The sequence below is a fragment of the Leptosomus discolor genome, chromosome 21 (assembly GCF_034619465.1).
Source record: "Leptosomus discolor isolate bLepDis1 chromosome 21, bLepDis1.hap2, whole genome shotgun sequence".
NCBI lineage: Eukaryota > Metazoa > Chordata > Aves > Leptosomiformes > Leptosomidae > Leptosomus > Leptosomus discolor.
In genome coordinates this window covers 3,788,539-3,855,998 of record NC_141411.1, presented here as the reverse complement: position 1 = coordinate 3,855,998, position 67,460 = coordinate 3,788,539, and the positions used below count along the sequence as shown (strand labels likewise).

Here is a 67,460-nt window from a genome sequence, read left to right as displayed (position 1 = left end):
GCCAGTCACAGACTGTCCCACAGCAAACCTGGGAGGAGAAAAGGGAGAAGAACGTCGCTTTAAGCACCCACCGGCAACTAAACCTGTCTTGGCTGGATCTATAAATCTGGGATTGCTCCGAAATCCACCCCCTGCCTCGAGCCCACCCTGCTGCGATAGCTGCAGCTTCCTCTGGAGGACAGCTGCACCACCCTCGTCACATGAGCTGCCCGAGTGGATCATGCCCACGAGGTACAAACACAACTCACTCATCAATTGCGATCTGCCAGTAAAGCTGCTGGGTCACCGGTGCCCACATGATGCTCCCAGTGAAGAGCTGATTGTCAACTCCTCCGAGAACGAGCTCTCCCCCATAGCTGTAGGTGGGTTGGCTGCAAAAACCACAGAGTTACAGCAGCAGAAACTGGTAAATCGGTGCGATGTGCAGGGGCTAGCGAGGGAAAAACTCACAAGGAATCTGCGTGGGGACAGGCAGAGGGACAGGGGTGGACATAGGACATGCAGAGGGCCCCGGCAGGTTTTTACCGAGAGAAGTAGAAGCTGAAGATGGGCTCGGTGAGCTGGTTCTGCTGCAGCATGCCCTGCATCGCAGTGGACGTCTCTCCCACTGCCAGCGAGGGGTAGGCCATTCCCATGATCCCATCAAAGTCGGCATAGTAGAAAGGCTCGGATGGCTCGCTCTCACTGAGCCCGAACTCCTGGTTCGTGACCGAGATGGTCTGGATCTGGAGGGGAAGGGGACACCAGGTCAGCCTGCCTGCTTAGGCAAACCCATGCTGATGCTCTGAGAGCCCTAAATGCACCCTGCAAGGTCATAGCGGGTGAAAACATCACCAGGCAGCTGGGAGAATTAGCAGGAATTAGGTTAAAACAAAGTAAAAACCCAGCTGGGTAACTGACGGTGGCAATAACCACTTTATACCGGTTCTGCCCATCTCAGGCACTGGTTTGCCCAAGTCTTGCCTACACAAGACATGAGATCTGCCCTCAGGCTGTCCCCCAGGCTCCTGCCATCGGGGCATCCAGGTGGTGCTGGGGACACAGCGCCCAAGGAGACCAGGATGGCGCGGGGTGCACTCACCGACAGCGTGTCGTAGCCCAGCACCACCGTGAGCGAGCCACTGCCGTAGGAGAGGGTGTAGGTCTGGCCGTTGGAGACGAAGGTGGAGGACTCACTGGGGTTGAACGTTGCGTGATTTTCTGCAGGAGAGAGAAGAGGGCAAAGCTTCTGGGCCCGCGCTCGCCTGGCTGCGGTGGGATTTCACCGCCGGTCGCTCTGCCGGGATAACGCCTGGGGAAGCGGCTTCCCCAGCAGAGAACAAGTCCTGAAGCATGGCCCGGGCTGTTCCTCTGCCTCGCGGTTATCTCTAAGGCGGGGTTTGCATCCCAGCTTTGCCTGCATCCCTCTCCAGGGACCAGATCACAACCACATCAGCCACCCAGCGGGAGCAAAGCCATCAGCACTCAAACGCCCATCGCTCTCCCGCCGGCAGCGAGTCACATCGGATGAACTGTGCCAGGGAGCGGGACGTCAGCTCGGCAGTTCGTAGCTTCGCTCTTCCCTCTGCCCGGCCACGAAAGGTCAGGCACAACCACTGCGATTTCCGCGCTCCGGGGACACCCACGATGGCTGTAGCGATTTGGCCACCTTTAGCCAGGCATGGAAGGACATAAGCTCTGTGTTTCCCCAAGCAAGGTGGGCAAGAGCAGCAGCCGTCCCCGAGCAGCGCGTCGGGATCGTTTTTGGTCTGGCATCGCGATTTCCCCCCGCACGATGGGGCTGCGCCGTGCTGCCGGGGGAGCTCCGCGCCGCGCGGCCGCAGTACTCACGGCACGCCTCCGTCTGGCAGTAGGTGGAGGGCACCCACAGGTTGGAGGAGCCCGTGTCGAAGAGCACCGTGAAGTTTTGCGGGGGGGTCCCCATGCTGATGTCCCCGAAGTAGGAGGACTGCAGACAAGAGACGGGGTCACTCCGTTGGCCACAGGGTCAGGGACAGACAAGGCTTTCGCCTCCCAGCCCTGCATCCCAGCGCTTTGCAGGGGGTCGGGAGCGCCAGGCTCGCTCTTGCAAATACCAAAGTAGGCGAGAATGGACTGAACTCCCACCCTGATCTTTCTCCCCCAAAATTTCATCTTTAGTATTGATTTTGTTATGACTTTTGCTATATATAGAAAAGCATTGCTTTTTAAGGCTGGGGGGGGAGGGAACTTATTTAAAGTCTAAAATAGAAGCTTATAAAAGAGTGGGGAGAAAAGGAAACTCTCACTCCCGGAGTCTCAGGGGTGAACAGGTCACTCCGGCAGCTGGGAAGGAGGAGGGACAGGGGAACCTGGTGTACGGACAGGCAGCGAGAGGGGAACCTGGGGTACTCACATCCAGGTGGCTAGTCATGGGCTCGTTCACAACGTAGTCCCCACTGAAGCGGTATTTCTTAGCTGGATCATAGTGAGTTTTCTTCAGGTAGTCTTGTAGCACTCCGGCCTCTCTCATTTTCTCCCGGATAGACTTGGCTTTCTTCAGTTTGATTCTACAGAGGGAAACAAAAGCCAACAAACCACAGTAGGAAACCAGGAGAAGGTTTGGGCATTTTCATACGATGAGTTCTCTGGGCTCGTTGGAACCCTGCCACGATGGGAGCCCTCTGCTCAGCTGTCTTGCACGACCCCCGGGGCTGCCCTCCCAGGGAGGGATGCAGCCCGGACTAGGACTACAATGATCTGTGGAGATGCAGGCAGCCGGAGTCACACCTGGTTGGACTTGGTCACCATCCCTTGGGGACGCAGCGCAGCCCGGGCAGGTTACGACTGCTGCTGGGGGCTGTTACCCACCCTCTCCCCGCTCTTCCTGCTGCGGCGGCTGCCGCAGGGCACTCACCTCACATTCCCCTCCGAGAGCTGGAGACACACCAGGGCCAGGATGAGCCACTTCATGGTGCAGGAGTTGTCCACCGGTCCACGCACAACCGTCTCTGAGACTGCAGCCGATGACCTGAGCTGTCTGGACTTCCCAGTTTTATACTGGGAAGCGGTGACCCTCCCCTTATCTGCTGACTTCTGTTTTCCATTACACACGCAGTCCCAGCTTCAAGGGTTTCTTTGCATTTTGGGTCACAAGGATTTTGAGGAGTTTGTGTCCTTAGCGAGCCGCTCAGGTGAGAATAGAGCAACACACGCTTTGATCAAAGTGTTACCATCCGATAAGAGGCCAGCTCTTATCACAGCAAAGAGAGGAGTGACCCAAACGTCACCGTGGCGGGGCGTTATCTGCATCCGTCAAAACCTGTTCAAACCTTTTCCCAAAACAAAGGCGCTCACGGCTCTTGGTGCAGGATGGAACCGCGTCAGACTTTTGTCTGCCGTTCTTCCACCCGGCCAGCCCAGCCGCCCGCAGGGACCTTCTGGCATGGAGGAAGGATCCTGCTGGCGTTGAGGTTTTTCCAGGGCGATGCAAAGAGCTGGAGCCGGCTGCTTTGGTCCTCGTTGCAGGGACTTGGTGAGCCCATGAAGTTTCTTCTCTCGTAGGTGGTTTCCAGTGCTGTTCTGGTCTGTCTTTCTCCATCTCTTCAGGTATTGTGTTCAGCTCTGGGACCCTCAGCATAAGAAGGACATGGAGCTGTTGGAGCAAGTCCCAAGGAGGGCCACGCAGATGCTCAGGGGGCTGGAGCACCTGCCCTGTGAGGCCAGGCTGAGCGAGTTGGGGTTGTTCAGCCTGGAGAAGAGAAGGCTCTGGGGAGACCTTCCAGTACCTAAAGGGGCTGACCAGAAAGTTGGAGAGGGACTTTTTACAAGGGCATGCAGTGACGGGACAAGGGGTAATGGCTTTAAACTGAAGGCGGGCAGATGGAGATCAGATGTAAGGAGGAAATTCTTCCCTGTGAGGGCGGTGAGGCGCTGGCACAGGCTGCCCAGAGCAGCTGTGGCTGCCCCCTCCCTGGCAGTGCTCGAGGCCAGGTTGGATGGGGCTGGGAGCGACCTGGTCTGGTGGGAGGTGTCCCTGCCCGTGGCAGGGGGGTGGAACTGGAGGATCTTTAAGGTCCCTTCCAACCCAAACCATTCTGTGATTCATCAGCCTCCCAGTCCTTCATTGTCCTCTCCTCCAGGTACAGCTCATTTCCATACGTGGTACACCTCTATCCTGATTCGGCTTTCATACTATTTTGGACAGAAATGACGTATTTTTCCTTTTTTTTTTTTTTTTCCTTTTTCTTTAATTTCTTGGAGCAATTGATTCCCTTTGCATCCTGCATTAAAAGGCAGGTGCTGTGCCTCCCTGCATGGGGGAGACTTAACCCACCTGCAGAGGAAGCCCTCAGGGGTTTAACCCACCCACCAGCTCCTCACACCAGCCCAGAAAGTCAGGAAACCCCTTGTTTGCTTTTTTTTTTTTCCCCTGTGAAAAAGAAAACCACTAACACAGACCTCCCAAACTGCCAACAAACACCCAAACAGACCAAAACGTTTTTGGTTACGATCTCAATATTTTCTAGCAAACACACCAAAACATTTTTGGTTATGACCTCAACATTTTCTAGCAAATGGACCAAAACATTTTTGGTTACGACCGAAATATTTTCTAGGCCTCCTCCTCCAGCCCAGCTTGCATCCCCGCTCCGAGCAGCCAGGCTCTTCACCGCGGGGAAGTCGCACTCTCCATCGTCCGCCGATAGCCCGGCGCCGCTATCGCTGCGCTCATCCGGTGTCAACGCTCTGCACAGATTTTATTCCCTTGGGAACACCGGGGCGTGTGTGTCCTTAGCTGGATATTGAGACTATAATAAAGCAATTATCTTGTTTGCTAGCAGGATTGATAGAAAGATCAACTTATTAAGATTGAATAAAAAGCAAATTCTGGCTGAAAGCAAAGAACGGTTATCAAAATGTCAATATACCGAGTGTTATCTGCAGGTCCCCATGGGGACTCAGCCTTGCCAAAAGACAAAGGAATAAGGTGCCCTCTACAGCACACACAAACACATTCTACTTTCGGCACTTCTTGACCCAAAGTCAGACAGCACTTGTTTGCTGAGGCGTTTCGTCTACCAGGAATCAAGGATTTACAGTTTCTAACATCAGGGATCCACGTCCCCACGCGGAGCAGGACTCGGCCGACAGCACCGTGCTGGTTTTGGCTGGGGTAGGGTTCGTTCTCTTCACAGTAGCTGGTGCGGGGCCGTGTTTTGGATCGGTGCTGAAAACAGCGTTGATAACACAGCGACGTTTTTCGCTGCTGCCGAGCAGAGCTCACGCAGAGCCAAGGCCTTTTCTGCTCCTCACCCCACCAGCGCGGACGCTGGGCGTGCACCAGGGGCTGGGAGGGGACGCAGCCGGGATGGCCGATCCCAACGGCCCGAAGGGATATCCCAGGCCGTACGACGTCACGCTCAGCATGTAAAGCTGAGGGAAGAAGGAGGAAGGGGGGGACGTTCAGGGTGATGGTGTTCGTCTTCCCAAGTCGCCGCCAGGTGGGATGGAGCCCCGCTCTCCTGGAGATGGCCGCCCGCCTGGCTTCGGCCAACGAACCCCTCGGTTCGCTTTGCTTGTGCGCGCAGCTTTTGCTTTACCTACTGAACTGTCTTTATCTCAACCCACGAGGTTTCTCACCTTCGCCCTCCCATCCTCTCCCCCGTCCCACCAGGGAGGAGGGAGCGAGCGGCTGCGTGGGGCTGAGCTGCCAGCTGGGGGTGAAGCGCGACAAGCACGTACCCACGTCGCTCCAAGGCAGGACTTCTCCTGGGGCCAAGCTCTGGGCATTTCTCCTCCTTCGCTTTCAGTTTCTTTTCCGTGTTGCTGCAATCACCCAGCCCACACCAAACAGCTCCAGCCCAGGGAACCCTGTCTCTCCCAGGTGAATACAGGTCCCCTTGGCATCCCACGGGCAACTCCACCGCTTTTCCCAGGATGCTGCGGTGGTGCAAAACCAGCAAAGGAGTTGAGCCCTGAGCAGCAGCCATCCTGGCCACCCAGAGGATTCTTCAACACAAGCCAATGAATCCTATTAAACCAACAGAGCGTTCAGCCACCGCAGAGGTGGGCACCATCTCCCAAAACTGGCAGCTCTCAACAGAGCATTTCACTGGATTAGAAACGGGCTCTAAAGTGGGATCCAGCCTCCTCCACGACCCAAAGACTTCTCCTCCCTGCATTGGGGGACAGAAACTTTTACAAAGACATTGCCATCACCCTGAATTTCCCAGTCTGCTCTGGGCTCTGCTTTACCCACGGCAAGAACGCAGAGAAATGACTAGTTCCAACTCCAGGACAATCTACCACCCCAGTTCCTGCGCCTCCGCCCCGGGCACGAGCTGTGGCTATTTACCTCCACAAACAGCAGCGAAGAACTTAATAAACACAAGCAGGAGCTTCCCCTGGTTGTTAAAGCCCGGTGCTCTTGTAAGCACCGTGCCAGCTAAAACCCTTCCTGAAGGTGCCGAATCCCATCCGAGTTAACGCTCTTCCCCTTGATCATTTAAAGTCTTGCTCTATGTGATTCACAACAGCTGTAACGCTTCGCCTGGAGCACAACTGCTCTCTGCTTGGGTTCTCCAAGCAAGAAAAGCTGCTGGTGGGAGCTGCAATGGCACGGCTGCGACCGAAGCAGCTGTGTTTATGAACCACACACAAGCACACGTATCCTTTACCCAGCGCTGCACGAGCTGGTTTTAGTGTTTTATTTCCAAAACAGAGATCCGAGCAAGCAGATGAACAGCTTCCATCCCCATTAAAATAAATATTCCTCTCTTCCTACATAACCATGAGAATGGGTCCTGAAATAAACCGTTGGACTCTAGGTCTAATGTTTAACTTCCCAAACCAGGGCAAGGATCAGCCTCCTCACAACGATCTCCTCTTGCAGGCAGTTTCTGAAGAGACCCTGCAGTTACCCTGCTCAATCCTGAACCCCAAGGTGATGCTGGAGCTCCACGCCACCTCCTTTTACACCCAAAACGGTCCCCACCTTCCTGCATCAGCGTCCACTTATGTACCTGTAGTTGAGAAATGCACCCATCACAAGAGATTGCCCCACAATGCTAAGGACTATCCTGAAAACTCCAAGTCAAATACCAGCGGCAAATGCCCTGCTATTTTCAACTTCTTTCTGACAGGGCTATCAAAGTCTTCCTAAAAAGAGAAATGAAAAATGTTTCATTGTGTTTTCCAGGGATGCGATGGAAATAATAACGTGGGTTTATCACCAGTTGTGTTATCTCCTCTGTTTTCCCTTCATACCTCTGGCATTTCAGAAAGTCATGGAATGACCCTGAAGGAAAGAAACACATGGGTTTGGGTTGGAAAAACACCACACATGAAGGGACGCTCGCTTAGGAAGGCACAGATGGCCCTGCTAACTGTTCTTACATCGATTCCTGCCGGGGAAGAGTTTTCAGGGAGGGAAATTTTATCAGCCAGGGAATTCAACTGTGCACGTTAGGGCAAGATTAGCTCTCGTGTGCTGTAGAGTTTGGAAAAACAAACAAATCAACTCTTTACTCAGAGCGATGGCAGCGAACCCATGGAAAGACCCTGTGCCTAGAGCAGATGGGCACAGCCACGAAGAGCGAAGCCACATCTTGCTCAACATTGGCAAAAGCACCTCCTTCCCACCAGCTCCCAAATTCCACCACTCCAAACTATTAGCTTAAATTACCCATAGTGGAAACAGCACGTCTTAAAGGGTAGGTGCTCCAGAGACCATCAATATTCTTGCTGTGTTCAACCCCCATTCGCAGCACACCAATCTCTAAGGCAACTTCATGGGTTCCTCCTGATGCTCAGCTCAATGGAAGTCTGGTCTACACCACCATGATCAACCGTCAGCGATGGCTCTGCCCCCAAAAGAGACACCATGAACGAGTCAGCGGCTTTGGAGCCTCAGCTCCTGCATCACACGGGCCAGACAACCTCATCCAAACATTTCTGTGAGTTCAGCTTCCAGCTCAAAGGAGCAGCACGTGGAATCGTCCTGCAAAGATATCCCCATGGGTCACCAGCCAACAGAGAGGGACGAGTGTCTGTTCCTCTCCATTTATTTTTTAAGCCTACTGCAGCGAGACCAGCCAGGTAGAAGACAGCAACCATTGCTCCAGGTAGAATACATAAGGACAAAGACATTATTCCTTCAGGGAAGGGAGACCTGGCTGCAAGAAGCCCAGCTTGAATTGCGTGAGGACAACTGGTGGGGGTTGGCCTGGCTTTCCATTTTAAATAAAAAGTAAAATTCCCTTTGAAATGTGACAGTTGTCTCTCCGCACCGCACACAAAGACAGGACGACCGGATAATCATCATATTCCATTTATTCTGTATACATTCGTAGTGCACATCAGCGTAGACACAAGCACTCCTCAGGTCACACAGTGCTGCTGCTGCTCATCACCCGTAAGGTTACACCCGGATCAGGCAGAAAGAGGGACTGAACAGATACCCATCGGAATGACCTGAAGAAGCAATTACACAGCAAGATCAACCCCCCTGGTCAGAGCAACTGAATCCCCGGTGGCCAGAGCCCCGAAGCACCTTTGTTTTTCGGCCACGTCAGAAAATGTTCAGTATCAAAGACACCAGTACAAGTAACAACAAGGAGAACCACATGGGAGGAGAGCTTGAGACAACACAGATGCATCTGGGCCTTTCGACTGCAAAATCACATTCACTTATGGAAGGAAAACAAATGAGATCCCTTCTTTACAATCAGCCTTTTTTCCATACCCGGCCTGTGACTGCCAACTTCAAAGCTCTCGGGATTTCCACTAATGTATTCACCTTTGGTCCTGTTCGGTAACAGGAATCTAAACCTGTTCTGCTACCTGTGTGCAGCATTTCAAGACAAGCCAAGTTTGGAGGAAAGACAAACTTCCCAGAAAGACTAACGGCAGCCCTCCCAGAAGCTGAATTTAGGCAATGCGTTCATTAACACCCATTCGTTAATGATACTTCACAGTCAAGATACCACCTGAGAGGGCTGAGCAGCATCACACAGAGGGACAGAGGAAAGACTTCAGGAGAAAACAGCTGAGAGAACAGACAGCTGTAATACCAAGCCCTGGTTTGGTTTTTCTCCCAGTGAACAGCATGGCTTAGGTAATAAAAACAACAACACTTCAGTAATAACTAACACATTTGAGTCTCTTTGCAGAAATAGCAATCCTTCAGCCCTCACAATCCAGCCTCTCCTTTGCCATCCTCTCTCTGTAAGGCAGGCACAGCTCATAGATATTCCAACCTCCCTCCCTGGGGCAAAAGCAGGGACATAAAATGGAGTCAAAAGAAAAAGTAAATCAAAAAACTCCCCCATGATAAAAGGCAACCGAGCGCCGGCAGAAGCTATATTCCTACCAACGGGTTCTTGGGAAAGGGAAGGGTAAAAGATCTATTTATGCATTCACCGGGGAAGAAATATCAGGGGAAGAAGTCTGATTGATTAACTCAAAACTCAAACAAGAACCACTTAAAAAGGTTAAGACAGTCCAATTCTCTCTGCGTAGCACGTGGCTGCACACCAAGCCACCCCTTGAACCTCAGCCTCACGAGCAGAGGAAGGAGCCCAGCGAAGACACAACAGTCCCCAGCGGGGGCTACACAAACCTGCTCCGCAGCGAAGGACATACACCACCAGCAAAGCTCATCCTGCCAGGTCTCAGCCGTCACCCAGGCCGGCTTGTTCGCTGCCTAAACCTTTTTTCCAGAACCAAAGTCTCACCAAACGCAATGGTTGCCTGAACCCGGCTCTTTTTTTCCAAGTTACCTGTTTCACAAACCGAACATCAAGGGGAGCCATCTGCCTTGCAGGAGCAAGCTTGGGAGAGTAAGAGATCTCACAGTTCAGGGACTAACCCCGGGGCAGGTTTCAGATGGTTCTGAACATGCTCATTCGCTTCCTCCTGGTCACCTCTGTGACACCAAGTTGGATGCACAGAGCCCTGGATGGAGCCTTCTTAACTCCAGACTGATGGATGCAGCCACAAAGGGTGAGGCATCCTGCCCTACGGAGGTGATCTTCGCTGTGGGGATATCCCGTGGTTGAAGGGATAGGAGGAGCCATTGGGTATCCCTAGTGTAGTTCCCCATCCAAGTGAGCGTGCACATGTACGTTGGGATGCATCCATTGGGAAAGGCCGGCGAACTTGCACGTAAGGCTCAAAGCAACACCTGTAAGATCCCTCTTTACAAGGCGCCACAAAGACACAACATAGTGCAGAAACACCGTTCTCAACCAAAAGAAACCAGTAACGAGGAAAGACTCTGGAGAGGGTTATCAGAAGGGATCCCTCCTGCTCAACACCCCAAGCAAACTGCTGAAGGAATGAGGAAAGGCCAACTCAGATGTCCTCCTCGCCTTTCAACCCAATACTGGTTTCTCCTCCGAAACCATTTCAAGCGTCGCCACTAGAGGAAGCTGCGACACTGGCGAGCACCGCTCGGGCCGTAACACAGGGAGAAATCCGAAACGGTGATGTTTCTGCTCCCAGTGCCCCAAGAACTACCGCCTCGGTGTTCAAACACGACTCCGGTCTTTCCTTGCACTTTCACGCCACCTGAAAAATTGAATATCAAGAAGTTCTCAAAGCGTCCTGGCTACCTCATGCAGACATTGCTCCTGCGAAGTTTTCCAGAAGAGCAAAAAAGCGAGAAAATCACTGGGTCGTGAACCTGATGTGCACCCCGAAAGCCATAAACGACACCTGGTTTCCTGGCTGCCTGCACGGCGTTTCCCATTCAATGGCTTAAACGTTAAACAAACCCACCGCAAACAACGAGCTGTGACCTGCTTTGCGTTCCCGAAGCTTTCGGGGGAGCTGGTGACACCACCCGAGCGAAGCCTGAGGAGCCAGCGGTGCTGCTCCCCGACCCACGGCCACCAGGGAGGACACAACGGGACGTGGAGCAGAGGATGGTGCAGCAAGGTGCACTGAAAGCAGCAGAGGCAGCCAGCATCAGCTCTGTTTTCTCATCTTTAAGGTCAAGGAAATTCTTCTCCTTCTTTGAAGAGGTGCAGCATCCTCCACTAAACGGGCACGGGATGCCGTCAGGGCACAGCAATCATGTATCTGCTGTGTGAGCACACAGCTACTGCAGAGCAGACCCCTTGTCACTGCTGCTTTCAGCGTCCTTGGGAGGTTGGGGGGCATCAGGTTCGCCGAAGAGGAAAGGGAGGCACAGATCGGAGAACCTGGTTTGTCTGGAGGACACGGAAGTCAGCAGCTCAGAAGGTCAAAGCCAGCTCTCCCGAAGCAAAGCTGATCTAGAGCCACCTAAATGGGACGGCAGGTGGGGCTCGCTGGGAGACCAGCTGTTCTGAGGAGCCACCAGCTGTTCTGAGGAGCCACCAGCACCCACGTGCTTTTTCCCCTGATCCCTGGAGCTCACGATATCCACAGACCTTCACATCAGCTTCATCCCACCCGGTGGAGATGCGCAGCCAGGCGGGTGGCCACGGGGAGCACCCGAGCAGCAGCCCCAGGCCTTTCTCCCAAGGCAGCAGCTGCCACCCGACGGCGCCTTCCCCTGCATCTAAACCAACCTGCAAACCTCCTGTGCGGGTGGGGAAGGGCCCTCCCCTCTTCCTCCGTGTGAATATAAAACATTCCACCCTTTGTTCCCTTTCTGGGGGGAAGACAGGAATCAATATTTCGCATTTCTGAGCTCAGGCAGTGGAACGGCAGGTTCGTACGGAGGCTCCCAGAGCGCTGCCCTGTGGGAGTTGCTGGTGCTGTCCCAGAGGGGGCACTTACAGCTTAGAAACTCTTTATTTAAATAGTTTATTTAAAGCTTACTGCAGTTAAGGTTTTGTTGTTGTTATATATAAGCAATTTATCCTCTCACTTCCCTAAGTTAAAGCTAGATTTAGGGGGATACACTACTTGGGTTTTTTTTTTGCCTTCAAATAAAGTAATTTGGTATACATATAAAAATATATTACTTGGGTTTCCTTTCAGTTATAGATCACACAAGGGTTGGGGTGGAGAAAAAAAATGGAAGACAAGAACAAGGACTTCCCAAAAAAGAAAAGGAAAAAAACCAGTGATTTTAGGCACGTGGTGCACTTCAAATTCATAGTGCAACAGCAAGCCCAGAAATCCACGTCCTGCCGACACAGGCACGGCATTACTCATACTTTTATCGCTTCTTTGAAGTGCACGGCACACGTCCTTGCTCCCAAAAGGGTCACGTTTCAATATGACACTACAGCACCAAAATCAAAAAAGGCTGAACTTCAAAAATCTGGAAAGCAAGTTTCTGGACCTCAGAAGCAGGCTGCAGCTGCGTGATGGGGTTCTCTCCTCTTTCACACCGGAGACTCGCTGACTTGGACATCGGAAAACATTAGGGACAAGGAGAACGAGGTTTGGCAACGTTTCTGCTGGCAGCAGGACACCTCGCAGAGCCCTGGATCTCTCAGCTCCTATCCCAGGGAGGAAGATGAAGAATACACAGCGGAAAGGTGGGACTCCAGAGGAACCCAGAGCGCTTCTGCCTCATGGAAACAGCTTATAATGGCAAAGAGTAATCCAGGGAGGGACTAGGCTGCAGCGCGTCACCATGCGGAGCGGGGTGGTGGAACATCCTGCAACAGGAGAGGAGCAGAGACCCTACGCAGGACCTCACGGGGAGGCCTGACAGCTCAGCTTAAACTCAGCCCTGGTGTCAAGACAAAAACCCACATCAAAGGCCACAAATTTACCCCGAGAGCTGAAATTTAGCCCTTCCAAATCTGCAGTGGTAGGAAACAAACGGCACGTTCACTCAAAACACTCATCAAACATTTCTCATAGACCCAGCCAGGCACGTGGGCGTAGGCAACGACTTTGATACAACTCCAAGCTCGGCTGCCTGGCAGCTCTCTCGCACTCCCACGTCTCACGTACCATTTCCCACCCACTCTGTGACAGTCGGTCCCAGTTAAAAACATTTTTGATTCACGGCTGCTCTTTTCCCCAACCGCAGCTCAGCAAAGCCACCAGCCTCCTGGAGATCTGTTCCCCAGACAGAGGACGTGAGCCACAGCGAGTACGTGTTTCATATTGGCACCGGTTTTGGCAATTACCACTGGGATGCAAAAGAACATTTAATAAATAAATAAGTAAATAAATAAATAAATCAACAGCACTTCTGAACAGCCACCAAAAAGAACCCCTGAAAATCAAAACAGGATACGGAACATTTGAAGTTTTCTATACCAAACCCCAAATCTCGCTCATAGTTGTGGTCTTCCCCTCCTCTTTTAAAGCAGGGTCTCTTTAGGAAATCAAGTTTATTTGATCACAGTGTCTAGGCCCATGGCTGGCTGTCCTCCTCTATTAATTTCTAGATTTGCCTCATTTAAATCGAATCTGAGAAAGGGACAGAAGTATAAAAAACTTCTACGAGCTTCAAGAAAACAGGTCATAGTGCAGAGGGGAGAAAGGAGCGAGTTGAGGGGGGAAAGACCACAGCACGAGCTCCCGCATCCCCAGGGACGAGCACAACCACAAGGCAAAACCCAACTTCGGAGTGGCCCCGGCTGCAGAGTCCACCTGGAGTCGCAAGGCATGAAATCCACGGGAAACGGGCTCGATTTGCAGTGGAGCTCCTAAAGCAACTCGCTTTTGGAAACACGCCCCCACCACGCTACCACCCTGCCTCCGCCGCCAGGCTGCTGCTGCTGCTCACGGAGCTGCCAGGCCGTCGGCAGAGCTAACCCCACACAGGGCCGGTACGACTGCCGGCACCTCCTGCCCCTCCGGCCAGAAATTCGACTTTCAAACGGCGCTGTCAAACATCCCACAAGGCTTTAAAAACGACCGACACGGGAGAGACGGCGAGGGGAAGACGGACAGACAGGCTAGCCTTAACATCAGCTGTAGGAGCCACCCCGTGACGCCACGCGATGGGGTAAACGGGGAAGCAGAAGGCAAAGGCGAATGGAAGCCGCAGCGGGCAGCGCACGGAAGGGCAGGGCCCGAAGCCACGACACAGCGCTCGCACAGGGCGTGTGTGTCCCCCGCCCTCAGAGCGGCAGGTCAGTGCTGTTATGTCGAGTTTTCCGCGAAGTCCCGTCATCTCTCGGCAGGGCCCTTTGCAAACTGGACATGGCCGCTGTCTTTTTTAGGTCAATGACCGCGTAGGAGTCCGTCCGGCGGGCTTCGTGGGTGGCAGGAGGTGGGACGTGGGGGACAGGCGGGTTCTGGTGTCCCTTGAGCGGCTCAGCCTCCAGCTCCACCTGGATGTAGTTGAGCTGCCGCGGCTGCTCCGGGCAGGGCCGGGGGAAGTCGAAGCTGAAGACGCTGGGCACGCAGCCGCGGCGAGGCTTCGGCAGGAGGCCGCTGCGCCGCCGGCTGCTGCCCCTGTGCAGCGCGGCGTTCTCCGAGTTCACGTAGTTCTGCAGGGGATCTTCTTCGCCAGCCTCGGAGAAGCCACTGGGGGAAGGCGTCAGCACGTCCCCGGCGCCCGCGTCCTCCTCGTCCCGCCGGAGGGGCTGGCACTCCCACACCGGGGGCAGCGACGGCAAGTTCTCGTAGTGCAGCAAGGCCGTTCTGCGCTGGGAGCAGCCGGGGAAGCCCGCGTCCTCCCGGGCGAGTTTTAAGCGCCCTCCTCGGCAGAGAGAAGAGGTGTTGGGGGGCAGCAAGCCGTTGACGTTCTCGTAGACGCACTGGGGCGAGGGGCACCCCTCCTCACACTCGTTGTTGTTGTTGGGGGGGGGGCAGAAGTGCGTCCTGCCCTCCCGGTGGTGCCGACAGACGCGCCTGTAGGTGGAGGTGGGACCTAACACGAACTTAACCTCCCCTGGCTGCAGAAAGACCTGGGGATTGCGGTCTTCGAGGGAGCAGCTGTGGTTCCTAGGGGGGAAAGGAGGGTGGGCTTCAGGCAAGGAGTGCATACAATGTCGGCCCCTCAGCTCCTGATCGCCATTGGCCGTGTTGACGTAGGTGTGGGACTGCAAGGAGAGAAGCAGAGGGACAGTGAAAGGAGAAGAGAAGAGACAAGAGCAACGCAGCTGCCAGCAGCTGAGAAACCAACAGGAATGGAAAATTTTTCGGCGGCCGATGACGCAGAAGGAGATGAACGAACTTCAGAAGGTGAAAAGATTTCGGGAAGCGAAACACCAAAGCCCTTTCTGGATTTGGGGGCTGAAGGAGAGACAAGGAGGAGGCCAGCTGCAGAAGGGACACATCATCTATTTCACGCTCGATGCATACGGCACGGAACAGAAAGCAAAGCCACTCGCAAAGTATTTTCCTGAGCGGCTTACACTGCTGATACTGCAGCGCTCACACCTACCCAGGCTTCTCTGGTAACGGCTGAGACAAGCTGGATTTTGTAGGGAAAAGTCTTAAATTCTAAAACTGAGGACAGAGAGCTGAACACCAAAAATGAAAATAAGAAGAGTTTGAACTTGAGTATGCACCTGCACGTCAGTTTAGGGGTTGTAGCAATAGCTGACAGATAAGGCAACGTGACTTGGGCTCACAAGCCAAGTGCTGCTGTCAAATAATTGCCACACAAATACTCGTGGATCAAGGAAGCCAACTCAGCCTTGACAGAGCATCTGTTCTAGTGAAGCGGCAGAGAGCAGAAGTCTACAAGAGCAAAATGAAGCAAAAGAGGGGAAAAAAAAAAAAAAAAAAAAGGATTACAAGGTGTGAGAGGTGTGAGGATCCCCTGAGCTTTGCTGGAGGAAGAGAAACCGAGCATTGCACAGGACTGCTAGCAAAGCAAGCTGCTTGTGAACAGCAAATTTAGGATATCCAGGTTTACCTGCTCATCAGGCCCAATAAGGGCATGAGTAGAGTCTTCACCCACAGAGGAATGCCTCAGGCTGCTCACGGAGGGGTGGCGGGCTGCCGAGTATGACAGGGTTTCTCCAGGGAAGCTGGGAAATCCATTGGGAAATCCTGGGACAGTGTACCCCAGACCTTGGAGAGGATTAAGACAGGCAAGTATTAGAGCATTGGCTTGGTACAAAATAGAGTTGACTTCATTTTCACGGTGAGCTGGCCTCTTAACTGCACCCTGTAAGCCAGAATCAGCCTGTCTGGAGAAGATCCCTACGATGAAGTTCCTGGTATAAATACAAGGGCTAGGCCCTCTTGTTTAATTCTGTTTGAGTCACCCCTAAAGGAGACAGGAATTGAGCAAATCTGAATTCTTCCAGCTGTGGTTTCCTCTAGGAATGACCTGATCCTTGTAGGTGCTACTTAAAAGGGGCCACTCGACAGTGGTCCAGTTGAAAACCAACTGAAGGGTGACAACTCGGTTGACTATTTGAAGGGCTTTTTGTTGCTGTTTCCTTGGAAACAAAACACCACATCGCAGACAAGCGGGGCTGTAGCACAAACACGCTGCGTAGGGCACACGGGGACATAAAGATAGGGGTCAGCAGCCAGGCAGGGCACGGGAGGGATCTGTGGGCTGCAAAGGGCAGTTTCACACGAGCAACTGCAGACATCACCTTGTGTTCCCCCCTCCTTCTCCCCAGACGCTGAAGGAGCCTTACTGTTAGGTGCCTGGGGAGTCCGGGAGAGCTCCCGCTCCGTGGGGTGACTGTTCCTGGTGATGACAACAGGCTCTTCCATGACGTTGATGCTGTTACACTGCATCAGGTCCTGAAGCAGATTAAAGATCTCCTCTGCTCTGGAACACTTGAAGGCAAAAATCCCTGCACAGTAACCAAGAGGAGGGTCAGAAAAAGCATGAAAGCGATCCCGCTTTAACCAGAACACATGGAATTCCCGGCTCCAAACGAACAGGCAATCCCGACTTCTTTTGCTGTGCTCAACACAGTCAATCCCTGCAGCCCACAGCCGCAGGAAACCAGCCAACTCCTCGGTGGATTATTGCATCCACAGAAACACAACGCCACGACTGCCATCTGACCAAACGGTGCGTTACTACAAGAAAAACAGCGAGCACCCCGGTTATCTTACAACAATCCATCCCACAGGAGCAGGGGAGTGAAAGGGACAGGCTAACTGGTCTCATTTCACCTCTAATCTTCTATTTTAACTCACTTGGCACCCAGGCCAGTTCTCATTACCAGGGGACTCTGTCCAGTGACTTCAGGCAGCTGAACTGGGCCCTGTGGAGCGCGCACGTGAGGGATGGACAAGAACGTCGGATCTCAAAAGCGTACGGAATTAAACAGTCTCTCCCCAAAGGAGCAGCCCAAAGCAGAGCCGGTGCGTGCAGAGCTCACCAATCCCACGCTGGCACGCACACACATGCACAAAAGCCATAGCAACAAGAACAGCATGGCAACAACAGCTGCTGCCCCAAAGAATCAGATTTTTAAAAATTCCGGCCAAAAAAACCCAGCTATGTCTGCCTCATGTAAGGTGGGGAGCAGCATCGGGAAAGAGTCCTCCAAATAAAATGAACTAAGCAGAATCAAATCCTACAAGAGAGGGAGAAAACTCATCAAAACAACACCGCCCCTCTCATTTCTGTCTGCTTTAAGACTGATGAGTAAGTATGTGTCTGCTAAAAATTGTGTAATATAGGAAGAGCAAAGAGCTCTGCTGTATCACCGCTGCCTCGACCTAAACAAAACCAGCACAACACAGGGCAGGACTGTAATCACTGACCTGCACCCTGCAAAAGGCAAAACAGAAACCAAAGACAAGCAGCTCCCATTGCTGGCAACTGCAAACTCCAGGAGAGGCAAACCCCACGTACATAAATCCTGAGAAGGAGCATACGGCACTACAGGTTTGCGTAGTGCTTTACACAGACACCCAACGGTCACGTGGAGTCCTTTTGGATCAGGAGGAGTTTACAAACACGTTAATAGAACGATGAAACAAACTTTTATTTTTTTTTTTTTTTCCCCCACCCCCGGGGATGCAGATGCCAAGAAAACGTTCAGCTCTTTAAAAGCAAGAGAGACAGACTGGGAAAGGAACTCACAGGCACCATTGTAAAATCGGAGTCTATTCCCAGCGCTGCTGATGACTTGGCATGTGCTCCTGGGTGACTCACTTCCCTTCTCTATGCACAGCATCCCCCAGCATAAAAATCAGTAAAACGTGGAACTCCTTTCCCTCTCCGTTCCAAAGCGCTGCCAGACCCGAAGTGCAAAGCGTGAAGCAGAACTAGCGCTAACCAAGGCAGAGAGAACGCACCGAGAAAACCAAAGTGGGCTCAAACAACTGTCGCTACTTACGTGCGTTTGGCAGCTCTGGGGAAGAAGTGAACCCTAAGAGGGACCTGGTGGTGCCCTTTCACCTCAGCCCCGGCGTTACAAGATGCTTCACAAAGCTTCAGCCTTGCCAAAAGCGCTTTCTAGCGCCTCAGGAAAGTCCAGCCGCCCACCGGTCGGCGCGGAGCAGAGCTGACCGTGTAACTAACGTCCCCTCTGCCATTAAACACGCCCCAGCCAATGCTCGAGCCTCCTTCACCGAGTGCCTCACGAGCTCCCCCCACACTAGCAAAACCAGACCATGAGATTTATGCCCAGGTTGCTGTTCTCATCAGTGTTTTAAACTGTATGTGCACCCACACTGCGGTATTCTGGGGGAACAGAAGCTGCAAAAGAACCTGTTGATTCATAAGAGGCGGGAATTTGGGAGGACACGAGCACCAGCTCACTCCGGCTCCCTGGGAACAGAAACCTCAGCATTCCTTCCTCCAGGAACGTCCTCACTCACCCTGCCCTGTCTGGCAACGCCGGCCGCTCTCGAAGGAGAAGAGGTTGGAGTCGTAGCCGTAGCGGCGCAGGCAGAGGTAGGGCCACCTGACGGCATCTCGCTTGTGAGTGTGCAAGATGAGCTCCGTCTGTGTCAGCTCCATAATCCCAGCTCCCAGCTCGTTACCTTCATCATCCACGTTTGTCACCTGCAGAGGCCCCAGAGCTCACATCAGGAAACTCAGGGCGCTGGTATCAGCAAAAAAGCCCACCCACGGAGACACTGTGACTCCCGTGGATTCCCCCTTCATCTGCTGAGCTGCCTCTTTCTCAGCCGAGAGCACATGGATCCATCGCTGGCAGAAGGTGCCAAGCCGGCAGCTCTGGAGACCGTGGGCTTGGCAGTGCAGCTGATGCGTCTCAGCCCAGAGACTGGAACACAGCCCTGAGCAATAAAAGGTTTCTCTCCAGTTCCCCATTTCCTTGCTCAGGCTGAATCTCAGCGCAGAGGCAATTTCAGCTGCAAATACAAACCTGTTTGCAGCAGAGGTTGCTTAAGGAAAGGGGTAAAAAAACCCAACCCAAACCAGTGACGTATCTGCAAATCTTATCAAGTGAAAGACTTCTCTGCAAGAGGAGAGGTTTTCTCTCCTTTCATGCCTGGAGTCCAACCCATGCTGGACTTTGCTAGCAAGCAGCACTGTCACAGACTCTCTGATGGGGCTGAAGGTGCAATACTTACCTTAAATTTGGTGGGATGGTTGTCTGGGATGCTGTCTCTGCACAGACAACTGCAGCAGGTCCCCATGACGTCAGCATAAGAGGCAATCCCTGGGGAGAGGACACAAAACAGAGGACAACCGTATTTTCAAACCAACTCCTCCCACCCTCTCCAAACACGTAGCATCTACAGCCTGTACCCTCCTCGATCCCCCCATGGGGCCCAGTGGGTTTGAATCTCAAACTCTTCAATGTGTCCCTCGATTAATGGACACCATACAAGACAAGGCTAATTAAAAATAACAGTTTTCTTACCATTAGGCAATTGTTGGATTTTTTTTGGAGGAGTGAGAAGAAATTCCCACTACTGTCCCTCTATCTCCTTCGGGACTTCATGGTGACCAGGTTTCAGAGTCACCTAAAGCACAAGGGAAATGGTCCCATCTTCCACCTGACAAGGAGAACACAATTAAACAAATTAAAAAAAAACAGATTAAAAAGCAGAGGGGGGGTGTGACTGAAGTTCCCTTCAAATATCACTGGAAAGGCAGGTACACTTTTTTTTTAAAAAAAATTAACTACCTGCATTTATATGAATCTGGAAAGTAATTCTGCACAGACCACTCCCATAATTTCTGAAAAAACAGTCTACAGCTAAAAAAAAAACCTAAAAATAGGAGATATTTGACTTCTTGGCTTTGGGATCCTGCACCGAAGTGGGGTTTATCAGAGCTACTGTAGTGCAGACAAAACACAACAGTCACACTGAACGGCTGAGGGCGGTGAGGGTACGAGGAATCACACGTACCTGCTGGTCCGGGGTGTGAAGATACCTTCCCTCGATGGCGAGGGAACCGGCAGCCTCACAAGCAAGCGAACACAACAGCTGTTCTGCTTTGAACACGAACAAATGCCAAAAACCCCAAAAACCCCGCGCTCTGACAAGGGTCAGCAAGAGCAAGTATCGGGCAGGCAGGAGCTGCGCCCGTCAGTCGTGAGAAACACCGCTGCCTTCGACGCAAACCTACAGGGCTCCACATCCACGCCGGGGCAGGGGATTCCGCAGCAGACACCACCAGAGGATGCCACGTTTGATTTGGCAAGCCCAGCTAATGATCCCTCCGTCTGAGGCGTCGGAGAACAAAGCCATATGGATCACCAGCCTGGCACGAGAGCAGTAAATAAAATGAAAAGGCTGTTGGAAACCTCGCGCTCTGCCGTGCCAGAATCTGCCTCGACAGTCGCTCCAAACGGAACAATGAATCACGGGGTGGCACCTCCGTGCGAACCCACACTGCAGAGCTGCCCTCGGGCTCCCTCGCAGCGCGGAGCGGTGCGGAGGGAGGGGGAAGAGCCGGCGCTGAGCTGACCAAGGGGTCCCGTTCCATTTTTTTTTTTTTTTTTTTACACCAAACCAGAACCTAAACCACCTCCCGCTGCAACCCCACGCCTTAGGTTTGGCCCCTGAAGCATTCCCTACCGCATCCTAACCCTGCGGAGTCCTACAGAAGAGGAATGCTTCCTTTTGAGCGAGCTGAAGGAGCTCGGGCACAAATCAAGCTGGCTGCCACACGCACTCGTCGCCCCTAACAGCAATAACGCCACACGCCCCCTGTTCAACACCCCATCTTTCTCAAGCCATCCTGTTTGTTTTTCTAAACTCAGTATGGATTTACTCCCCACTGACCTTACAGGATTTGATCAATAATTTAGCAACAGATCCCTCTCCGCTTCATCTAATCTGGTCACTAGGGGCCCTGTCCTCTAGTGCCTCTGCCCTCCCACTCCCATCTAGTCCATTCCCTCAGTTAAAAATAAAAAAAATCTTGTAGAAAACATGTTACCTCTGTCCCTCTTTCTACTCCTCTCTCCCTCTGGGGCTTCCTCCACCCACACCCAACCTGCGAGGGGGTTAGGTTGAAGTGCCCTCGCCTACTCCAAACAGTTATTATGGTCAGAACTGAACAAACGAGAACAAAAAAAACCATTGCGAGATCCCTCAACACTCCCTCGGGGCTTCCCGCCGCTCCTCGCTGTTGAATATTTTAGTGGCATCCCTCTCACGCAGCCACCGAGACTCTCAAGACTCCACTCCCTTGCTCAGCGCTTTCGACGCGCACCTTTCCGACAGCTGGTTGCCCGTTCAGAGCTTTAACTAGTCGCACCAAACACTCGAATAGTACCACATGCTTCCCTGCGAGCAAGAGCATGTGCCTCCTCACACCAGCAGCCCCAGTCTCCCCACCTAAACCCTCCTCAAACCTTCTTGGCCCAGTCCCCAGACCGCAGCGGGGTCGTTCGCTCCCAAACCCTCTGCTCCTACAGAAGCTCCGTTCGTACCCCCCACCCTGCAGAAACCCCCCTCGTGCCTTCGCCCTCCTCCAAGCGATTCCCTTCAAGCCAGGGCTGCAGAAGAAGGCCCACCTAACCCCAAAGGACCAGGGCACCCCGGCACCCCACGGATACCTCGCGTGGAAACGCACATGACCCCACACCAACCCACCCGTGACACGCAGCGACGGACCCACCAGCACGGGAGGGAGGAGAAGGGCTGCAGGGGGGCACCTCCCGGGGCAAGAGGAGCCGCTGGCAAGAAGGGGCTGGAGGGAGGAGGAAGGGGCCTGCACAGCCCGTGGGGACGGGGAGGGGGGACGGGGCGTGAGGAAGGGGCGAGTCCCGGGGGGCGTGTAACGGGGAAGAGGGTGGAAGGGGGCGGCTGGGGAGCGCGGAGGGGGTGCGAGGGGACACCGGCGAGGCACGACGGGGAGGTGGAAAGGAGGGGGGGGGGGGGGGGGAGGAGGGTGTGCAGTGCGGGAGGCCCCGGGCCGAGGCCGCGGTGCCGGTGCCGAGGGAAGGCCCGGGCGCGGGTCGGTACCTGAGGCGCTGCCCGGCTCCGCCGTCCGGGAGCTGAGGCCCGGGACCCCGCTGCCGGCCGGCCCCCGGCCCGGCCCGTCCCCTGCCCGGCCCGCCGGGTCCGGGCTCGGGCTCGGGGACCGGTTGCGGGTCGGGCCCCGCCAGCGCCGCGTCCCCCCAGCCCGGCCCGGGCCCGCCGGGAGCAGCGAGTCCACCGGCCGCCGCCTAGAGCGTCTCAGGCTGGGAGGACCCTGACACGCAGGCGCGGGGCCGCTAGGGGGCGCGCTGGGGCCGCGGCGACACGGCCGCGGGGGGCGGGGTCAGGGAAGGGGGCGTGGTCACGGCGAGAGGCGGGGCCGGGGGGGGGGCGATGAGAGGGGCTGGGGGGCAGCAGCGAGGGGTCTGGGGACGGGGGTCCTGGGGCAACAAGGGGCTGGGGGGGGGGGGGGGCAGAGAGGCAGGAGGTTATATGGGGGGGTCAGTGGGGGGGCGTTGGGGGGTCTGAGGCAGGAAAGGGTGCTGGGGGGGGTCAGAGGAGGGGGATTTGGGGGGGGTCTAGGGTGGGAGGATGCTCTAGGGGGGTCAGTGAAAGGGGATTGGGGGGTCTGGGGCAGGAGGGTGTGCTGGGGAGGGTCAGTGGAGGGGGATATGGGGGTGAGTGGGGTGGGGGGATGCTCTGGGAGGGCCAGTGGAGGAGTGTTGGGGGGGTCTGAGGCAGGAGGGGGTAAGGGGAGGGTCAGTGGAGGGGGATTTGGGGGGGGTCTGTCTGTGGTGGGGGGATGCTCTAGTGGGGCCAGTGAAAGGGGATTGGGGGATCTGGGGCAGGCTGGGGGGGGGTGTGCTCTGCACCCAGCTGCCCCCATTCACAGTATCCCCATGCACTGCCTACCCCAGTTCCACCAGTATCAGAGCACTAAACCAGCACAGTCAATGGCAGCTCGGTGCTGGGGTCCTGCAGGTGGCTGCACCCCCCCTAAGACCACCTCGATGGGCGCCCGATGGCTCGCGGTTGGGCTGCGCGGGGTCCTGGCTCAGCCCGGTGCCCCTGATGTGATGTGATCAATAATAACGTCCCCGGCCGGCGTTTGGCCTCGGACGAGGCACGGCTTCCAGGCCGGGAACGTGTGGGGTCTCCCGGAAAATTCAGGACATGTACAAGGGGGCTGCCCTGCACGCAGGACACCAGGGAGGCCAGAGTTCAGCTGGGCTGCAGATTTTAAATTTGCAATTTGTACAATTTCAATTTTTGCAACTTCAATTTTTGCAACTTCAATTTTTACAGTTGCAGTTTTTACAATTTCAATCGCTCCGCAGTTACAACCCCACCTGCTCTGCTACGGCGTGGAGCTGTCGGACAGCAGCCGCGGGTTTGCAGGGGTGGCGGGGGGCTGCCGGCTCCTCGGATGTGACATGTGAGCGCTCCCAGCGCTCCCAGTCTGCTCCAGCACCCAGTCACCAAGCTTTCTGCAGGGATGCCACCAGCCCGGTCGTGCCGCGGTGCTTTGGCAGCAGGGAAGCCCGTCGGGCCGGCGTCCTGGCCACCACATGCACCCTGTTGCAGGTGCACGCTCGCCTGGCACCCATGGGGGACCTCATGGCGTTTCCAGGGCGGTGGCTTTGGTGGCTGGTCCCACCTCGGAAAGCCCTGAGTGACCCATCTGTCGAGTCTGAGTCCCTCTGCCCGGCTGGTCGCCTAACGAGGACTTTGCCCATTAATCTTTCCACCGCGTAGAGGGATGGTGGAGCGTGGCGAGCGCAGGCAGCGGCCACTTCGCCGGGAGCTGGCAGCGGGGAGGGAGGGGGGGTGCCCACCCCCCCGGTGGTACAAAGTCCATAGCAGCCAACAGGTCAAGATAAAGCCGTGGAGACCAACCTCCCACCAAAGCCAAACAGCGGATTAACTTCCCCGGCACAGATCTGAGACCTTAAAGGGGTCCCTGGGGGACCGCAGCGCTGGTTCGACAGCCCCCATGGGACCCCCTGCGCGGCGGCAGCAGCCTGCGGAGAGGCTCGTCTGCCCCTTCTCCTTCTCCTCCAGCTTCTTTCCCTGCCCAGGCGATTTTGCAGAGCGACAAACCACCAGCGAGCACTGCAATAACCCGTGCGCCAACACCGCCCTGCACGGCCTCTCCCAGGCTTGCTGCAGAGCCTGGCCACCTCCTCTGACAAATTACCAGCGCTACAGGTCTGGATTGCAGTCCCGGCCCCGCTCCCAGAGACCTACATAACACACGAGGCACCTGCACCCCTCCAGCCTCCCACCAGAGCCCCAAAACAAGCCGCAGCTCCTGGGCAGCGAGGCGCTCGGACCGTACGGGTGGCAGAGGTCTGGTCCAGTCCCTGGCGATGTGGGGTTTTGGGGGGATGCTGTGTTAGCGCCTATCCCCAAAGTCACATCAGCAGGTAGGAAAACCTGACGGCGCGTGAGAAATACACAGAAACACAACAAAGACGCTCTGCCTTGTGTCAGAGACTCTGAGAAATTTTACCCTGACTCTTGCCCGAGTGCAACTGCTGCAGCCGAAGCTGGTCTAAATGGCTTTTGGGAGACTCGGGGCTTGCGAAGAAAACTAGGACATCCTGACTTGCCTCTGGCTAACCCCTTTGTGAGAGCCCAGCCAAAGTTTCTCCACCTCTAAATTGGGGTGTAATGACACTTGCCCTCTTTCATGAAGCTTCAACTCTTTCTGATCTGGCTAGGAAAATAAATCACCGCGCGGATCATAAAAGTCATCAAAACGGCAACCTGGGGTGAACTGAGCCGCAGATGGAGGGAAGGGCGCGGATGCTCGGAAAATGAGAGGTGGCGAGAAAAACAGATGTCACGGAGAGCTCTTTCCCCTGTAGGGTTAATGTACACACACACACACACACACCCCCCGCCATCCTTTGCTCTTCCCCTCCCTGCCTGCCGCTGGGATTCCCTGCCATTGGCTGTCTCTGTAGGTTTAGGCTAAAAAGCCTGTAATTAGGACCCCGGCTGACACAGATCCAGTTTCCTGGGCAGGGAGATTAAAAAAAAAAAAAAAAAAGAGAGAGAGAGAGAAGGAAAAAAAAAAAAATTGTTTCCCTGACTGAGCTTGGATGTTTTCCTTTCGCTTTGTAAAGTTTTCCCTGCTCAGCCTCCATTCCCTCACCTCCTCCGGAGCAGGGCGGGACGGCGGCAGCTGGAGCAGGACTGGAGCGACTGGTGGAGCCCAAAGTGGTGGAGCCCGGGTACCGGGGAGCTGGGAAAGGGCAGGTAGGTGAGGCTAGAAAGGTTTCCCGGAGTCGATTCTCCGAGCTACGTGTTGGGGAAGAAGGTTCTTGGGAGGTGGGGGGCAGCGGGAAAGTCCCCGTCCGGGAATTTTTTGCAAGGGGAAGGGGAGGTGAACGAGGGGAGAAGGAGGTTTCTTTTTGGTTGTTCTTCTCTGGAAGAAATAAATGAGGGGAGGAGAATGGTATCGCTGCCCCCGCGGTGTTTGGCTTTGGGAAAATGTCCCCTGAGAGCAGGAGACGGCGTCTGCTCCGTCGTGCCAGGCTTTGCCATCCCGGGCTGGGCGGCCGCCTCCACGTCCCGGCGCAGGCAGGTGCGCGGGCAGGGGGCTGGCAGGGCTGCCGGGGATGATGAGGGTCTCCAGGAAGGCATCTTGGCTCCGCCATCCCTCCTCCGCTGGGGATTCGGCAGGAACGGGATGTTTCGGGGTTGGCGATGGAGCTTTTCACCGGAGGCGGCTGGGCCCCGTCACACACCGACGTGCCGGGATGAAATCCGGTGGCTGCGGGAGGGGAGGTGGGGTGGGGGGTCCCGGTTTGTACCTGCCAACGTACGAATGGCCCAGTTGTGGTGGGTCAATGGGTTACTGCTCCCCACCGAGCCGCCGGCCACGCGTGCACTCTCAGGATGGGGGAAAACACACCGAGGAAAGCCCTTTGCAGCACTGGCACGTCCCCCGGCGAGCAAACAGGCCACGGCGTTGGCCACAGTCCCCTCGGGTGCCGTGGAGGACACGGTGCCGTCTGGTGGAGCAGGACGCTGAGACCTCCCCCCTCCATCATCCGAGGGGTTGCGCTGACCCCGTCCCTCCACCCCGCTGGCCCATCAGACCCCAGTGCCCAGCCAGCGGCACCCGAGGTTGCTTCACCTCGTGCCATCGCAGGTCCAAAAGCCACCGCGGGCTCCTCCGTGAGAGAGGCTCCAGCTCGGGCAGCCTGGCTTGGGCTGCGTTGCAGGACTAGCTGCTCCGGCTCACCTTGCCAGACCTCAGCTTATCTCGCCCCAGAAGTGATGCATCTTTATTGCTCTGCATCTTTATTTCCACGTACTTTCGTTGCAGCTGTGTTGACAGGAGCTCAAGCGAAAACAGGTTATCCCGTGGGTGAGGTGGGGAACACAGAGCCGTGCCCCTGAAAACTGCCGGTGCTTTTGGGCGCTTGAAAGGGGAATCCAGGGGTTTTGGTGATGGCGAGCTGTTGTGTTTCCTCGGGGTTGGTTGTGGGAGCTGGGGGGGGGGGGTGTTTGGCGCTTCTGAAAAATAAGCTAGAGGGGTCTGAAAGTGGGTCTTTGGAGATGGAGAGGTGACTTTAGAAAACCAAAGGCTGTGGCAGAGATGCAGCTCAGCCCCTGGCCGTGCTGGGAAGAGGGAGCCTGTGCTGAATGCGAATGGGCTGGGGTGGCTGCACTGCAAGTTAATGTGTGACCTTGGCAGGAGAGGGCTGGGAGCCCACACACGCTCCCACAGCCAGCTGGAGACGGGGGCTGCTCCCAGGGAGCCAAATAAGATTAATACGGCCGTGAATTTCAGCCTCTTGTACCCAGGGAGCTGCGGCTGCTTCACAAAGGGACGTAGCTGCTGTGGGGGACGTGCTGGGAGCAGGAGGGGGGAATCCTGCAGGGCCACTGAGCCAGGCAGTGCCAGGACTGGAGGCTGGACGGCCGCTTGCAGCCGTGCTGATACCGAAAGGCTTCGAGCAGGCGGGGGGAGCACGGCGGGGACGTCGCCCACCCTTTGGAAAACTCCAGGGAGCCAGGCAACGGCCGTCTGGAGGAGCTCCCACAGGCAGGAGGAGAGGGTTTTTTAAAGCAAAGGCAAATGACAGCCGGTGGCACTTGGCCTGTCTGACTGGTCCCTCACACATCCCTTCTCAGGGGAAACACCTCCAGCACTCAGATCTGCGCTGGCAGCGGGGGGGGGAGTGGCTCCCCAAAGCACCCTCCTGCCATCTCCCGCTGATGCCTGGTCCAGGGTCTCGTGTCGCTGCTTTTGAGGGTAGGGGCAGGCAAGGAGCATCCCTGTATCCTCTTTGCAGTCCAGGATGGGGAAAAGCAATAGCAGGACTGCCTGGAGGCAGCGAGGGAGGGCAGGAAGGAAGAGGGGACAGGGATGGGGAGCAGAGGAGACGGACCTGTTGGGGCTGCCTGGCTCCTTAGCATGGGAGGTGCATACCTCTGTCACCGTCTGGGGCTAATTACAGGGACTTCTCTACAGCCCAGACGGCTGCCAGCCAGGGTAATCACATCAAACCGGGCTGGGCTGGGCTCTCCAGCACAGCCCCACGGACTCACGGCAGCTGGGAGCCCTGCTCTCGCCACCGTCGCCCAGCATCACCCCACTGGGCTCCCCGCTGACGGCCCTGGGACGAGGTGCCCTGCCACGGGGCTGGGGCCACGCGGGCATCGCCAGCTCTGCTGAGCCAGCGGAGCAGCAGAGGGGTCTAATTACAGCAAAGCCCCAACGGATTAGACAAATGCAGCTTGGAGGCTTAATAAGCCCAGCACAGCCTGGGACTGCCATCCACCTCCCATGGGGAGGGAAAAGCAGAGACATGTGTTACCCAAACAAGGCAGCAGCAGGGCTGGGGCCAGACCCTGAGCCCACGGAGGTCCCCATTCAGCATCCCCAGGGACACACGTGCTCCTCCTGCGCAGCCCAGGCTGTTTACTGGCCCAACACCAGCAGCGGTACGTGGTCCTTCACCAGCTCAGCAAGGCCAGGGCTCTCTTTGGGCTACAAATACACAGATTTAAGTCAGATTATTTCATCCCTATCCCCTCCAGAGCTGAGCACAGCTTCAAACAGCACCATACAACCAGCCCTGCAGTCTTTCTGGGGTAAGCCCTGGGCTGACAGACCCCAAACCCCAGGAAAGAGCAAGCAGCCCTTTTGCTTTATCCCACTGATTAGCTGCAGCGTTAATCATTGACCCAGGTGCATGGCAGGGAAACCTGGGCTGCCCGGGCTGATCCCACCCGCTCCCAGCTCCAGAGCTGGCCACGTTTGGGTGCAACATCCCTGCACCCCAAGGTGCTACATAGGAAGGGGCCATCTGTGGTGGAGGGAGCACACTAGGAGCAGGGGCTGAACTGGGGGGTGTTGAAGCTTTTAGTGGGAGCAGTGGGGATGCGGCTGAGGGTGCTGGCCAGGATGGGCAGGGAGGGGATAAACCAGACGTGGAGAAGTACCCTCCCAGTGCGGAGGAGCGAACTGGTCCTTGTGGTGGCAGTGATGCAGGAGGACCTAGGTGAGTGGCCTGGGGGTTACCAGCCCTCAACCCTCTGCCTGAGCCCGTGCCAAGCCGCTTGCTGTACCAAACACTTTCCGGAGCAGTTCATCAGTCCACGGTGGGCATTGCACAGGGTGACGCCAGGTCACACCACCGGGACTTGCCCCCACAGCAGTGGCTCAGCTCCATCCCCCCCGTATCCCACCCTGGCTCCCCACGCTGGGGCAGGAAGCAGGGGCAGAGGGCGTCAGGCTCTGGGCCGGCATCCAGGGAGCCCCAGGAGCCACCGCATCGCCAGCTTGCCTTTGTTTTGGAAAGCCAAGCCAGGAAGGAAGCGAGCGGGGAAAAGTGCCTCGTGGGGAGGAGGGGACGGGACCGGACGGGTTTCCACTGCATAACCATTAGCCAGGCGAGGTGGTGGTGGCTGGGCGAGCCAGCCGCCCAGGCAGGAACAGCCGCTCGGGGCAGAACAATAGCAGCCCGAGGGGAATAAATTATTTTCCACTGAATTGGGCTAGACCTTGGTCTCCTCCCACTGCCCTGCTTAGGGACAGGCCACTGGACCAGGGATTAGCCGTGCCAGCAAAGGACGGGTGGCAGCCGGGGAAAATCTCCCACTGCGGGTGAGCGAAAAGCTGATGCCTTTTCCCAAAACCTGTTCCAGTTTAAGTGGGGACGCCTGGGGTCTGCCCTGCCTGGCTTCAACCCATCGCCATCCCCTCAGCAGACAAAGCCCCAGCCCTGCCTAGCACCCATGCCCTCGGTGTGGGTTTGTTTATAACCCCTGAAGAGAAAGGAGCAGCCCCCCAAAGCCCTTGGCCTTCTGCAGGGGTTCAGCCAAAGGTCTTGAGGTCATGGTGGCGCTGAGCATCGTCCCGGCTGGACCTGCCCTGGGGTCCCTGCCTGGGACAAGGGGCTGCTCGTCCTGCTGCCACGTGGAGAGAGATCCACGCTGGGCAGAAGGGGGGATACGTGTCGTGGGGATGGATCCCTGCTCCCTGTCTCACCGAGGGTCTCTCCAGCTCCGATGCTCTCTCCGCAGCTCATGTCCCTGCCGAGCCCCGCATGGCCCCAGCGAGACGAGCCTCCTCCCTGCGGCACCACCACCGGCCTCCCGCCGGCCTCGTCCGACAGCGACTCCGGCTGTGCCCTGGAAGAGTACCTGGAGCCCCCCGCGGACCCCACGCCCCCCGAGGTGGGCAGCACCCCGGCTCTCCCAGGGCTCTCTTTGCTCTCCGCCAGCCCTGCGGGTGCCATCCCTAGCAGGGCAACCCTAGCCCTGGGATGAAAAATGTGGGTTTAGCAACCTTGAGCAACCCTCTAAAAGTCTGCTTGTCTTTCTCTCTCCCTCGTGACACCCCAAGGTCCCGCTGTGCTTCGGCACCCGCTCACCGCAGCCTGCCTCCCCCGCCGACAGGATCCAGCTCCGCACCAGAGCCCTCCTGCAGCAGCTGCCTCCTCAGGACTGCGATGTAAGACACACGGCATAGCATCACAGAATGGTTTGGGTGGGAAGGGACCTTAAAGATCCTCCAGTTCCAACCCCCTGCCACGGGCAGGGACACCTTCCACCAGACCAGGCTGCTCCCAGCCCCATCCAACCTGACCTTGAGCACGTCTAGGGATGGGGCAGCCGCAACTTCTCTGGGCAACCTGTGCCAGAGCCTCACCGCCCTCACAGGGAAGAATTTCTTCCCAATATCTAATCTAAACCTGCCCTCTTTCTGTTTGAAACCATTACCCCATGTCCTGTTGCTATACTCCCTGGTAAAAAGTCCCTCCCCGTATTTTCTGGGTGCTGCCCACCCTGGGCTTCACCCACCGTCCATCCCCTCCCCTCTGCCATCCCACGCAGGAGCGGTACTGCCCCGACCTCGCGGAGGAGGAGAGGAGGCAGCTACGAGCGTTCAGCGCCCGACGGAGACAGGAGGCCCTGGGGCAGGGGCTGGCATGTCCCGTGCCAGGCCCTTGCCATGGCTGTCCCTGCAAGAAGGTGAGGCGTCACCCCCCACCAGCACCCACTCCCCAGCGGGGACCCTTCCCCGAAAGCCAACCTGGCCCCCAAAACCCCGCGTCCCTCTGCCTTGCAGTGCGGCAGGAGGCTGAACAAAGGGGACCCGGGGATTTCAGCATCTCGGCTTGGGGACCAGTTCTGGCACCCGTCCTGCTTCTCCTGCCACTTCTGCCACCAGCCCTTGGTGGACCTCATCTACTTCCAGCAAGACGGGAGGATCTACTGTGGCCGGCACCACGCCGAGCTCTTCCGACCCCGCTGTGCCTCCTGCGACCAGGTGGGTGCTGGGCAGGGGGAGAGGCTTTTTACCTCCGTTTTGCTGTTGCTAAAAGCTCCTGTGCTTGGCTGGAGGCTGCAAATGCAGCAAGAACCACCGATGGGCAGGAGGAATGGTTCTTCCTGAGCCTTGCAGAGTGCCCCTTGCTCGGGCTAAGGCAGGGGGGCTCCTCCTCTCTCCTTTGCACAGCAAAGCATCCTCTGGGCTACGGGTTTTCTAGCTGGGTGCTTAGAGGATGGGTCATTCCCCCCCCCCCCCCCCATGCCTCTCTCCCTCCAGCTGATCTTCATGGAGGAGTGCATCGAGGCGGAGGGTCGGCGCTGGCACCTGGAGCACTTCTGCTGCCTGGAGTGCGACGTGCCCCTGCGCGGGCAGCGCTACGTGATGAAGAGCGGGCGGCCCTGCTGCCGCGGCTGCTTCGAGAGCCTCTTCGCCGAGCCGTGCCAGGCCTGCGGGGACCCCATCGGTACGGCCCCCCTGTCGTGTTCCCCCCCTCCACCCCACCCCAGGCAGGGCGCAGCGGGCTTTCCCTTGCCCGGGCAGGCGGGACGTGGGCTGGGAGGGCTGCAGAGCCAGAGCCCCCCGCGGCTCGGCACGGAGGACGGGTTTTGGCACATGGCTGTGGGAAAGAGCCTTCCCCTCACCCACGGTTGCCCCTCAGGTGCCGACAGCGAGGAGGCCACCCACCAAGGGCTCCACTGGCATGCCCGAGCCGCCTGCTTCTGCTGCAGCCTCTGCCGAAAGCCGCTGCGTGGGCAGCCCCTCACCTCCCGCAGCGGCCGGCTCTTCTGCTCCGAGACCTGCAGCCTGGGGCGGGATGCATCCTCCACCGCCTCCGACTCCTCCGACTCCTCCGACTCCGCTTTCGCCTCGGCTCCGTCCCCAGACTCGACTCCCCTCTCCCGAGCTGGCCCTGCCGGCAGGACCACGCCGGGGACAGGCAGCCCCTCGGCGGCCGGGGGCTGCAGGCAGCGGGTGGAAGGGGCAGGTAGGGATCCTACCGCTCCGCTTGCTACGTGGTGGGAGTGGAACGGGAGCAAATCCAGGCTCTGCTCAGCCCCTGGGTACTTTACGGGGGATGTCGCATGGGTGCAGCCCAACGCCGGGCTGGAGCAGCGGCGCTGAGCCCCCAGCCCACCTCCCGCAGGAGGGCGAGCGCTGGCAGCTGGGGTTTGGTGGGTACAACCCTCCGTTGCATCGTGAGGCTGCACGAGGGGCTGTGGCAGGGCAGGCTCAGCCTTTCTCTTTGTCACCCGTCCTTGCTTTCTCCTTCTTCCAGAAGATTTTTCGGATCAGGCCCCTGTGCATCCTGCCTTCAGGAGCCTGGAGGACCGCGGAGGAGCTGCTAAGGAGCGGAGCAGGGATGCTGTGCACACAGGGATGCTGGGACCACCAGCCGGCCACCCCTCCGCCCCCCAGCCCAGCGCAGAGGGTCCCAATGAGCCTGGAGCTTTGGGCCACCCAGTTTCGGGGGGCCCTGACCCCCGAACACCCACAGGCAACGGAAACCCACACTTCCGAGCGGTCCCACCCCCTGCCCGACACAGCCTACGGCCAGAGGACATCGACCTGCAGGACATCACGGAGGAGGACGACTCCTGGTGCCCCACCTGCTCTTCATCTTCAGACTCGGACTCGGAGGAAGAGGGTTTCTTCTTCGGGAAGCCCATCCCCAAACCCGGGACGAGTTCCCTGGGCCGGGAGCCCCTGGGGAGGGGCAGGGGCAGGACGGCGAAGCCGCGGGGCAGCAGCAAGCACTGCAGCGTGTCCTAGCAGCGGGGACTAGGGGGTCCTCGACCAGCACTGCCGTCCTACCAGTCCCTGCTGGGTCCTGCCAGCCCCTGCCACGGTCTCAACATGTTCCAAGCATATTTTGGACGCAGCCCAAGGCTGGTGGGGAGAAGCCGCTGGGATCCTTCGCCCCCGGCAGCTGCTGGCAAAGCAGAGCCTGCAATTCCTGCCGGCCTCTCCCGCAATTAGGAACAGGTAAAGCAGGTAGGGAGCAGAGAGCCGGCAGCCTGCACCAGGGCTCCCCCCTCGGACACGGCGGCAGCCCCAGAGAGCAGCCGCACTGCAGGGCTGCTGCTGGGGACCTGTGGGGACAGGAGGGGTGCTGGCTGCCAGGGTTAGATCCTTCCCTGGGACGCCTCCTAGAAGGATGAGCACCACTGCCAGCTGCTCTCCATCCCTGGTGGCCCTGCGTCCCTGCTGCCACCGCGGGGAGGGGAGCAGGGGGGGCAGCTCTGCTGCTGCCGCCGCCGATGACGACGCTCCAATAAAGTTTGGCTGAAATCTGAAGACAGGAGAACCACCCCACGTCTGTCCCATTCCTCCCCACCCCAGGGTCATCGTGGCATTGACCACGCCACCAGAGCAGCGTGATCCCCAGGGCTGGTCGCTGCCCTCTGCCACAGCCAGGGGTCCCCCATGGTGGGTTCACTGCGGGACCCCTCTCTCAGTGGCCCCAGGAGAGATGGGGACCAGAACAAGGGCAGAGACAGAGCTGCAAACACAACTGCTGGTTTATTTTTTTTAAACCCAAGAAGAACCCCTGGGGCTTCAGGGCACATCCCTGTGAACCAGGAACGGAGCGAGGAGCTGGGACGAAGGGGAGCTCCCCGCAGCCACTCTCCCACCACCCTCCAGTAAAACCAGCTCTCCCTTTTGCTGCACATAAAGGTCTGGGCAGGGCTAAAACTAAGCACCCCCCTCCTCCTCTATCTCCAAGAGAGAGGGTGGGACTGCACCAACATGTCCACACCACCTTGACCCGATGGCTCAGCACCACAAGCACCCCGATGCACCGGCACAACCCCCATCACCCCTCGCAACCCCGGCTGGTGAGGGGAGGGGGGGGGTGTCCATCCGCTCGCCCCGGCCCCTCCCCAGCGACTGAGTCGTAGCTGTCGATGAAGTCCTCCAGCTCCCGGAGGTGATGGATCCGGCCCTGGCGCAGGTTGGCCCTCAGCGCCAGCCCCAGCGCTGCCTCCATGGAGGGCTCCTTCTGCAGCAGCATTGTGGCCACCACCGCGATGGTCAGGCTGAACTGCTGGTACGACTGCAGGGGAGCAGCACGGGGTCACCCCAAAACCTCCCCACCAGCAGCGTGCAGCCTCCCCCATGGATACTTCCCCCCCCCCCCCCCCCGGCTGGTCCACGAACACCCCAACAGCATCCGAGCCCTTGCAAACCCCTTCTTGCCCAGAAGGGCCTTCCCCGGCAACCACCAGCACCAGGAGGGTTTTCTCCCCCGTGACCCCAAAAATGCCAAATTCACATCCCCCATCACGCACAAAGGGTCCCCGGGTGAGCCCCCCACCCTGCGGCTGGTCCCAGACCCCTGCGTGCCTCAGCTGGGGGCCACTGGGACTCACCAGCTCAATCTTCTCCTTCCTGGCGAGGACGGCAGCGGAGCGGAGGTCTGTGCTGGCCAGGGAGGGTGGCAGGAGTGTGGAGCAGAGCTGGTGCTGGCCGCCTGCAGCCTGGGCGGTGGAAAAGGCAAGGAAGAGTTAGGACTGGGCAAGGTTTGGGCCAAACTGGGGCTGCCAGTACCAGTTACTAGCCAGGAACTGGTCACCCTGTGGGGGGACCCACTGGGACCTTGGTTCCCCAGGGTGCTGGTGTGCAACCCTTCCCCTGGGTGCAAGAGCTGCCCCCAGCTCCCCCTGCTCCGTCCCAGCCCTGGCAGCATCGCTGTCGAGAGCCCCGCTAGCAGATTTCTCTTCCCCATTAGGCAGTAATTAAGCCGCCCCGCAATGCTCTCGTTTGCTTTGTTAAAGCTCGAGTCCTGGGGTCGTTCACGCTCCAGCACCCTCTCAAGCCTCTAGTTATTTTTTTGGCCTTTCTCCCAGCTGTCTCCCGTTGTATCGGCATCTCCGGCGCAGCCGGCACCGGGGCTGACATGGGCTCTGCCTCCGGACGAAGCAGCGCTTTAACCCCAGCCTGTACAATCCTGGGAGGCCGGAGGGATCCCACTCACCTGCTCCTGGGCCACGGCAGTATCCCTGAGCCCGGGGCACCTGCCCCACATGGAGACGCCTTGGGGAGAGCTCGGGGGAGCCGAAGCACCCTGAGCCCATACCGGCTCCGTCTCACCGGACCCAGGAGGGTGCTGGGGTCCCGGTGAGGCCTCCGGCGTGGTGCAGACATCGGAGCAGAGCTGGCTGGGCTGTGCATCGGGTTCTACGGCAGCTCCTGGTGGCACCTGTGAGTCTTCAGATGGCTGAAGGCCACCAAGAAGCTGTGGGAGAGAAAGCGGCTGGGGGGAAGGAGGGCAGCGGCTGCGCAGGACCCGGGGGGAGCCAGCGCTGCCAGCACAGCCCCCGCCTGCAGCAGTGGCCTCGATGGGCTCTCACCCAGCCGGGGGGGGGGGACACAAGCCACCGAGCTGCCCACCACGCGCCGAGACCCACCCCATCGTGAGGAGCTTCTCCCTCGGCTTCTCCAGCTCCACTCGCCGGACTCTGCTGTCCCGGGGAAGGCGGGCAGAGCTCGGCCTCCACCTCTGCGGCGGAGCCGGCCGCGGCGCAGACCATCTCGGCAGGCTCCGGAGGGGCTGTTGGACTGGGGGGATGTGACCCCTCACCTGCACCAGCCTCAGGGACCCTTTGGCTGCCCGGCTCTACCTGCGCAAAGCATCACATCCATGGCGAGGGCTGGCAACGCCGCCCAGGCAAGGGGAAAAAAAAAGGGGTTTGCAAAGGGGGCTGCAAGCTCCTGCCTCCCCCTTTTAGGTGGGAAGAGGAGATGCATTAGCTCATACCTCAAGGTGCTCCCCTGCCCCAGCAGAGCTCTCCTCCGGCGGGGCTGGCTCTGTTTTCAAAGCAGAGGGGTCTTGGCTGTGGCTGCCTGCAGGTTCCTGCTTGGCTCCTGGCTCGACCTGGGGACATGCAATGGTGTGAGGCCAGGACACGCGTCTGTCCCGGGGAGAAGAGCTGGGGGACGGGACGGACGGGGTGCCAAAACCCAAAGGAAACCACGGGGCTTTGCAGCCCTGGCGAAAAGTCAGGAAAATTTCCGTGCCTGGCAAAGAGACAGCAAGGTGAAGAGCAAAAAGGCTGGATGAGAGAGAGAAGGAAGACGTTACGCCAGCTGAAGAGACCCCCGAGCCAGCAACCTCCAGGGCTGCGAGCATCCCAGCCTTCCCCAGGAGAGGGGGCGCTCTCCTACCAGCATCGCTCCTGCTGCCTGCTCCGGCTCCGCAGCCTCTGTCGCAGCCTCTGTCGCAGCCGGACTTTTCCGAGCAGTGTCAGCCGAGCTGGGGGGCTCCGGGACCTTCCCACTCACTGCCGGTGGGCCCTGGGGGAACCCATGCCGGTCAGGGGCATGGCAGCACTGCACGGGGCTGAGACCGTGCAAACTCGGGTCGCTGCTGGGTGCTGGGATGGGAGGGGGACACACACACAGGTAAAACCCCCCAACCTGAGCTGTCTGATCCCTGTGCTGCGCAGAACACTTGCCCGAAGCAAGGGGCCGAGGAGGATCAGGGCACCGTGGCTGTACTTTGACTCTCTCTTGGCTCGGCCTGGCACGGTAAGAAGAGGACCTGAGGGGTGGCCGCCTCCCTGCGAAGCAAGGAACACAAGAGGAGCAACTCCTCGCTCTGCCCGACGCTGGCGAGGCGAGATGACGCGGGGGGGGGCGGGGGGTGTGCCCCCCACAAACCTCTGGAGGGCCAAGGGCAGGGGAAGCACTGAACGAAGGTTAACTCTCGGTAGGGACGGCGAAGGCGCCGGCAGCGTCTCTCCAGCAGGTGCCGGCAGGCGGAGGACCGGCAGCCACCCTGGAAGCCACCTCGCTCCCTGCAGGAACAAAGGCAGCCCCAAGGCCAGAGGATTTAGGCTGGAAAGGGTGAAGGGTGCAACCCCTTCCACCCTAAGCAGGGCTGCGTCACCCCTTGGCTGTGCACCGGAGCAGAGCCTGGCGCCGGCGCCCCCAGCTCAGCACCCCACGGTCCCCCTACACCCCTCGGCGCGGCACCCACCCTGGCAGGCCGGAGGGGGGCCGGGGTAGGTGCCTCTCAGTGAAGGATTCAGGCCAGGCAGAGCAGACCGACTCCTGCAGGGAAGGGGGTGGGTTTAGACACGGAGCAGGACGGGGGGGATGCTGCGACTGGAAAGCGGAGAAGCTGGGCTGCCACTGCTGCCAGTACCACGCAGGGAAACCTGTCCCCGTGCACTGTCCTGGTCACCAGAGCAGCGAATGGTCCCTGCCTCATTGCACCCACTCCCTGCCCTTGGTCCCGTGGCTGCTGTCACCCTCCCCGGCCCACCACCCCCTCTCACTGGGTGCCAAACCTCTCTGAAGCACTCCTCAGGTTCTTGGTGGCCTTCTCTGTCATCCCAAGGGGGCGGTGGGCGACAGTCATAGGGTGCCCCTCTCCAGTCCTCCTCGTTCCCAGGGAAGTCGGCAGGGCCAGGAAAAGGTCTGGGGTCCCGGGGACCGGGCTGCAACACCAAATCGATGACAGTGAGGACGGTGGCATGCCGGGGGTAGCCATACAGCTGTCACCTTCCCTGACCCATCTTCTCCTCACCGGGTGCCAGTCCTCAGGTCCTCGGTTGGCTTCTCTGTCATCCCAAGGGGGCGGTGGGCGACAGTCATAGGGTGCTCCTCTCCAGTCCTCCTCATTCCCACGGATGTCGGCAGGGCCAGGAAAAGGTCTGGGGTCCCGGGGATCGGGCTGCAACACCAAATCGATGACAGTGAGGACGGTGGCACGCTGGGGGTAGCCATACAGCTGTCACCTTCCCTGACCCATCTTCTCCTCACCGGGTGCCAGTCCTCAGGTCCTCGGTTGGCTTCTCTGTCATCCCAAGGGGGTGGCGGGGAACAGTCATAGGGTGCTCCTCTCCAGTCCTCCTCGTTCCCAGGGAAGTCGACAGGGCCAGGGAAGGGTCTGAGGTCCCGGGGACCAGGCTGCAACACCAAATTGATGACAGTGAGGACGGTGGCACGCTGGGGGTAGCCATACAGCTGTCACCTTCCCTGACCCATCTTCTCCTCACCGGGTGCCAGTCCTCAGGTCCTCGGTTGGCTTCTCTGTCATCCCAAGGAGGTGGCGGGGGACGGTTATAAGGTGTCCTTCTCCTGTCTTCCTCACTCCCAGGAAAGTCGGCAGGGCCAGGGAAGGGTCTGGGTTCCCAGGGACGGGGCTGCAATGGCAAATCACCGACGGTGAGGATGGCAGCCGGCTGGCGCATTTTGGTTTTGCTGTGGTTCCCCCTCCCCACCACGGATGTGTAGGTGAACCCCGACAATGCCATCCCCCCTCACTGCATGGCCTCTCCCACGCTGGTGCTCCCAGGGTGGCTTGTCCCAGCTGTCCTGAGGGCCGTGGGCATGGGGCAGCGGTGGTCCAGCCTGTGTAGAGGACACAGAGAGATGAAAGCAGGACGAGACCCTCACCTTGCACCAGCTGGATGCTGAAGAGGGACAGGGAGCCAGGAGCCCACTCGCTCTCCTCTCCCAGCCAAGGTCCCAGACGATTCCCAATCCTTCCTCACACCACACTCTCCTGGCTCCTTGGCATCCCGAGCGATGGAGCAGTGGGCACCCATCCTTGCCCCCTAAAACTCCTCTGATCCCAACCACGCTGGCAGCCCCACCAGTGTAGCAGCAGGAAGGTCACAAAACCACCTACCTCCCTGGGGACGCCCCTCCTGCAGCCCCGCGGTGGGAACATCTTGCCAAAAAGTTCGTCCTGGCCCTGGTTCCAGGGTGGAGAAGGCTCCCGGGAGGTCAGCACCCAGCTGCGAAGGGAGAGGCATGGGTGAACACGTCCCACAGAATGTCACTGCTGGCTTGGGGACAGCTGTTGGCCACATGCCCTCCCCGCCCCCGAGCGTTGGGTCACCTCCAAAGCCACACGGCATCGCCACCAGCGAGGACCCGCAAGGAGATGGGCGAGCTGGCCGCTGCACGGACCCGCTCCCCGGTTCCAGGAGGGGACACGGGTCCTGGGCAATGCCGGGGCTGCTCCTTTGGCACTGGGCAACCCTTAACATCCCAGCCCAAACTGGTTCCCCTTGTCAGCCCGAACCTCTGCTTGCTCACAGCCATGGCTCCATCGCCCTGTGCAAACCCCACGGGTCACAGCACCCAGAGGCACCACCCTGCTATTGTCCCACGGGATCCTGGCCCAGCCACTCTCCCTGCCCGGTGCCCAGGGCTTGGACAAGCCGCCCGCCGGGTGCCCCTGGCCAGCCTGGCACTGCCGTGGGGTCCAAACCCCACTCCAGGCTGTGTCCCTGGTACCTGTGCTGCTCCCCAGCACAGGCACGGTTTGGGGTCTCCATAGGGGTGAGGGGCTCAAACCCTGCGGATGGGAAGCTCAGGGGTCAGGGTGCACGGCAGGTGATGCTGTCCCAGCGAGCAGGGGATGCTCTGACCCGAAAGGGTCACTGGGCACCCACAGCCACCAGTTAACAGCCCCGACCCAGGCTGGCAGGAGTTAACGGCAGCACAGGCAGCGCCGTCTCACAGATCAGCAGGGACCCTGCTAGGTCGAGTACCGGAGTAAAACAGAGAGAAAAAGAACAATTTTGCCCCCAGATCGAGGTTTTTACCTGGCAGATCAGTCCTAGGAGGCGCTGGAAAGCAGCTCACCCACCCGGCATGACTGATGAAAGAGACTCCTGCACCCCAGCCCAAGAAGCCCCCCACCCCCTGCATTTCCTGACGACAAACCAACGGCAAACAATTACTGGGTGCAGCCAGGTGCTAACTGCCCCCTCCGGGAGCTTCCTTGGAGCCCTCCCCAGAGCATTTGATTTCCCTTCCCTGAAAGCCAAGCTGCCAGAGCCCCCAGGAGCTTTTAACTCCTGTCTGCAGCGCGTCTCCTTACCCTGCTTTCAGCTGCTGATAATAAACCCGCGTTGAATGAGGGAAGCACAGACGACGGACACCCCCCCTCCCCGCCTCATTTCCCGAGGGCTGCGCACACCCCAGGCAGCACCTCCGCTCAAACCGACCTCTGATAACCGGGGGCAGCCAAATTCCTCCTGTAACGGGTAACTACTGGTAGTTTGTTGATCAAAGGCAGTTGAGCGAGAAGAACAAACTCTTTGTATGGAGAGGAAGATATTGTGAAACGTTAAACCTCAATGTTATGTTCCTATGTTATAGCAAGAGCACAGCTAACCCCAAGTTTGAACAAGCCTGGAGGGGTCACGTAGACGGAAGAAGCTGGAGGTTTCGAAAAGCCTGGAGAATCAGCCGCCACGAAGATAAAAGGGGCCCCTCAGCTCGCCTGAATTTGCGAGCCGTAGGTGAAGCTGCGACTTCCCACGGCCGCCCAGCGCTGCTTTGCTTTCCTACCTTAATCGATTGGAAATAAATTTATTCCCGTGTCGATTGACTCTTAATTTGACTATAACAAATTTGGTGCCGTGACTCGGATCCAGACTGCTAACTCGGAACTCAACTCTGGGAAGGCGCCCCATCCCATTTTCAGATGGTCCCAGGGAGGGATCCGACTTATCTCACCTGGATTTTCCGAACTGAGATAGGAAAGCCAAAGAAAAAGAAAAACTGCAGTTCCCCACCCTGTAACCCCGTAAATTTTGTGCACAAAGAGCCGGATGAAGACCCCAGGAGAGGGTAAGTATATTGCGGATTCCATTCGGTCGGGGATTTTGGGTACCCGGGGTGTGAGTGATTGAGACATCCTTCGGATGAAACGAGTGTGGACCCCCGAGTAGTGCGGTTCTCATTGTCCGTGAGGGTGTGAGCCACGAACGGAGGGAGCGAGTGAATTTGTGAGAGAAGAAGGCACCTTCAGAAGATGGGGCAGAAGAAGAATAAGGCTTCTGCTACCATGCAGGGTAGTAAGGGAGGGCTACCCGAGATACCTCCAGACAGTCCCCTAAGGTTAATGATCAGGTATTGGAATGATTTCCCTTCCCGAAAGGGGAAATCCAGAGAAAAGATGGTCCACTATTGCATGGAAGTCTGGGGAGGAAAGCAAGTTAGAAAGGATCTATATTGGCCCATTTACGGATCCTCCAAGGATTGGAGATGTCAACAATTAAATATATACGTAAACAATAAGCAACCATTCAATAAGGAAGAGAGTGAATATGCCTTTTTGTGGATCTTAGGGACCACTCAAGCGGCTAATTTATACCCCTTGAAAGAAAAGATGGAGGGATTTTTTTAAGGAAGATTAAGGGGGTCAGGGGCTCTATTTGCTGGGGACCCCTAAAATTGCCGAGCCCTTGATAAAATTGAAATTGCGTCCTCAGCATGAGGTGTTCGAATTCCTTGTGGATTCGGGTGCCGAAAGATCAACCATCCGAAAGTTACCATCGGGATGCGTTGAATCAAGTGATAAACTCCAAGGAATTGGTGCGAAAGGGGAACCTTTCAAGGCGCCTCTGATAAAAGATGTAATAATAGAAACTCCAAACAAATATGGATTAGGAACATTCTTATTGTTACCGGAAGCCGAGTATAATCTTTTGGGGCGAGATCTGATGGTGAAATTAGGGATCAGTTTGGGGATAGGTCAAGAAAAACTGCAAGTGAAATTATGCCTATGAACTGCAGAGGATGAGGCTGAAATTAATCCAGAGACATGGTATAGCCCAGAGTCAGCGGGGAGATTGACTATCAAGCCCATCACAATTTCTATAAAAAACCTCGGACCGACCAATTAGAATTAAACAATACCCTATATCCAGAGAAGGGAAAGAAGGATTGCAACCGATAGTGGAGAGGCTTCTAACCCAGGGACTCCTAGAACCTCGTATGTCCCCTCATAATACTCCCATATTACCTGTGAAGAAATCAGACGGATCATACCGATTAGTACGAGATTTGAGAGCAGTAAACGAACGCACTATTGCCCGGTTCCCGGTGGTGGCTAATCCACACCCTATACTTAACCGATTGAGCCCGGATTACAAGTGGTATAGTGTTATAGATTTAAAAGATGCCTTTTGGGCCTGTCCTTTGGGGGAGGGATGCAGGGACTATTTCGCTTTCGAGTGGGAAGACCCCCGTACCCATAGGAAACAACAACTGCGTTGGACTGTGTTGCCTCAGGGATTCACTGAGTCCCCAAATTTGTTCGGACAGGCTTTGGAACAATCGCTAGAATCTTATGAATTAGACCCAGGATTAATTTTGATACAAGATGTAGACGATTTGTTGACTGCTGGAAAAACCCAGGAAGAAGTTAGGAAGGAGAGCATCAAATTACTCAACTTCTTGGGCCTCAAGGGATTAAAAGTTTCTAAATCCAAATTGCAATTCACGGAGGAGGAGGTAAAGCGTTTAGGTCATTGGCTCACGGAAGGACACAAAAAAATTAGACCCAGAAAGGGTGAAGGGAATCTTGTCTCTAACAGCACCCACCAATAAAAGACAGATAAGGCAACTATTGGGATTATTAGGATACTGTCGGCAATGGATAGAAAATTATAGTAGCAAAGTAAAATTTTTATACGAAAAATTAACCAAAAGTGGGTTGGCAAAATGGACCCCTGAGGATGAAAAACATTGGGAGGAATTGAAAAGAAATTTGACAGAAGCACCTGTCCTCAGTTTACCCGATACCCGCAAACCCTTTCCACTTTTTGTTAATGTGGATAATGGAACAGTTTATGGGGTTCTGACCCAAGGGTGGGCGGGGCAGAGAAAGCCTGTAGGATATTATTCTAAAATACTGGACCCTGTAAGCCGCGGATGGCCCACTTGCCTGCAGGCAATAGTGGCCACTGCGTTACTAGTAGAAGAAGTTGAGAAAGTCATCTTGGGAGGGGAGCTAAAGGTGTACACCCCCTATAACATCCGAGGGGTGTTGCAACAACGAGCTGATAAGTGGCTTACAGATAGTCGATTACTAAAATATGAGGGAATTCTAGTTAACTCCCCGAGATTAGAAATGGAAACTACCTCAATTCAGAATCCTGCTCAATTTTTATATGGGGAACCTAAAGAGGACCTAACACATGATTGCCTCCAGTTAGTAAATTTACCCTTTGAAAGAATACAGGTGGATTTTACTGAATTACTGAAAGTGGGGAGATATCCGCATTTATTAGTCCTGGTTGACCACCTTACACACTTTGTGGAGGCTTTTCTGGTAGTAAGGGCTACTGCAAAAAGTCATTAAAATTCTCTTGGGAGAAATTATTCCCAGATATGGGGCTATTGCAGTAATAGACTCAGACCGAGGCCCACATTTCACGTCTAAAATAATCAAAGGAACGGCTGAGTTATTTGGCACGAAGTGGGAATACCACACTCCCTGACACCCGCAGAGCCCCGGGAAAGTAGAAAGAATGAATGGGGAAATAAAGAAACATCTAACTAAGCTTATGATAGAGACTAGGATGAATTGGGTTAAGTGTCTACCATTGGCTTCGCTTTACATTAGAACTCAACCACGGACAGATACTGGTATATCCCCCTTTGAAATGTTACACGGGATGCCGTACGACTTTGGAGTATTGATAGAACATCCAAAGGTCGAAGATAAAATCTTAACAGAATACATTTTAGAACTCACCAAGAGGAGACAAGAGCTAAGGAAAAAGGGCTTGGTGGTACAGAGACCTCCCTTGGATCTCTCTATACACCGAATCCAGCCTGGAGACCAGGTACTAGTCAAGACCTGGAAGGAAGCCTCCCTGACACCTCATTGGGAAGGACCCGTTGTTGTTTTACTCACCACAGATACTGCTGTACGGACAGCGGAGAAAGGATGGACTCATGCCAGCAGAATTAAGGGACCCATCTTCCCTAAAGAGTGGCCTGTGATGTCAGAACCGGGAGACTTACGGATAAGTAAAAGAAAACCAGTAGATGAGTCACTCCAGAAGGGAAGTAAGGAGTAGCCTATATCAATGGTTTGAGATCCCACCTGGGGATACTCTGCGAAAGGTCTATTTTGCACCCTGGAAAGAAGAAAGGATACCTGACCAGACTGGGGGAAGTGGATGATATGAACTAACTGGGACCCCTCAGGTTTTCCCCTTTTGCTGTGAAACAGAGACTGAAATACCGGAAACACCCGGGATAGAACATTTGTGGGGATTTCCTTGTATAAAACATCCTACTTCTGGACACTTAGGGTGGGTGGTTCGCCAATGTCTAAATTGTAGCACAGAATGGTCCTGTGTCTCATTTAAGAGACAGCCCTATTGCATGAGATGTCGCAATAATCTGGTATATCCTGGGGAATCAAGGGACCAAGCGAAAATTCGCGAATTGTTTTGTGGGTGGGAATTATTAGTACCCGAGACCTGGGAAATATATGAAAAAGATTGGTACAGGGTTCTAAGACAGTGTGCTGCGAAAGTTGCTTGGAAACGGGCCCAACAGCAAAATAGGTGGAAATACATGTAACTGCTGGCCATAAGACTCCCCTGAAGACTACCTACTGCTGCCGAGAAGATACCCATATCCCGTTGCTCTCCGCAAAAGAGTAGACGTGGAAGGCAGAGAGGTACCAATGGTGGGGAAAACGAAGGCTGCAGCCCCTTTGATGGCATTATTGACTGCCTTATTGATTCCCATAAGCTTGGGGAAGCCACACCAACCCTTTAATTGGACCTTAACTCGTTGGGAGGACACAGCTCTGCTCAAGTTCAACGTAACCGCAGGAGCACCCAGGTTTGTGACATCTCTATGCCAGGTTGTCCCTATAAGTCCTTGTCTAAACCAACTCGGCTATTATCTTTGTCCAAATTCCAATCCCGGAAAAAGCTACTGCCAACTACCCTGGTCACTACCATTGCGGTTATTGGGGCTGTGAAACCATAGCATCATCATGGCAGGTCCAGAGCCCGGATAAGTTTTTAAAATCAAAATGGGGTCCTGAGAGCTGTGGACCGCCACCTCGACACGATAGTGTGGGGGGGGTGGTAGGGAGAAGCAATTGTCACAACATAATTTTAGAAGTTCTTCAACCCGAAGACTCGGGGTGGCTCACTGGTAGAACCTGGGGTGTAAGATATTGGGAACCGGGAAAAGACAGGGGAGGACATATACTAATTAAGAAGCAGGAAATAAGACCATCACAAACAATAGGGCCTAACCGAATTATGAAGAACGGAGAGGGGAAATCAAGACAGCTAAAGCAAGAGAATAATACTACTTCACTCCCCGTTACTTCTGGGGTGTACCCAACGCCGACAAAGGGGATGGAGGGGTCAGAGGAGGAAGGTGAGCCTTTGTGGGCAGTAATGCAGGCAGCATACAAGGCCTTGAACAACACAAACCCAAATTTTACTGCCTCTTGCTGGCTATGCTATGATACAAAACCTCCCTTCTACGAGGGCATAGCTTTACCTTCCCCTTTTCATACCTCAAACGAGGACAGCCCCTCCCAGTGTAACTGGAGGCAACGAAAGACAGGGATAACCCTCCAACAGGTACGGGGACACGGGCAATGTATAGGAAATACCTCAGGACGGAGGAGAGACTTGTGCAGTAATCAGACACAGAATATCACCGAGAAATGGGTCATACCTCGCCCAGGGGCATGGTGGATATGCGAAAAAACAGGGCTGACACCATGTCTGCCTGCCGCTGTTTTGAAAAATGGCTCTGAGTTCTGTGTGCAAGTGTCCGTGGTACCGAGGATTCTTTTACATGGGGAGGAGACTATGTACCGGCATTGGTACAACCGGGAGCATAGCCACAAGAAAAGAGAGCTCCTAACTGCCGTTACTCTTGCAACTTTGATGGGTTTGGGGGTTGTAGGAACGGCAACTGGGGCAGTCTCTCTAGTGAACCAACAACAGGGCCTGACATCACTCAGGGCAGCGGTGGATGAGGACTTAGAGAGGATAGAGAAATCCATTTCCTACTCAGAAAAATCTTCAACCTCCCTGTCCGAGGTGGTGTTACAAAACAGAAGAGGATTGGATCTCCTGTTTTTACAACAAGGAGGATTATGCGCAGCTTTGGGAGAGGAATGCTGTTTTTATGCGGGCCATACAGGGGTCGTGAGGGACTCTTTGGCCAAAGTCAGGGAGGGATTGGAAAAGAGAAAACGGGAGCGTGAGGCCCAACAGTCATGGTATGAGAACTGGTTTAATCAATCACCTTGGTTAACCACATTAATATCAACACTAGCGGGTCCGCTTGTAACGCTCTTGTTGGCATTGACCATAGGACCTTGTATCATCAATAAATTCGTGACTTTTGTTAAAAATAGGGTGGAGAAGGTACAACTGATGGTAGTAAGACAACCAGACCTGGAAACGGAAATAATACCTGAAGAACACCCGGATTTGGATGCGGCTCGGGGAGTATTGATACGCTTTGATCAACAAACTATCTGTGAATAAAAGAAAAGGGGGGAATTGTAACGGGTAACTACTGATAATTTGTTGATCAAAGGCAGTTGAGCGGGGAAGAACAAACTCTTTGTGTTAGAGGAAGATTCTGTGAAACGTTAAACCTCAATGTTATCGCAAGAGCACAGCTAACCGCAAGTTTGAGTAAGCCTGGAGGGGCCACGTAGACGGAAGAAGCTGGAGGTTTCGAAATCAGCCGCCACGAAGATAAAAGGGGCCCCTCAGCTCGCCTGAATTTGCGAGCCGTAGGTGAAGCTGCGACTTCCCACGGCTGCCCAGCGCTGCTTTGCTTTCCTACCTTAATCGATTGGAAATAAATTTATTCCCGTGTCAATTGACTCTTAATTTGACTATAACAGCCTTGTGCCAGGGGATGTGGAGGCGCAGCGCCCACCCCCCCCCCCCCCTCGGGGCCCTGCAGGGACAAGGAGGCGAAGGAGAAGGGTGAGAGGGTCTAGAGAGCGGGGTGGCCCCGGCAGGACAGGGCCCAGCAGGAAGGGACGCTGCCATCGCACCCACCTTTGCCAACGCCGGGAGGCCGAGGAGCAGCGTGCCCAGCGCTCCGCTCACCGGGCATGGCTGGCTCTGGCACCGGGGCGGCCGGGAGGCCGCGGTTCAGCGCCGCCAAGTTCACCAAGAGCTGCCCAGGGCCGCCGGGCCGCCTCCGTTCACCCTCTAGGACCGCAGCCAGGTTTGATCCCCGCTCACAGCATCGCCATCCCCCAGCAGCCCCAGGGACGGAGCTCGCTGCAGCTCAGGGGGGTTCCCAAACCCGTCGCCGGTCCGGCGCATCGCCTCCTGGTGCAGCCAGGCGCTGGGCACCTCTGCCAGGCACCTCCAGCGTCTCCTCCTCCCCATTTCCCTGCCTTCCCACCGGGAATGGCACCAGCCCGAAGTGCTAGGACAAGGTACAGACATGTCGCTCTGCCCCGCGACGAGACACATCACCTTCCCGATGCCCAACGAACATCTGCGTCGTGTCAGGGTCTGACAGCAGCAGCGGGAGGTTGTCCTGGGGGCTGGGACCGCCTTGATAACAAGCTGGTCTGAACTGGTCTGCCCAGCAGTGTCCTCCCATCACGGGAGTGTGGAGCGTCTGTGACCTTGCAGGAATGCAGGAGGAGATAAGGGAGAAGAGGGAGGCTTGGGGGGAGCTCGCTGCCAAATCTCAGCAACCGAGGAGATAAACGGGAAAGCCCAAAGCCTGAGGTGGAGTAAAATCCTTCAAAGACGGGCAAAGGAGCGGTGCTGTTGGCGGGGATGGGGCAGCCCATTGCCCATCAGAGCTGGCTGCTTCTCAGCGCTGCTCCCACCGGGCAGATAACACACAGCTTTCCAGCTGGCCCGGTAATTACAGTCCTTAATAGCTATAAATCAATTAACTAACTGGGTGGCTCAATTAGCTCTGTGGGATTTGGGAAAGGCGTACAACAGCAGGGACAAACGTGGCTGCAGGCTGGATGGCCGGTGTCGCGGTACGTCCCCCTCGAGAGCCGAGCGGCTCCGTAAGCCTGTGGCTCCTTGGCTGGTGCATGTGTCCTCATCAGAGCCTGGCTTGGTGACCGGGGTGTCCCCAAAGAGGAGGGTAACCCGCTCTCAGGGAGCAGGGAAATAGGAGTGACGGGAAAGCTGTGCTAATGGCTAGAACTTCTGTGTGAGGATAAGCCGCTCTGACTGCTAAAAGCTGTATAATAACAATAAAGCTCTCGTTGTAACTACAGCCCTGTGGCCAGTTCTCCTTCCCCAAAGGCTCCTTAAGAGACCCTGCCCACCCCCGTAGCATCAGGTGACACACAGAACACCCCAAAACGCGCAAACCATGCTGGGTTTGGAGCTTTGTAGTGAACGCCTCTGCTTGGGCCAAGTTACTTCAGCAGCTCTCAGTCCCACAAGCCGCTTTTTCCAGGTACAAGAGCTCGGGAGCAGGATAATACAAGAGCTGGGGCAAGTCCGAGCCCCATCTTGGTGCACAAACACACGGAAACACCCCGGATCTGGTCCCAGCTCGCCCAGCAAACGCCCTGTCCCACTGGTAACGAGCCGTCACGGTGACCCCGGCTGCTCTGTCCTGGATTGTTTGATGTGGAACCACGTGGGCTCGGCAATATATAATCTGTGGTAAAGAGCGTGGAAATCGAGGCAGGGACGGCCGCAATTACCGTGATTAGTACCAGGGCACCAAGAAAAGGTGATGGACGCCCAGGTCAGCGCCAGTGCGGGGTGCCCTGGCGGCGGGTGCACACGTGAGGCTTAACGGCGCGTTTTGCTGTTGGGAAGTCCCCTCCTGATGGAAACCGGGGAAGGTGGCGATGCCTTGGGGTGGCTGAGAGGTGGGTTTTTTCCCCCCAAAAAAGCCACAAAGCGGCTGCCAAGAGAGGAGGAGGAGGTTTGGGAAAGGAACCAGAGCGGGAAAGCAGGGAGGAGGGAGCCGAAGGGAGGATTTGGGACCAAGGCCCAGAACGAAGGTTCAGGGACAAGCAAGGGGGGGGGCAGAGGAGAGACCTCTTCCAAAGGCCACCCTGCCCTTCACCACTTACTGTGACCCTCGGGGTGCCACCACGGCGGGGGTTACCACCCTCCCGGCTCCGGGATCCGACACCTGCCTGGAAAACGGCACAGTCAGGTGGGGGGAGCGGTACCCGGGGGGTTCCCACACATGGGAACCCCCGTGTCTTACCCCCATCCCCCTCAACCTCCCCACCGCCCCCGCTGCCCGCTGTGCAAACCGGGCTCCCCGGTCCCACCGTGCGGGGCTCAGCCCGGGGGGGGGTGGTGGGGGGGGGAGGGATATGGGGGGTGTGTTATCCCCGGGGGTTCACCTGGCGGTATAGCGGGGGAGCGCGCGGGGCCGCCGCTGCTTTGGGGGGTTATTCGGAGCGGGCAGCCCCCGGTAACCGCAACCTGCCCGATGTGCGGGGGAACGGGGGTACTATACGGCGGCGGGAAATGGGGGGGGGGGGGGGGCGGGCGGTATACCGGGCCGCGCCGTGATGGTGGCGGCGCGGCCGCGGCGCGGCGGAAGTGACGGCATCGCGCGGCGGCGGAGGAGCAGGGGCAGAGGCGGCGAGGAGGCGGCATGGCGGCGGCGGCGGCGGCGGCGGCGGGAGCGGCGGGAGGGCCGGGGGTGGCGCCGCTGGGGCTGCGCGGGTGGTTGCGGAGCGCCTACCGCTTCGCCACCGACCGGAACGACTTCCGCAGGTCGGTGGCGCCGGGCGGGAGCGGGACCGGGCCGCGGGAGGGACCGGGAGGGACGGACGGACGGACGGAGGGAACCAGCTCGGCCGGTTTCTCTTCCAGGAACCTACTGGTCAACCTGGGGCTCTTCGCCGCTGGAGTCTGGGTCGCTCGGAACCTGACGGATATCGACCTGATGGCGCCGCAGCCCGTCCCGTAGCGGCGGTGAGTCCCCGGGGAGCGGCGGGGCCGAGCGGGAGCTGCTGCGCTCGGCTGTAAAACGTGTCTCCGGCCAGCGGGGTGTGCGGCCAGAAGCACCACCCCCTCCCCAAAGCGTGTCCCCGGGCAGGGGGTGTCACCAAAGAAAAGAGAAGGAGGTTCAAGAGGGACTAAACCCCGAGCAGGCCGGGAGGACTGAAGCCTGGAGCCAATCTGGTTTATACGGAGTCGCAAAGCCGCGTTAAGCTGCTGTACAGCGGTGGACGAGACCCGAAACAACCTTGTTTTAACTGCTTAAATCCTGACGATACTCGAAACAACCTTGTTTTAACTCTGCTTAAATCCTGACCAGACTCGAAACAACCTTGTTTTAACTCTGCTTAAATCCTGACCAGACTCGAAACAACCTTGTTTTAACTCTGCTTAAATCCTGACCAGACTCGAAACAACCTTGTTTTAACTCTGCTTAAATCCTGACCAGACCCGAAACAACCTTGTTTTAACTCTGCTTAAATCCTGACGATACTCGAAACAACCTTGTTTTAACTCTGCTTAAATCCTGACGAGACCTGAAACAACCTTGTTTTAACTCTGCTTAAATCCTGATGAGACTTGAAACAACCTTGTTTTAACTCTGCTTAAATCCTGACCTAGGAAAGAAACGGCTGCACGGGAGAAGAGCTGCCCCCCGCACACGAGGACCAGAAGAAGAGATGGGTCCGGCCGGTGGCAGCCCCGGGAGCACGTCCTGTTCTCCTTCTCTGCAGAGCTGCCACTCGCCCGGCCAAGGTGTCAGACTTGAAGCAGTGACAATCGGGGGGGGGTGGGGGGGGGGGCTTTTACGTGTGAGAGGGAAAATTTAGTTTCAATTCATTCCATTCAACGAGAATAGTTTTCTCAAGGATGCGAAGCCATTGCGCGTGGAATTTTCTTCTGTACCCCCATCTAGATGTTTATTAAAGTATGTAGAATAATGACATAGCCCACTGGAATTTCAGGGTTTTTTTTTTAATAAGAAACTTCAGCTTACAAAAACAAGGTGTAAAAAGAGTAAAGATTTACAAAAAAATCATAAAAACATGATTTATATTTTACACCCGAAAGACAAAGGAACGAGCCCAGTCCTGGGCTGTAAGCAGGACCCTTCCGCTACTTTTTTTAAAGGAAAAACCGAAACTGTGACAAGCCCTAGGTAAACTCTAACCACCAGAAGGTTTCCTGGGTAACGTCCGGATGAGACAGATAAAGCTGGGACACTTACTGGAAAGGAATGATGACTGTGTGTGGGAAGAAGCAGCCATTTGGTGTTGCATAGCATTTCAGTGCCCGGGACTGAGGCTGCAGCTCGCCCTTACCGACCTTAGAGTCCGGCTGCGGGTGGTGACGCTGTTTGGGGGACAGAAAGCACCACGTGAGGCTGACGTGGGAGCCACGGCTGCGATTGACCAGGCTGAACGACAGCTCCTCGGGAGCTGCCACGTGCAGAGCCGAGTAACCTCCCAGCCCTCCGCGATACGGCAGCAGGACTGCACCGTGGCTTCAGATTCTTTGGACAGTTACACACGGGGGTTTTAGTTTAAGACATTCTTCTGAAGTAGCGCTGCCTCCGCGTTCTGTGACTGAGAACTGCCCCCTGACCTGCCCCAGAGACAAACTCATTCCACTGCCGCTGCAGATTCTTAAAAATGTTGTTTTCCAAGCTGGTATGAGGAGAAACGAAGTTGGTTTGAAGTGTGGATAATCCAAGCTACGCAGAAACAGCTTCTGCAGGAAGAGGGGATTAATTTGGACGTTTTAAGTCATTTTATAGTTAATCTTAGTTTTGATTTAGAACCCACTAATCTCCTCCCGAGGTCTGGGTTCAGGCAGGGGGCAGTTCGTGCAGTTCAGTACGTAAGGCTGCCATCGGTGACTTACTGGATGTTGTCTTAACAAACCTTGACTAAAATAAAAGCTGCTGAACCTGCGATTAGGAGCGGGGCGCTTGCACCGAGCTGCGAGACGGCTGGACAGATTGCCAGCAACGCTCGGTCATTAATTGGATTCTCTTGTCACTTGCTGCTGCCTGGTGGTGCCCTTGAAGCAAAGGCAGTCTCGTTCATGAGCCCAGCGTGGTGTCCATCAGCTTAAGTCATTAGTGACGCAAGTACCAGAAACTTGAAGTGGAAACGAGCGGCTGTTTGGACTTAAAAACCCCACAGAAGTCACTGAAAAATTGGAAAACGCACCCAAAGCTCCAGCCTGGCCCAGGAAAGTGCCGCAGCGTTTCACTGCCGTTTTCACAGGGATTTCACAGGGGATTTTACTGGGAGGGAAAACTGCTCATCTTCTACCCAGCCTCTGCCAACAGCACCCTTCCGGCAACCTTCACTTGGAGCGGGATTAACTTGTCTAAAGTGCTGAAGATCAGCTTTAATTCTGCCCTTACCCAAGTCAAGAGTGAAGCTTCCAGGGCATTCGCAGCAGCGGGGTCTCCCCAGGAGAGTCCTGCCCAAGCCCATCACACCCTAAGGGAGCTCGCCCAGGCAGCCTCCTCTTGGAGCAGCTGTCTGAAGTTTCTAAGCTGTGTTTTAAGTTTCTTTTATGGACAGGCAGGCCTGTAAAAAAAAGTTTTGCTGGAAACAAACTGAGCCGCTTGTTCCTTGCCTGTAAACTGCTCATTAGATGGGTAGAAGGCTGTGGCTTAAAGAGTTTGTGACTGCTTAACCCAAGCTGAAGTTAAGCAGGGAAAAAAAATAGGACCTAATTCTCTTTTATGTGGGCTCCAGGTCACCAGTGGTGAGTTACTGTAGTTACAGAACTGATAAAGTAGGTGAAAACTTGGTTTCCACATGGAAATACGCGGTTCATCTTGTAGCAGCAGGAACTAGCCGTGAGGGCCAGGCCTAGCAATGCCATTTCATAAACGTCAGGAGAGCGAAGCTGACACTGGCTGTGAAAATGCCCTTCCCAGGGGCCAAACGCTACGCTGCCTGCACAGGAGAAGGAGCCTCCCGGGTGGTTATCCCAATTCCTCAGCTACTGATTCCCCTCAGCGGTGCACCACGAGCCTGTGGTGACGGTATCCCGGTGCACAGCGCCAGCCTGCCCGTGCTGGCGGACATCCTTTAACCTCGTCCAGCCCCCAGCGCGGCACGGGTTCGTGCTAACGCGGCTGTGGCAGCACAAGCGATCCCCACGGTGCGGGTAGGGTTATCTGCAGAAATAAGGCTGAACCCCTGCCCACGCTGAAGGGATGTGATTGTTCCTCTTTAGCGGCAGCAACAGTGAGAAGCCCCACGCGCCCCGAGACGCCGTGCTCCCCCAGAAAGCGGCTCTAAAAGCAGGAACAGAAACGAGGAGGCCTTCACTCCAGGGTCCACCAAGTCCTGGTTTGACAAGTCAGGGCGCAGCACTTGAGTATGGTAAAAAAAACAACAAAAAAATCAAATTCACCACCTGCCACCTCTATTGGAAGTGTGTTATCGGGACTAAAAATGACAAATCAAATGAGGTGAAGTCATCAACTGTACCACCTCCTTTCTCACTTCGTTACGCAAAGCATTTACAGTGACGTTGTGGGCTTTAAGTAGGCAGCTCCTTTATAAAACTTGAGAATTTGGGGTACTGTTCCTTAGGAACTGTAATATCTCATGGGAAAGCACCATTCGTTTTGCCAGGATGAGGCGACTGACCAGAGAAAGTTTTCGCCACAAAACCAGCAGGAGGTTGCTGCTAACGAGACCGCGCTTGGGGTTTGCAATGGCTCTGCCTGCGAAACACGCCACCCTCTAACACACCAGGTCCCCTTGTCAGACGCTTCTTGTCTCTTCTAAACTTCGATCACAGCTTAGGGCTGTGGTTGGCGCTTGGCTGGGCTTTTACCGGTCGTTTCATTCATCCCAACTCCTTCCCCACCCCGCATCAGCAGCACGGCAGCTCAGGAAGAGCCCTGAGGGTACAGCGCTGTGCTGTAGCTGCAGTGCAGTCTGTAACACGCACAAGCTTCAGAACAATAAAGAGTTAACAGTGGTTAAAGTCCATCGTGGGCCCTCTGGGCTGGTCTTTTTTTTCTGTCTTTTTCTCGCCCTTTTTTATTGCAAAGCTCATTGTGAACACTTAAGAACCCTTTTGAAAGAGTTTTGGCCCACCGTCCTCGAAACACGTCCTCGAAACACGTGGAACCCATACACACCCGGGCAAAATAAAAACCAGCACAACAGCGGGAGCAGCCTAAAGACATACCCCTCCAATCAACTAAGACAAACAATCACGAGTTGGCGCAGGTAACTACCGTCTGCAGCTTCTGATCATTCAAACATGGGGGTTTGTCAGTGTAGAAGCTTGCTGGAACGGGAGTTCCCATAGCTAGAATTCATATTCCCCTCGGCAATAAACGGGTATCAATGTTAATGTCGCAGGCACCAAAAACCCCACTGAATGGAGGTTTTCTGTTCCCACTCAATCCTCGGCCGAAGCCCGCCCTATCGGATCTCAAACCTGCCGAAGGGATCGGCCTCGTTCAGAGCTGGGGGCTGGGTTTCACGATGTCCTTCGATGAAGGGACACTCGGCCACCTATCACAACTGTACCTGTCGCATAGGACACACCACAGGCGTTCCCAGAGCTCACGGTTTGCTCATGTTTGGAAGCAGTTGCGAGGCTGCTGAGAGGAAACCTGTGCAAACACTGCCATGACAATGGGAACTGTTTTTTTTTTTTGTTTTTTTTTTTTGCTTTTCTAACCATTAGGTTTGTAACAGAAGGTGCTTCCCAAAGCTACAGCTACTCTAGCAAAAACCCCACTGGAGTTTTTATTCCTTGCTCTATGCTACAGGCTCTGACAGACGTCAATTTACTGACCTGACTGGAGGGGCCTGGATGACATCAGAAAATCTAAACAGCCAAATCTAATCTGCCTTTGACCAGGCTGTTACTTGACAAATACAGAGATTTCAAACCCATAACACTTGAGCTTCTGAGCTTGGTGGTAAACTTCATTCACGTACAGGTATGAAATGTAAAAATGTCCGTGGCAGAGTACTTGTAAAACCACACCAATCTGTCTGCTGCTGCAGGCAGGATGGGGGAATTCACAACGGTTCTCTCCCATGCGAAATATTATCGGATACAAGGCACCAAATCTAAGGAATCGTAGAAAATTAGTTCACAAAACTCTACTGGCAGGTAAAACTCACCTCCCTGTCTCTTGCTTACGTAGTTCTCCTTCTATGACACCACTGGCTTCTGCTAGAGCTCATCCCAGGGTAGCCTGGCCACAGCCAGAAGTTTCATTAGTCTCTCTCACTGGGATGCAATTAAGCATATTCGGGCCTGGGGTCATTACAATCAATAAGAGTTTCTAAATTACCACCAAGACAATATTTACGCCAGAAGCCTTGCCTTCTAAAAGCAAAAACCCCTCCTGACAGCGAGTCCATAGGACACACTTAACGCTTTTACCATTTCCCATTTCACTCCTTCACTCAAGAAAAATGTCTGGAAGTCCCCAAGTGGGGGTGGTGCTGCCACCCATAAAAGTCTGATGTTGAGCATTTAACGAGCATTATTCCATTTGCTGCCTCACATTAACAACTTCAAATCCAGACCAGAGAATTGTTCTGATCAGAAAGGGGAAAAAAATGGGGTTTTTTTTCAACGCTTTGCAGAGAAAACTATTTTTGTGGTATGCATAGTTTAGCTTGGGAATACAGGCAGTACAGGGAGAACATAAAGGCAAGTTTACGTAACTAACTTGCTAGTAGAATAAAGTTAGCTAAAATAAAGTGGTTTCCAACAACTACAGCGGATGCTGTGTCATGCCTGGCCATGAATACATTAAGATTCTTCCTTCTCGAAAACACAAAATTAAGGAATGCCAATTTACTGACAAGTTGAACGGACTAAGGATTTGCCGGGCGCAGTTCTGTCCCACCGGCTGCCCACTCGCCAGCCTGCCAGCGCACGGCGGCCTCCTGCGCCTTCCAACCCCCACCTGCGAGGTGCCAAAACCCTGGCGCTCGCTCCGAGCATTGCCCAAGGCCACTGACTCCTCGGCGCAAGACTGGAACCCCAGTACAGGAATCCCACTACAGAGAAACTGCATCTGCTCCCCGTTGTACCAAAATAAAGGTTTTTTTACGTTGCAGGCACGCAGCTTGCAACTCGCAGGCATAAGTTAAGTCACATCCTCTGCCTGTGCGTTTGCAGAAGCAGAGCCCAAACCTGGAATTACTCTGAACACCCACCAGTGCATCAGCAGGACTTGAAGCCGTAGCGTTCAAGGAGGGACAACGTTTGCTTTACAGGCTGCCCTTTGTCAGGCAGGCGCTTCAGTGGGCTTTGCTGCAACTGCAAGTAGTGTTTCCACCTCACCGACGCGGAGAGGTAACTCCTGATCAGCATCTCTGGCAACCAGGACACTCTAAAACAGTGCCCGCCATGGAGGGAGCATGGGGCTATGCTTATAGAAAGAAGCCTGCAGTAGACAAATATAAACCAAACAGCATAAAAAATGCTATACGCTATCGCTTCCAAATAAAAGCTAAATATTACAGAAACCTCACAGTGTTGGAAAAAGCAAGTTTTTGTTTACTTCGAAGTATAATTCCTTCCTTCCCTATCAGGGCAATCGTTTTTCTGACTGCAGCATCCCCACGTCTCAGCCCAACTAGGCTAACGTCACGTGGAGAGGCCGCTCATGTCAAAAGATGCCACCAGCAAATGCTACAAAATCGGCTTGGGCAATCAGACGCAGCGACGGCTCCAGGTACGCTCCCAGCTCCTCACTCCCCTCTGCCACCTACTCGATTCACGCGACAACTGTGTTTCTACCTGATTTCAAATATTAATGCAAAACACTCAGTCAAAAGATGAGCATTCGTAGCGAAGAGTCTCGGCTCCCTGCAGGACAATTAATGCCGCGTTAAGTTTGCCTTTCTAACAGATTCTTTACAGAAACAGGGCCAGCGTGGCTACGGGATTCGGGAAGTGGCTGTTCCGTCACAGCACACCACGACTGTCGTTTAGAAGAATACAACCCTCTGAAAGGGTGGACAGGCCTGGAAGGACAGATGCGTGGGCAAAATACCACTTTCCCCTTCCACCTCTGAGATGAAAAAGGCAACGTTAAGCACTATTTTTCCTTTAATGTTCTTTTTGAGACACGAAGTCTTCACGGAGCATATACTGCGCTCTAGAAAAGAATCCATCGTGTATCTGATAACCACAAGTACTTGATTTTGATTCTTTCAGGAATGTCAGCTTCTACTCGGCGTCCCCTGCAGTCAGATTTACTTTGATTGGATCTCCATTTGGCCTATTGCATTTATTAATCTTATTTACTGGCAGGACAAAAAAAATCCCCTACCTAGTAAACACAGAGATATGCAGACATTCATAAGAAATCCTTCCAGACCCATCGATCAGTTCCCATACTGGAACTGTCTCATCTCCCCCCAAAATAAGAGCATACTACCTCAAAATTACACTTAATTGTCAAAAAGACCATTTTTGTAGGCTTAAAAAGCAGCACGTTGCTCAGGACATACAAGAAACAGGAACCTTTAAGGACAGAGGAGACCTAGAGCGACTGCGTGCTCTGACAAACCAAAAGTGTCTTGTTTGCTGTGCTCACCTCTGCACGGCTGACACGGGGAACAGCGGCCAAAGCAGCAGAGACCAGTTTGCCCACAGGACAGGGGACGAAAAGCCACGGTAGCGGCAGCGGAAAGAGAGTATTTGGGAAACTTACCTCTTCCCCCCTCCGACAACGACACAGGGTTGTCAGTGTGTGTCTGATGGGCGAATGACGACAAGAATAAAAGAAGAGGAAGAGAAACGCACTTTCAGAACTTCTCTGCCTCAAAATGGAACTGATTTTTTTGAAGAACCTCGTAGTTCAGATTACTTCTGCTTTAACCACTCTGAACAAACCCACCAAACCACCGAGACTGCGCGTCTCTTTGCAGTCACGTATTCAGATTTGACTACGACACGAAACGTGAGCGGCCAAACCCCAAATTATAAAAACACCTGAGGTGCAACTGTAGGCTGAGAAGTGACCATAAACAGTCAACTAAGGCCCTATGTTTCTCAAAGAACTCTAAAATCAAGATGATTACAGATACAGACATTTTTGCGGCCTTTCAAACTCCACCTGGAATTTGAGCATTAACTACATTCCTTCCCTTTATGTCCCAGCAGAAAGAACAGATTTCACAGTCGGAAGCCTGCGCGCCACAACCCGTGCAACCTCGCTGCCCCCGGCGAGCCTGGGCCTCGTGCGACCACCGCAACGAATCTTTCCGTGACAGAAGCAGGAACAGAAGCTGCCTCTGTCCCCCAACCCTTGCGGTATTACCCCCACGCTGTGCCCCTGAGGAAAACAAGCCACACTTGTAAAAAAAAGTGCTAGTTTGCCAGTGTAAGATGCCTTCAAGCTCCCCGCTCCTGCTGTCACAGCTGTGCAAGCCTGGGCTCAGACTTCTTTACGATCCTGATGACAAAGTCTCGCCAGCAGAAGCTTGGAGTGTCGGCTTTGTTTTTGCTGCCACTGTAAACAGATATGACACACAGGTCCACTCCTGCTTTATTACAGGGGTTTGTTTTTTTGTTTTTAAACACTCTTTCTCCAGAGCAGAACTGTTTTAAAATCACATTCCTAGTGAATTTAGCTGCCAGGTCAGTTCAGCCCAGAGAATAAACCACCGGGTGTTGCACACAGCCCCGGCAACACTGAGAAAAAGCGCCGTTGACAAAGCTTGCCAGCCACGGGTTGGCCCTCAACTGATGGCACGGAAATCGGTATCACAGAGATAGTTGAGGCCTTGGGGAATATTTTCTCTGGTAGAAGAACGTTAAACATTTCTCCAGCAAGAATGGCTCTCAGGGCAGTCACTACATCTATCCAACAACCGTTCAAATAAATACCTGGGTGACTGTGTGATTCAAACCCTGGAAATCTGAATGGCAATTGAAGGGGAGGGTACTATACCTGTTCCTTCTGGAGTTTTACCAGCATTATTACTAGGTACTGAGGGCTTTGGGAGCCAGCCGAACGCTTCTAATTCCTGGTTGTGCTCATTTGTTACAGGCCTTATGCAATTCCTTTTTGATATGGGATGAACGATAGACAGCATCAAACTTCCTCGTTTCATTCTGCGAGCATAATTTAACAAGAAGATGCTTGAAAACCAAGATTCTGACTACAATCTTACGTGTCAGAATTGCACAGCTCGATACGCTTTTCCAGACCCTGGGCGGTAAACATCGCGATCTGATCCCCTTCCTGCAGCGAGCCTCTCTTCCTACAAAGAGGAAAGATGTGAACGCCAATGGTTTTAGAACAAAACGGAGACTGTCGGCTGAGTTAGAGAGCTCCCCGTCACGGGAACGGCAGTCTTCGGTCCTTATCGCTATTTTTGGACGGCACCTGAGCTTGGAGTTGTTTTTCTGAGATTCTTGCTTTGTCCTGCACTGTTCTTTGAGTGTAAAAAAGAATGTAGGCCTGGGTTTTGCACACCTCCTCCACGCTACATACATTCAGTTTGGAGTCATTGCAGTGGACCCAAAAACCTAGGAATCAAAGGGAGAAAGAGGGCATTAGCGAGGGAGGCGTAATTCCTTCTGAATGCATTTTGGAACTGGTTCATAGGAAACATCCACAGAGAAAAAGGGCTATGTAGGAGAAAAGGCATCTCGCTCTTTCCCTCTACAGATGTTTTGAAAAGGCGTTTCGAATCTGGGAAACATTTTGATGGTTTCTGGGCTGTTAACAGAGTTTAGAAATACCAAACCATAATTTAACCAAGTGTGTATTACAGCCCCAAAACTGAGTTAGGAAAATAAGAATTCCCTGGAGACAGCCAATTTGTACCTCTTTCTCCACAAGTCAGAAGGCAGAGTCAATACTCATTCAGCTGCAGAAAGAGACTGCTGGAAATTCACACAAACCCTGCGGATGTTATTCATGAATAGTTCCTGTCCAGTTTCAAAACACTTTCTGTTTATCTCATCATCCCAAGGATACTGAGAAAAGACACCCAGCTGGAGCAGCTCCACGGAGCTCCATCGCAAGAGAAAATGAAGCATTCATGCTGGTAACAGCAAGCAATAAAAGGCATCCCGAAGGGCGGCAAAGCAAAGAGCAGCAATCTGTGGCTTTATGCAGGGAAAAAAAAAAAAAAAAAAGATAACATGCTACTAGCAATACATTCTGGGAAACAAACTACTGAATGTCAGGGAACTCGATTCCAAACAACTTTGATCCTTAAGCTTTACAACGCACGACGTCTATGGAATAAAACATGAGTTTCTGGAATTTGTTTCCGCCGTAACAAGGCACACGCACCTCCCTCTGTGTTGTAGCAATATGCTGTGTAGTGTCCTGAGCCAAACCCTTTCCCGTGATGCATCACCACAGCGGAGAGGTCATAGACAAAGGTCTCTTTGTCAAGAGAGGAGAGAGAGTCCCTGCAGCAGTAAGGTTCCATGTTTAATACCTGGTCAAAGAGGACATGGACCCCAATCTTCTCACGGTGATTGCGTTCAGACCACCTGCAAACACAAGGGCACGAATCAAAGACTCGGGATCCTGCTCTCAACAGCGGTACAGGGCTGCGGGAAGGTGCGCACACAAGCAGCCGCTGCTCAACAGCTCCCAAGAGCTTGCCCTGCTAGGGTCAAACAGGCCACATTTCTTCCTTCTGTTTTCACTCCAACATCTACTGCAGTCACCTTTTGCACCCAGCTAACTCTGTCATCAATGCCCACTTGTTATACTCAGGGTATTGTTGAGATTCGCAACAGCCAAACACAAAGCAAGCCAAACACCTACTGTGACAGTCAAACCACATTTCAAACACTCAGTTACATAAATATAACATAAAATATACATAAAATATGCTATACATAAAATAGCACACCTCAATCGCCTGTGCTAAACGTTTTAGAAAGTTTTCATAGTATTTTGAACTCTGTCTGCTACGTTTCATTCAACAGGTAAATACGTAATATTGGCATTTAACTATCACAGGCTTCAGCTTCAATCAACCTTTGACTCAGCTTCTCAGATCACCAGTCTCACAGCCCCTGTTTCAAGTTCTCTGCAAACTCAGACAAATACCACTGAGCACAACTCAAGGAAATCAGTATTAATATTTACAAAGCATTACATTGGGCGTAGGAAACACGTAGCTACAAACAAGCTACTGATTGCAACGTAAGCGGTACTCTGAGAGGGCAGCAGACATCTGGCTTGGGTCAAATGTTGATACACACGCGCTTCCCAGACAGCGAGAGAAGTTACAGGCCTGCACTCATGGCTGCTCTCCAAAAAGCCAGAGGCAGGCCACTTGCCCGACACTCCGTAGCGCGCCCCACTCACCTGAATCGTTTAAGGTGCAGCCGGAGGACCTGAGGTAGTCTGTAGATCATTAACTGCTTTTTAGCTTCACTCAGAACAAGAGGTTTAGGAGAAGACTTTCGCCGTTTGCCTACCAATAAAAAAAAACAACCCAACCAAAAAAACCAAGGCAAAGATTGTTAGGGTGTAATTAATTTTCAGAAGGGGAAAAGAGCACATGATGAACTCTTTTTTTCCCAGTAGCAGCAGCTCAGCACACACGCGCTGGGGATGGACACACAAGTAAACATTTCTGATGAATTCCTTCACAGAGCAGGGACTTCCCTAGGACCAAAACTCACATGTTTAAAAATACTAAAACTTTGTCACTTTTGTGATGCTTATAATCACACAGATATCACCTCCAAGCTGCTCGTGCTGACATTTTGATCCGAGAAATACACCAGAAACACTAAGGCAGAGCTGGTGCCAAAGACTTCTAGGGCCGTAGCAGTCCCACCAGGTGAACCACCAGCATACAAATATAAAACTCTCTGACACTGTGTTCCGTCTACCACTTTGATCCTCTTACACCATCAGAAGAAGGCTTGTAGTAGCAAGCTTCCCTAGCTCAAGAGTATGAATACAAGTCAGAAGAAAATGCTTCCAGCAAGGTTCCACCTCTCGCAGGGATTCTGCCTGCCCAAGAACGTGAAACAACTGCTGAACTGAAACTGGAGAAGAGGAAAAAAGGTTCCTCTTCCCAGTGATTACTTTTTCCAGGACACTGAATGCATGACTGTACCAGGAGGAAGACAGGTGGCTTTCAGAGCTTCCAATAAGAAATACACCTGTTAATTAGATTTCTGCACCTCACTGCACCAGTTCAGAACAGATGGGTTGCTCCTCCTCCGTCACGTCTGACAAGCAGTGCCCCCAATCGTTTTTGGCACCTAGACGTAGGCTGGTTGCCTTTCCCTGACTTTTTTTTTCAGCTGGTTAATGTTTCCTTAGCCATTTAACTCTGAAGGAACTGTAAAAATACGGGCTTTCACAAAGAATCAAAGAAAACAGAGTTAAGATGAAGCTGTACTCATCCATATCGACTTTGTGAACATTATTTGTGAATCATAATCTGTTCAAATTGTATTTGGCTTTGTTTCAAGAACAGCTAGTCAACGATTACTCCCTAACACTTTTATTTGGTAATCTGTAACAGTAATCTTATCTGAAGATGTTTGGTAACAGATTTGCAAGTTGATAGAGAACAGACCTCTACAAATATTTGCTACTTCAGCTGATTAGTTGCAACGTAAGTCAGATTATTGGCATTTTCCTCCCAAGGGGATGAACATTTGCCATAAATACCTGCACGAAAAAAATTTCAAATCGAGCTTATCAGAGTAGCTGAGCTGCATGATTATACACAAGGCTAAAATTATTTTCAGGCACATAATGACCTTACACTCAGACCTACTACAGGAAAGCAGAAGTCATCTTCTAGCTGAGCGCAGCAAAAGACGTGCAGTCACGTAACGGGTAATACATTAACCTGAGACTCCCAGGATAATGTCAGTTCATCGTTTCTTGACAAAATGCCTACAGAGAGGTGGAAGCTCTAACCTGGCAGCAGACCTCGAGAACCCTGCGTTTGTGATTTCTGGTTAAAGGATCCAATCAAGAACAAGCAGCACAGAGATGACTTGTTACAAAACCTTTCCTGCCATGCAGAGGAGCAAACCATAGGGGATAAGGTTCCTTCTCGTGTCTCTAAAGCCAACCCCCTCCCCCCCAAAAAAATTCTTGAAGTTGCCTTCCCCTCCAACACAAGCGGAGAGAGCAGTTCTGAACAGGGTCGTATTAAACCCTTAGTAAATTGTGCTGCTGAATGCTGGAGACGAGAGAGAAACGACATACCAGATCCAAACTGGTGCCCAAAGGAGCAGAAATGACCAACAGGAGGAAACAAAACAGCACGAGCACCAACGAAGAACAGTTTTCCTACACATACAGGCCACAAAACATGTTTTCAGCCACACAAAACACGCATGAGACACCTCTCACTCGGGAAAACCGACGGTGCTTCTAACGGCGGAGACGGCAGCAGCATCCGACTTACTGTTGCACTGGTCGCAGGCGTATATCCTCCCTTCCAGAGCCTCGGTCTCGGTGAACTTGGCCAACATTTCCGTCAGCATGCACTCCGTCTGGTTAACGGGGACGATCCCTTTCTCGATAGAGTGATAGCGCTCGGGGAACTCCAGGGAAAGATCCCAAAAGGGCTCCACGGTGTTGGATTTGTAGTTGCACGTTATGCAGGTGACCTGGGAAGGAAACGTGCACACACACAAACCCAGTTACGGGCGTGCACGCCTGCAGGCTGGCATTCCCCTTCGCATCGCAAGAGCAAGGGCATGGCCAAAAGGCAGCGCACTTTCACGGCCATAAAGACAACCTGCGAGTCAAGAGAAACTCTGCTGATTTCCAGGCTGAAAGCTAAGTCTATCTTGAGCAAGTAGTTTAAACTACTTTCTCAATTCTCAAAAAAAAATGGAGACGTTCACCTCTATGGGAACTACTTCCTCAGATAAACACCATTACAGGTATAACACCAATTCACAGCTGGGTAACAAACACCTCAGATCTGTTTTCGACTACAAAAAGTACGCGTCAGCATTTAGCATGCAGTGGTCCTTCCACAGTTTCTCTACTTCCCTTGCACGTTTCAAAGTGTATAATTCCTTTAACGTTTCACCTGCTAACTATACAAAAACCATGAATGAATGGAGCACGAAAGGAGAAATTTCAGATGCGCTTGTTTTCTGATGTCATCCCAGAGCATTATAAATAAGAACAACAGAAAAGTTTTCAATCAAACTCAGAGGCAGAAAGTGAGAACACGAAGCAGTACCAAAACCAGAAAGCAGATCTGGTCAGACTCTGTGTTATTGTGAGAACCGTCCACCAGAAACCAACTGCCGACCTCGCAGCTTCATTTACTGAAGGCACCAGTAAGTTCAAGCTGGATTTGCAGCTAGCAGATAGGGAAGGAAGCCTTCTGTGCACAGAGGGGCTTGAAATTAAATACAGCACACGTACACAGGAGTTACATAAGTAGAATAAATAGCTCGGCAAGTTATTTATAGCGTATCGTAGTAGCAGATCAATGACACTGATCTGCGAACATCTTCACGCTGTTCACAGAGACCTACCGCTGAATCCAGAACACTGACCCGAGCCACAACACACCATCACCCAGAGCCAAGGGGCACAACCGAACAAAGAACATTCACAGCTAAGAAGTCCACGAGAAGTTCACGCGCTGCAGAGAGGATTCAAACGAACCGCGACTTCAAGCATCCTTTCCCTGACAGCCAAAAGCTCCAACTTGAAAAATACACCTTTTAATCTCTAACGTGCGCCTAAGTTCTGAGGGGTGGAAAGCTCCCTGGCACCGAGAAGGATGATACAAATAGCAATGAGAACGCACACACGCAGTACACCTCATGGTCTGATCATGCAAACCCTCGAGTTGCCCACGTGACGCACACGTTTCATTTCTCCTGGAAAGCAAAGGTAGTTGAGGACTTTCAAAACGCACTAGGCTCTCGGGGCCTGCCTTGTGGGGAAAAGTATGTTTCAGGCAAGGGAACAGCGCAGGAATAAGAGACTGAGCACTTTCATCCCTCACAGAAACGTACGTTAGGCACGCTCAGGGTCTCAGGATGACTTTCATATGCCTGGAAAAAAAAAAACCCTGTCACAGAGAGCTTATTCTTTATAGCACAAGATGACTGCTCTCTCTGTCCTTCATCGCATGTTTTCTAGCCATGGAAACAAAACCAGGAAGGGACAAAACAAACTACAAAGATACTTTAAAACCACGGTAAAAACTTAAAATGAAGGGCTCAGAACTTCTGTACTTGCGCAGATTTCATTCTGAAGTGGCAAAAGTCAACTGAATTGACAAAACACGTGACAAGTATCAAAAATGCTGACACCCTGCAGAGCAACCCAACAGATTCCTTTCTCAGGAGGCACTCCTAAGCAACTCCTCTTACGTATCTGGTGGCTGCTCCAGAAACGGAGCCTTTGTGGTGTGCACGGCTCCAATTGATTTCTGTGCAAAAGCAGGCGCATACCTGACTAAGCAACTGCCCGTGAAAAATGGTGTTCACCACCTTCAGGACCTGCTTGGTGAGCTTCCTCTGTGAGAAAGGGATAAGGATCCTACGCTTCGTTCCTTCCGACTCCAGCTCCTGCTGCACTTTATCCAACAACTCGCAGAGAAATTCCTGAGCGTCCTGCTGATCGTAACCTCGAAACGCTGGGATCAGACTCCACACAGAGTGCAGCATGGCAAAGGGGGACACCAGCGCCCACTTGCCAGACCACATCACTCTGAAGAGCGTGTGCAACTCGTGGCAGAGGGAGATGTGCTTTGAACTCGGTTCCTTGGGCTGTATTAGTTCTAAACTCCTGCTTATCGAGGAGCCACCATTTAAGCCAGCTGGCAAGCTCTGCGTGCCATATGATCCCACTTTGTCAGTCTTCCCTGACTCATTAGCAGCAGACCCATTTGCCAACTTGCCAGGCATCCTGGACTTCCCATTCACAGTTTTAGCTAAGAGTTCTTCTGTTTCACAGAGATCAAGTGTCAAAAAACATTCTCTAAATTTCTGGAGGTGACTTAGCACTTGCAGAATAGAATTCATATAACATGTGTTTCCCAGGTTCCTTAGACCCGTTACCCCGGGAGTCATCAGAGGCTTACGCCGGATGGAATAAAACTGTTTGAATCTGCTGCTCTGCATCTGCCTTGAGGTAGGGGAAGCGGTCGCCACCTCCCTGAACTTCCTTGGGATCAAGTTCTCTCTGTGCACATGAGACAACAGCCTTGCGCTTTTCCTCGGAGGAGTGTTCGCCAGCTCCTCCAGGAGCTGCCTCTTCATCTCCTGCCGCCGCTGCCTAGCTGCCTCCTTCTTTTTCTCCAACTCCTCCATTTGCTTCTTTTCTTTTAATTTTAGCTGGCCTCTAGAGCTCTTATCAAACCAGGTCCGCAGCGCCTTCGCAAGCAAGGACTGGCGCCTGTGCCAGAGAGCTGTAAGCATCTGAGATTGTCCCTGAGGGCTCCTCTGATGGCTGCACATGTCCTCTCCCAAAGCCATCGATCGCAACGTCCTGCCACTTCTTGTTGATGGATCATGTTTTTGACTTTTAATTGCTGACAGAGAACTTCTCAGCAACTTCAAATCACCCTCCGGGTTATCATTCAAGACGTAATCTTCACAAAGGTAGCAGAAGACATACAGATCGTTAACCTCCATCGCCAACGGATGCCTGGTTTCTTCAAAGTGTTTAAGTGCATGCTCCTCGATGTACCTCCCGCAGGCGACGTGGGAGCACTTCAGACAAGCCCAGATAGATTCCGTTGTCTGGCAGTCCACGCAGTGCCACTTCTGGGGGTTCAGGATAGAGTGGTCCTGGGCGAGTCGTAGCCGCCCAACATGTTTGCATCTATCCATGTCTTACAGAAGTCTTCGCTGCTTTGACCTTGGAAGGCAACAAACAGAAAGAAAAGGATCTGAGAGCGGCTATACATAGTTAAAATGATTCGTACCAGCTGTAAAGACATATAAAAATACAGATGTCGTGTCTTTGCAGTCCCAACCACAGTTTTCCCTCAACTGACTACATAATTCCTGCGCACAGCTTTTTTAAAAGCAGTTTTTAGCACTAGCGAAAGATATTGCATTGACAAGGTCCACAGAATAAAATTGTCTGTCTCCTAAGGACGGCCCAGACAGCTGCCAGCACGCCTCACCCAACCTGAATGGCTCGCTTCCAAGGAGAAAGAGATTAATTCAGTCCACACACACGTTTGATCTTTAGCTGCCCTCTTGAAATTGATACATACAAAATGAATTTGGAATTGGAATGCATGTCATCAGGAACTAGGCTGAGGTTACCAACTTCTCGCAGAAGCCACAAAAAAAAAAAGAAAAAAAAATCAGATAATTGTCGCAACCAGAGCATTTGCAAGTCTGCAGGCTTTCCATTCTACCCTCGAGTTCTCCGATTTCCCACAGCCTCTCCAACATTTTACTGTTTACAAAAAAATCAGCGGGGGGGGAAAAAAAAAAGATAAGGGTAACACTACGTTACAGTAAACCCAAAGGAACACCTGCACGTGCGCACGTTTGCATGAGCACATATAAACAGAAAAAGCAACTGATTTACTAAAGTACTACGTTGGAACTGAAGAGAAATCAAAGCAGAGACACTAGAACGTGCAAAAAGCCTTCACTTCGTGCAAAAAGCCTTCAATTCGCATCCTGCGCCCACATGCTTTATAAAAGCTACTCAGCTGTACAAAGAGCACGACCGAAACACGGCGTGCCAGCGCGGTGGCCTCCTTTGTACAGCCCCTCCAACGCTCCGATCCACCGAGACAGCCCCCAGACCCGCTCGCTCGCACGTGCTACTCACG

The 67,460-nt window shown here is 54.3% G+C and overlaps 6 protein-coding genes across 8 annotated transcripts in view; 2 read left to right on the top strand and 4 right to left on the bottom strand.

Moving 5' to 3' along the window:
* The window catches only part of PGC (progastricsin), a 3,745-nt gene extending 814 nt beyond the window's left edge, over positions 1-2,931 (bottom strand). For both annotated transcript variants that reach the window (XM_086476417.1, XM_086476418.1), the window contains exons 1-7: positions 2,876-2,931; positions 2,375-2,528; positions 1,831-1,948; positions 1,082-1,200; positions 526-725; positions 249-371; positions 1-28 (exon numbers count right to left, since the gene is read on the bottom strand). The exon at positions 1-28 is cut by the window's left edge. In XM_086476417.1, coding sequence (XP_086332543.1) covers positions 1-28; positions 249-371; positions 526-725; positions 1,082-1,200; positions 1,831-1,948; positions 2,375-2,528; positions 2,876-2,931 — 798 coding nt within the window. The remainder of the gene's footprint in view (positions 29-248; positions 372-525; positions 726-1,081; positions 1,201-1,830; positions 1,949-2,374; positions 2,529-2,875) is intronic.
* An 11,051-nt stretch (positions 2,932-13,982) lies between these two features.
* Positions 13,983-19,665, bottom strand: FRS3 (fibroblast growth factor receptor substrate 3). The gene is made up of 6 exons (XM_009950975.2): positions 19,632-19,665; positions 19,339-19,427; positions 18,619-18,805; positions 16,470-16,631; positions 15,731-15,888; positions 13,983-14,909 (listed from the first exon to the last, which is right to left on the bottom strand). Exons 2-6 carry the CDS (start codon positions 19,402-19,404, stop codon positions 13,983-13,985), a joined length of 1,500 nt encoding a protein of 499 aa, XP_009949277.2. The 5' UTR covers positions 19,405-19,427; positions 19,632-19,665.
* A 10,032-nt stretch (positions 19,666-29,697) lies between these two features.
* Positions 29,698-32,716, top strand: PRICKLE4 (prickle planar cell polarity protein 4). The gene is made up of 7 exons (XM_086476686.1): positions 29,698-29,847; positions 30,017-30,124; positions 30,508-30,645; positions 30,743-30,943; positions 31,223-31,409; positions 31,605-31,931; positions 32,223-32,716. The coding sequence occupies exons 1-7, from the start codon at positions 29,698-29,700 to the stop codon at positions 32,714-32,716; spliced, it is 1,605 nt and encodes a 534-aa protein (XP_086332812.1).
* A 758-nt stretch (positions 32,717-33,474) lies between these two features.
* Positions 33,475-38,208, bottom strand: LOC147413987 (uncharacterized). Its single transcript, XM_086476740.1, has 13 exons — positions 37,951-38,208; positions 37,700-37,861; positions 37,479-37,664; positions 37,240-37,389; positions 36,927-37,000; positions 36,608-36,744; positions 36,365-36,507; positions 36,113-36,241; positions 35,706-35,822; positions 35,356-35,568; positions 35,025-35,201; positions 34,318-34,425; positions 33,475-34,001 (listed from the first exon to the last, which is right to left on the bottom strand). Exons 1-13 carry the CDS (start codon positions 38,206-38,208, stop codon positions 33,762-33,764), a joined length of 2,094 nt encoding a protein of 697 aa, XP_086332866.1. The 3' UTR covers positions 33,475-33,761.
* An 11,122-nt stretch (positions 38,209-49,330) lies between these two features.
* Positions 49,331-50,468, top strand: TOMM6 (translocase of outer mitochondrial membrane 6). Of its 2 annotated transcripts, XM_086476624.1 has the most exons (3): positions 49,331-49,452; positions 49,552-49,653; positions 50,302-50,468. In XM_086476624.1, exons 1-2 carry the CDS (start codon positions 49,331-49,333, stop codon positions 49,646-49,648), a joined length of 219 nt encoding a protein of 72 aa, XP_086332750.1. In that variant the 3' UTR covers positions 49,649-49,653; positions 50,302-50,468. The 2 variants fall into 2 exon arrangements, with proteins under 2 accessions (XP_086332750.1, XP_086332751.1); XM_086476625.1 differs by lacking the exon at positions 50,302-50,468 and having other exon boundaries at positions 49,552-49,654.
* An 8,520-nt stretch (positions 50,469-58,988) lies between these two features.
* Positions 58,989-66,498, bottom strand: USP49 (ubiquitin specific peptidase 49). The gene is made up of 5 exons (XM_009958994.2): positions 65,113-66,498; positions 63,090-63,294; positions 61,013-61,121; positions 59,978-60,183; positions 58,989-59,202 (listed from the first exon to the last, which is right to left on the bottom strand). Exons 1-5 carry the CDS (start codon positions 66,493-66,495, stop codon positions 59,012-59,014), a joined length of 2,094 nt encoding a protein of 697 aa, XP_009957296.1. The 5' UTR covers positions 66,496-66,498; the 3' UTR covers positions 58,989-59,011.
* Between the last annotated feature and the right edge of the window lie 962 nt (positions 66,499-67,460).

Excerpts from the sequence above, each read along its gene's own strand:
- FRS3 (XM_009950975.2), bottom strand. The coding sequence starts at position 19,404 with ATGGGGACCTGCTGCAGTTGTCTGTGCAGAGACAGCATCCCAGACAAC. Across the intron at positions 18,806-19,338 it reads ACCATCCCACCAAATTTAAG|GTGACAAACGTGGATGATGA; the intron begins GTAAGTATTGCA and ends GGGCCTCTGCAG. Across the intron at positions 14,910-15,730 it reads TTATTGGGCCTGATGAGCAG|TCCCACACCTACGTCAACAC; the intron begins GTAAACCTGGAT and ends CTCTCCTTGCAG.
- PRICKLE4 (XM_086476686.1), top strand. The coding sequence starts at position 29,698 with ATGTCCCTGCCGAGCCCCGCATGGCCCCAGCGAGACGAGCCTCCTCCC. Across the intron at positions 29,848-30,016 it reads CGGACCCCACGCCCCCCGAG|GTCCCGCTGTGCTTCGGCAC; the intron begins GTGGGCAGCACC and ends TGACACCCCAAG. Across the intron at positions 31,932-32,222 it reads GCAGCGGGTGGAAGGGGCAG|AAGATTTTTCGGATCAGGCC; the intron begins GTAGGGATCCTA and ends TCCTTCTTCCAG.
- LOC147413987 (XM_086476740.1), bottom strand. The coding sequence starts at position 38,208 with ATGGCATTGTCGGGGTTCACCTACACATCCGTGGTGGGGAGGGGGAAC. Across the intron at positions 37,390-37,478 it reads GACCTGAGGACTGGCACCCG|CCCGGTCCCCGGGACCCCAG; the intron begins GTGAGGAGAAGA and ends TTGGTGTTGCAG. Across the intron at positions 36,745-36,926 it reads CCCCCCTCCGGCCTGCCAGG|GGAGCGAGGTGGCTTCCAGG; the intron begins GTGGGTGCCGCG and ends TTGTTCCTGCAG.
- TOMM6 (XM_086476624.1), top strand. The coding sequence starts at position 49,331 with ATGGCGGCGGCGGCGGCGGCGGCGGCGGGAGCGGCGGGAGGGCCGGGG. Across the intron at positions 49,453-49,551 it reads GACCGGAACGACTTCCGCAG|GAACCTACTGGTCAACCTGG; the intron begins GTCGGTGGCGCC and ends TTTCTCTTCCAG.
- USP49 (XM_009958994.2), bottom strand. The coding sequence starts at position 66,495 with ATGGATAGATGCAAACATGTTGGGCGGCTACGACTCGCCCAGGACCAC. Across the intron at positions 61,122-63,089 it reads CGCCTGCGACCAGTGCAACA|GCAAACGGCGAAAGTCTTCT; the intron begins GTAAGTCGGATG and ends TTTTATTGGTAG. Across the intron at positions 60,184-61,012 it reads CTGCACCTTAAACGATTCAG|GTGGTCTGAACGCAATCACC; the intron begins GTGAGTGGGGCG and ends TTGTGTTTGCAG.